Below are 72,089 nucleotides of genomic sequence, written 5' to 3' on the forward strand. Positions count from 1 at the left end.
ATATTTTTCTTCCTTTTTTTTTCAAAATTATAAGAAATCTAGCTGTAATACCATATTTGTTGATTTAATCTTAGGTTCTTCTTTCAGAGGTTGCTCTTATTTCTTTTGTCTTCCCTAGCTCACACCATTTTTAAAAACTCCTGTTGAGATTTATCCTTTTAATTCTGTTGAGATTTATCCTGTTAATCTTTTTTTGTTGTACTTTCCTGAACTGCCTCTGATTTGTTAATATATGTGTGATATTGAGGTTTCCAGAACTGAACTTATTCTTGCAGGTGAGATCACACTGGGGTTATATAGAACAAAACTATTGTATACCTGCTATGTGACATCAACGTGACAGATTCCTTGGTCTCTAACAATAATTCTTATTTCTTTTAAAATAGGAAGGGGAATGATCACTTCTGTATCTTTGCAAGCCTGGAGACATGCACGAACCGGCACAAACACACAGATATACACAGGCATATAAAGACATAAACAGTTCAGAGAGATTGAGTTAATTTCTATCCTTCTTTTGTACATCTCCTGTACAAAATGATTGGTATTGGGAAAAAAATGCAACCAAACAGAAGAAGAAAAAGAATATTCTCTTAGATTTTTTGCAGAAGGAAAAACGGGGCAAATGGCTGTAAATAACAGTGATTACAAAAGCCATAAGAAGAGATGTAGGAGTATATTAGTCATTGATTCATTTCCCTTGAATGGTGCACCTGGTCATATAGTGATATGGTGAAATGTTTTCATAAAATCTTTCAATATGACAGTAAATTGTAACACCTTTTGATTAAATAAATCCCAAAGTATAACCAAGCATGAACAGTAGGAAAACACCTTGGGATACAGGGAGTAGAAATGTTCTCAAAAGCTGTCTGCACTTAAAGCTAAACTCTGCCTCACTTCAGATTATCATCTGGTTTCAAACTAGCAGTGTCAGATAAGCTATTCCTTCTGTTTTAGCACAATTTTCTTTCTCTGGTCTTGATAGTTTGCGAATCTCTCTGACTGTCCCAAGAGAATCATCATCACAGCAAAAGCTTCTGACTCCACTTCACACCTGACTCTCAGTGAGATGAAGCATAGACTAAAGGATCTTACTCCCCCTCAACTATATTCCTAGATGAAATACTTTTCAGACAGGTCCACAGGAGAAGGTTATGAACTACAAGGAAGAAATGAGTTCAGAGGGTAAAAGTGACAATTATTTTTCTACATGAACAAAAATGAGAAAAGCATTGGCCTTTTCCTTAAAAATGTATCACATTGAAAGCCCAATACTGACGTTTTTGTAGTCTTTCTTCACATAAATGTCCCAAAGAAACCTCTGAAAAAACAATCTGACAAGTACCAACTTTTATATGATCACCTGATTGCACTTTTTAAAAAGGAAATGTCTAGAAAGCACTGCAGCATTTACAGACAAATAATTCTTTATAGATGAAACAAGAACCTGAGATAATCTGTGGGGTGGTATTTACACATCTTTATATTTACCCACTTAAAAATCATACTTTGTACCTCCAGGAAATTCAACTGGAATGTAACCCCCATAAACCAGATCTAAACTTCATTCCATGTTATAAACTTACAATCCTTGAAACCAAAAGGAGCATATAAGGGTGATTTTGAAGATATCTCTGCATGCATTTTATCTGCTTGAACATTTGTCAGCTGATCCTCAAGGGGTTCACAGTGAAAATAATTTCTGCAACCAGAGCTAGTGTGGCTTCAAGGCTAATCAAGGAGCTGACGTGGAGAAGGGGAAGACCAGTAACTCTCTTTCCAAGAGTTACTGCCACTGAAAGGTAATTTTCAAGCCCAGATCTCATCTTTGCTTGCTGGAGAGTTTAACTCAAAGGAAATGATTCAGATGTAACTGAGTGTCTTCAGATAGGATCTCGTGGGGAGTTGATGAATGTCCATTTTACCCATTCTGCTTACATTCTGAGTTCAGAGTCTTCCTGTGCTGGTTCCATCCCCCCCACCCCCTATGTCCTCCCTTGGAATTATTGCTTTGGCTGTATGTCAACACCATGCTTGTAATTTTAACTGCTTGCTTAGGCACATGATCTTCATTGTTGACTCCAGCTAAAGCTCTTCTAAGATATATGCTGAAGAAGAGCATCATGGGAAATAAAAGGCATGTAGAAGAGCAGTACCTCCTCTAATACCTTGTATCTCAGTGGTGTTGTGTATGTTTCACTTATTCCACAAGGAATTTCTGCTATAGAAAAGTATCTGCAGCCTAACTTGCCTGCTTAACCTTTTGATTTTATTCCTTTGCATGATCAGTTTCAGTTCTGTGATTATTAAAAAGCAAACTCCATTTCACTTATTGTTTTTTTTTTTCCCCAGATACATCAGTTCCCTAAAAAAACCCTAAGTGATTAAAAGTCCTCTGACTTGAAACATACATTTTTCCAACTGGTTTCATCTGTTTTCCATTCAAAAACAAAAGAAAATTCCATCAAATCTTCCACTCATTTGGATTGCATGACACCAGACAGAATTTTTTTTCTTGTTTTGCAGTATGTATATACAATTTCTTGCCTATTATCCCACTGATATTTCCATAAATGTAATTTTTCAAAATACATATACATTTATTTTCCCATATTATAAATTAATCCAAGGGCATGTTAAATGATCACAGTTAGTATGACAATGTTCTCAAAAATGCTTATGGAATAAGGCACTAGAAACAGTATTTTACTCATTAAAATGTTGGCACTAGTGAGAACACAAACATATCAGCATCGTTGTTTCTTGATCCTGAGTGTCATGATTGCGTATTTTTTCAACAAATCTTTGTTTGTCCTATTTTCCTGTTGAAAACAGAGGTTTTAGTGGGAATTTTTTATGCTTGGTGATGAAGGGTAGACCTCTCTTTGAGCTTGAACTCTCTTCAGATGTACAGAGAGACAATATATACAGGGTAAATAGAATTAATTATAATGCCAGATGTGAATATTAATACATGAACAAAATCTTACATTTTTTGATAAGTATTCTTATTCAAAACTAATAATCAGTATCTTTTTTTTCCCTGATGATTGAGCTCCCTAATCTCTTTTCAACAGCACTGCTGCTAATCAACATGAAGCAAACCAGCAGATTATTCAGAGAACAACCATGTCTCTGTGGTCTGAACAGTAATAGAGTCTGACAACAGGTTATACACAAAATCTTACTGAGGCAGTAAGAAAGATGAGCAGCAATCCTCCTAATGGTGATGCACCTTGATCACTGATAACAAACACAGGGTCATAAACAATACCATGGCTCTGGTAGACTATCAGGGGCTTAATGTCCAGTCAGTCGTGCAAATGACTTTTGAATACGGGTAAAAGTTGTGCCACTCCTTGGCTCCACCAGCGTGAGTATGAGTTGAGAGAATCACACGGTACATGGCAGTAGCACAGACTACATGTCATCTCAGATGATGTGGGTGACATTCTGCCTGCATGACAATGGGGGCGGGGGTCAGGTTGCAAGAAAAGAGAGACTTGCGCAAATCGAACAAGCTTGCAATAAAGACACTCCAATTAAATTTCCAACAGTTCTCAGTTTCTACTGCATTGTGAGGATTAGATCTAAAGCTACATTGTCTACAGCACCAATAGATATCAATCTGCAAACTCTATATGAGTTCTGTTCATTTTTCCCAACAATATCCCATGGTTCATTCATTGTTCCTTGATAGGACCTCTGTGTGAAATAAAAACTGCCACTTGACAAGTGTCAGACTTCTAGACAAAATGTCCATGAAGAAAAAGATATCCAAATAAATTTTATGGAGTAATATTTGTGAACACAAAGTTTTTGAGAATTAAGCAATATTTTTCCACATTTAATTGCTCAGATTTTTGTGTAGAAAAGGTAGTTTAATTATCTACCAGTATACTCTTATTTTGCTGGTCATGAGAATATGATTCTGCAATAAAAGCAAATAAAGTTGGGGTTTGTCAGTATGCCTCCTCAAAGAGGCATAACCTGTTTTTCTCTTTTTTACTCTCTGAATGAGAGAACAAAACAATACACAGCAGCTGCTTATACTTTTAAAGCCCATTCTCATTACACTGTACTGGACTTCAGTCAGTGTGCAAAATTGGACCAGTACGCAATCTGCAGCCTTATTAGAGCCAAGCAGTGCAGAGAGATAGTTCACATACCTTATGCACAGCACTTCTATTTCTGTAATCCAACCTAGCAGAACATCATGACATACTCAGTTCAAGGTCAATTCGGGTGCCAGTATGCTGACCAGATACTTTTCTTCAGAGCATCTTCTTGCCTTTTTTTTTTCCCTAAACCACATTTGATCAGTCCATTAATTATTACTGTCTAAGTGTAGAACTCCACAGAATCCCAAAATCACAGAACAGTTGGAGTTGGAAGGGACCACTTGAGATCATCTAGTCCAACCCTCCTTCTAAAGCAGTTTCACCTACAGCAAGTCGCACAGGATTGCATCCAGGCGGGTTTTGAATATCTCCAAGGAAAGAGAACTCACAGCCTTTTGGGACAACCTGTTTCAGTGTTTTGTCACTCTCGCAGTAAAGAAATTTTCCCTCATATTCAGATGTTTCAGTTTGTGCCCATTGTCATGAACTTCAAAACCTTTTTTATTGAATTTTATCAGTTTATCAGTTTGTCTGTTTTCTGATCACTTTCCCAACTGAGCCTTTGTGAACTTAAATAAGTCTCTTCTGTACTGCAACATTTAAATCATTCGTGAAAAGCCAGAACTGTACAAGACGTGAAAATCTTCTGCAGAACCTGCCTAAATGCTACCTTCCAATTTGACAGGTAATCACTGTTAATGACTTTTGGGGCATATAGGATAATTTTTCACATCTATAATACTAATCTTCTTAATCTTATCTTTTGCTTATAAGTGTCACATAAAGCAGCTTCAAAAGATTTTGTAAATTCAAAATATCTTACATATACATTTCTTCTCTTTTATCTGTAAGACCGTATTCCTATCACAAAAAGGAAATTATATTATTCTGACAAGCTTTGTTCCCAAGAAATCTGTGATTGTAGTTGCTCTACTCTTACGTTATCTCTATGTGCCTATAAATTTTTCTGATTATTTGTTCCAGCTTTTTACAAAATGAACTAAAGCTAACTCGCACATAATTCTCAATTCCTACTTTTTCACCTTTCTGAAGATGAGAACTGTGATTTTCTTTTTTTTCTCAGCTCTCCAAAACTTCATAACCTTTCATGAATTCTATAAGGCTTCAGCAATTCTTTAAAGTTTTCTGAGTAAAATTCAATTGGATTATCCAACATAAAACTTCTAACTTACATTAGATGTCTTTAATATACTTTTCCTTTCTCCAGACTAAATCCTCACCCCTTTCTTGTTGATTATGTGTCAGCTGCCTGATCTCAGACAATCTTTTTAGCAATATCTGAAGCTAAAAAGAACATTAAACACCTCAGAATTCTTGGTATCATCATCAGTTCTTCCTTCCCCCGTTCAGCATTTCCCTTTATCTTCATCTTGATACTAACATGCTTACTGAGTGTCTTCTTGTTGCTCTTTATAACTCTTGCCAGTTGTGTCTTATTTTACATCTTGGTCCTTTACAATTTTTTTCCACACATTTGTCCTTAACAATTTGACCTCTTTTTCTGTATTCCATATACTCCCTTCATGCAATTAAAATCCCTAAAGAGTCAATACTTTACCCAAGCTATGTTTTTTCTATACTTCCTATCCTTCCAGTATTTACAGTCTGTGATTATGCTTTTAATATAGTTTCTTCATTAAGCTGCCAAATTTCTTCTTCTTTACACATGTTTCTCACAGAATATAAGTTTTAAATATTCTTAATTATTGCTCTAATAAATTTGCAGGTTCAAGGTTTGTTTAATCTAATGTATGAGAGTCAGGAGTTTTCCCCAAGGGAAATCTATAAAGACAGTTGAAAGTATTTTAGCTTTTCCTGTTCTGTGGGCTTTGACCTATTTCCCACAATCATCCAGGCATTTTAATATAACAAACTCCCTGCTATTGAAGGATGTAACCTGGATTTCTCCTGTTCTTTTGCTGTGACACATTTGTTATTACCATTGTTATTGGTCTTAATTTTTTTTCCTAAGGGACTAAAGACAAATTTGGGGTTGGAGTTATGGAGAAATATGTGAAGTAAATGTTTCAAGCAGCTTAATTACTATGTACTTAGTCATAATTCTCCAGGGACACTGACATTGGGGCCAATAGATTTTCATTAGTTGGCATATCTTCAACATTAAATTAACATGTGCAGTTGCTATCTTTTCTTTTTATAAAAATCACTATTCAAATTTTTATCTTAGTATTGAATACTTGTACATAAAGCTCTACTATCTAATGAGTTTTTCACGATTTGTTAACCAATTGTTTGTGCTAAACCAGAGAACCATAATTTGTTCTTTTTCTAAGTTACTTTTATCCTCTCTCTCCAAAGATAACTAGAAAATAAAGAGAAGCTCAGGAAAGTGAAACTTTCTGATGACATGAAAAATGTAAGTTATGGGTAGCTGATATCTGTACTTCTGCTGCAGTTGGATTTATATCATGTCTCTCTTGAGTGGGACACAGAGACTGAAAGAAAAAAATATCTGAACTGTAATTTCAATAAAATGAAATAACAGTTGAAGGTCATCTTATCCAATTCAGAAATATCCAGCTCAAAATGCAACATATACTTTATGGAGAAATTGTACTCACTGTGAGATAACCATATGGCTTATTTCAAATCTATTTGTAAAGAAGGGATACTGCCACAGAGAGTTAATCGAATATGATGCTCATAATGTAATATGAATCACAATAAAAATCCTAAATAGACATTATGGTAAGAGCAGTGAAATGGAACTCGAAATAAACAGTGCAGATGAGTGCAAGTCAGTTAGCTTGAAAGGACAGGAGCTTTCCAGTGGAGGAACAGCAACCGAATACAGTATTTATTCAAGGACTATTAAATGCAAATGTAAAGTGTATGTCTAAAGCCAAGTGCACCTATTTGACATATGAGTGGGAAAAAACAAATACATAGCTTTGTTGCTGTAGGATGTGTTCTTGTTAATTTCCTAAGTCTCTCCCCTATAGGATTCTTAGGCATCTAATAACATGGTTGAACTCAGATCATAACCTTACTTCAACACGGGCACTAATCTGCCTCTATTCTGTGTATATTGTCAGTAGACTTTTTCATTATGCTTTCCCACCGTGAAATTTGTTTGTTCACATCTTGGAATTGGATTCAACTGTTGTTGGAGAATAAGGATGGTCTATCAGAGAGCAATACAGACAAGGCAGTGAAAATCCATCATCTCTATGTGAAACGTTTTTTTTTTTTAAAAAGAATTTTTCTTTTTTTTTACAGGGTACATAGGGTCAACATGGAACAGTGAGGAATATCCTTTAACTGTCTTTCTTATTGCCGGCAACAACATAGGTACAAGCACAAAGCCTTGGGGACACTTGTGGCCTCAAAATCATGCTTTCCATCGATGCCGAAAAGAAAATTCAGGGAGAAAGAAACTCTGAGACAACTTAGTTTTCAAGGTGAGATAAGGAAAGGATTTAATTCGTGACTAGGCAGAAGGTTACAAGATGTGCCCCTCTGTTACAGATGTTACAATTTATAATACTCCCTGTCCAATCCCAGATTTTATCCTCCCTCTGGCTTTTGCCCTGGACCAGCCCTGGTCCACCCCTAGGAAATTGAGGTGGGGGTCTTTTCGAGACCACCTACTTTGTCCCCCTAGTCTTCCTCGGAGCACAAAGGGCACACGTTCACCCAGTTCTTCACTGTATCCTCGCGGTTCAGGCCAGGATTAGATGTCCTCAAACAGAAGAGGTCTATCTTAAAGAGAGACTAAACATTTCTACTGGAATTCAGGGGTATTGATATGGGGAATTGGGGTAAAAGGGTTGGGATATTTGTGTAGCTTCTGTGCTAAGGGTAAGAGAATAAATGCTACTGCTTCTAAAGTCTACTTATAAAGCTTATAAAAATTAGAAAAATCAAAAAAACAGATGGACCTTAAAGTATCACCATTTGAATTATTGTCTTACATTTTTAACTAGATATCCACACAGACAAATGAATTTGACATTGCAGCACAAGGGCATATCCGCAGAGTCATCTTTAAGTGAGTGAGTACAGGAAGCAAAGAAACGCTATTTTTGAAGAATAACCTGAACTTGAACACGGATTAGCAACTAGAGGAATACTTTCTGTCTGCTGACCTGCTGCATTCATGCTCCAGTGTCTTCACAGATATTTTATACAAGTAGCTTGATTAAAGCTGTTGTGCAGTAAGCTGATCCACATTAGTCATGCTAGGTAATAAAGGCAAGCAAATTTATTAATATTGTTCATTCTTACAGAGAACATTAAGGAGTCAGAAGTTTGCAATCAACACCACTGTGATCTGGTTTGTTCCATTTTATTCTCACCCTGTATCTTCTTTTGGTGAACTTTCACAGGACTTTATGGTGCAAAATAGGAAAAAAATGATTATACACAAAGTTGTAGTTAAGTGAAACCTTTTAAGTATGATTTCTTTGAATACTTAAATATTCATCATAAGAAAAGGCAGGTACTTTAACAAAAATGATTTCTTATTAAAATGTCAGCTTCTTCAAGGTTTTTACCTTGAAGAATAAAAAAAAAGATAAGAGTTTCTTTTCTGACTTTCACTTTATGACTGCAATACACATTATGGAGATAACATTAAGATATGCTTCATTGTCCGTTTAGTGAATTATACAAGTTTTTGGACAGAAATCAAAAGACTAAATTTATCCACATTTTCACTTAGCCTCTGAAAATACTCAAATATATTGAAATATATAAGCTTCTCACAACAACAGATATATGGAGCAGGACAATAAATAACACACAAAATTATGACCATATATATGTTACACTTTGACTCAGGAAAATAAGCCTGTCTAAAATATACAGCTCAATTTTGAGATCCAGCTGTGGAAATATTTCACCCATGTTCAACACTTTGGTTGGAGTTTTGTTTCCAAGACTCTCTAGAATCAGACAGATGTGTATAGGTACCAGGTAATATGTAGGTATGGATGAAAGAGCAGGAAGATGATTGTAATTTATATTTAACTTTGATGTACACTGTGTGATGAAAATTCACTTCTTTAGTGAGGAGTTTATCTTTAAAAGGTGTTGCAGTTTCATTCAGAAAGGAGTTAAAATTCTGACTTTCACCAGATAATATCCAAGGCATTGTTGTCTGGATGCAAGGTAAGACCTCATAAAAATCAGGCTTCTCATAAATTATGTCACAGCGAAAACACCCATAAATATTACCAATCCATGGAAACACTTTCAGTTAGGTTAACCTGATTTATTATATGTGTCTACATTGGGAAAACATAATTCACTTGTGTCTATCTCTTTCCATTGACTATAAAAGGAGTTTGATGCAAGGGGTTAAGGGCTAAACACTTACATTGTTTAAATGTAGAGAAAATGCATTTGATTTAGATTACAAATGGATTATTCAGAATTAATATCAGTCATCTATGTAAACACAAGATAATTAAAGATGTGTATAAGCATTGTTAACAGAATAAGTTAAAAAGTAAAATTGTGCCTGAAGTAAGATTTAAGCTCAGAGGCCCTATCCCAAGACCACATATCAGCCAATGAAGACAGATATGTAGCCTAAGACACCAAGAGACACAATCCAGAGGCTTTGTACCAAAACTAGCTTGTGGAACAGTGTAGCCAGGTTTTTACAACACATTTGCACATCAGGTATGTTATCAGCCAAGTTGTTTGCAAAAATTTCTTCCAGCCATTTGTAGATCACCTACCAGGCTTTTGGGGTTTGAGACATAACTGAATCATGAAATTTCTAACGTTTTGTTTTGTTTGAGGACTCTGTGTTGATATACTTAATTTCTAGTTCCCTCTTCTCCTGGGGAAGGTCAAACATTAAAATCATTGTCACACCAGCATCTCCAGCAAGTTATGCTCAGAGCTCAGTTTCATTCTCATAACTCCAGTGTTCTCAACAGCTTTGCTATGTGCCTAATCAAATGACCTGTAAACTAAATGACACCAAACAATCAGTCCAAATCCCCTCTGTGTTCCCTGTGCCACGTAACCGTAATACCTAATAATTATGATAATTATTTGATGAAATAGCCTAAAATAATTCATATAGTATATCATTGTTGAAATCAAAGTGATTTGTTTACAGCATAGTGCCAAAGCAGTAGGTAGAGTTGCCCTGCCAAGCTGCACAACAGCGAGGTGTTTGAGAGTGAACGGTATGCACAGGGTGCAAGGAGTTTAAGCCTCTCTATACCACCTGTAAGGAACAGCTCCTAGAATCTCTGGAAGTGACCCTTATTTTCACCTCAGAAGAGTTTATGGTTCCCTACAAAACAGAGCCCAGGCACTCCATCTGCAGCATGGAATGGGAGCATGGGTCTGAAAACAGAGACACGAAATTATATGGCATAGAAAACTAATCTTATGTTATTGATATCTAAACATTCTGCAGTCATTTCACATCACTTAAAAGCTACACATGCAATTTAAGCTTCCCATCTTGTTTGTTGATAAAACTAGTCAAAAAAGACACGACTACTTCCAGAAAGAAATAAAAAGCAATGTATCCTACCTGACTTGGACATCTATGTTCAAATAGAGCTACTGGAATGGAAGTAACTCTTAGCCTTTCTTGCCAATTAAATAAGCCTAGATGAATACACTGTTTCTTTACTTTTTTTTAGGTGAACTAAAGATAAATGGGGTAAATCCCAGTCTACAACTGAAATGTTATGGGAAATGGAGCAATTTTTTCCAAACGTTTTAATCATTATCTTTACACCATCATGCTGTTTAAAAGTTACACTCTGCTAGGGAAATTTTATTCTGCATTTTTTCTAAGCTAATCATCTCATCAAAATACAAGAAAAAAAAGCCTTCTTTTCCACAGTCCAGAGATTCAGTAAAAGGAGGGTGGTAGACCACAACATAAATGGTCATCTTTCAGATTTTCAACACAGGTTAGTATGTTGGGCACAGGAGCAGGCAATTTCAAAATGTCAGAAGTCAAGCAGACAAGGCAGAAAGCTGGCTTGGCCAAGCGGTCATCTTCTGGAGTTAAGGCTGGGTAAACACTGACTCACAGGTCAGGCGCAAAGGGTTTCAGTGAATGGGGTAACATCAGATTGACCACCTGTCACTAGTGGGGTTTTGTAGGGCTACATCTAAGCCCTGTGCTCTTCAATATCTTCATATATGACTTGGATGCAGAACTTGAAGCCATACAAAATAAGTTTGCCAATGATACTAAATTGGGAGGGACTGTTGACTCCCTCAAAGGCAGAGAGGGCCTACAGAGAGACTTAAACAAATAAGAGAGATGGGCAATTACCACCTGTATAAAGTTTAACAAAAACAAGTGCCATTCTCTGCACCTGGGATGGGGTGATCCCTGATGTACACACAGACCGGGGAACAAGACTGGAGGGCAGTGCCACAGAAAGGGACCTGGGAGTCCTGGTCGATGGCAAGTTGAATATGAGTCAGCAGTGCCCTGGCAGGCAGGAGGGCCAACCGTGTCCTGGGAGCATCAGGCAAAGCATCGCCAGCCAATCAAGGGAGGTGATTGTGTGGCCTTACCTTGAATATTGTGTGCAGTTTTGGGCAGCACAATATAAGAAAGATATTAAGCTGTTAGAAAGTGTCCAAAGGAGGGCAATGAAGATGGTGAAGGGCCTTGAGGAGAAGCCATGTGAGGAGTGACTGATGTCACTTGGCCTGCTGAGCCTGGAGAAGAGGAGATTGAGCGGAGACCTCATTGCAGTCTACAACTTCCTTGTGAGGGGAAGAGGAGGGGTAGGCACTGATCTCTTCTCTGTGGTGACCAGTGACAGAATCCGAGGGAATGGCCTGAAGTTGTGTCAGGCAGGGTTTAGTTTAGATTTTAAGAAAAAGTTCTTCCCCCAGAGGGAGGGCACTGGAACAAGAAAAGTGGTCACAGCACCAAGATTGACAGAGTTTAAGAAGTATTTGGACAATGAACTCAGGCATATGGTATGATTCTCGGGATGTCCTGTGCAGGGCCATGATTTGGACTTTGATGATCTTTGTGAGTGCCTTCTAACTCAGGATATTCTATGACTCCATGATTCTGTTACATGTACATTAAAGAAAATGTTTTCTTAATGTGAAATATTTGTAAGTCAACAGATGATTTCAGGATTAGCCTTGCTAAAGCTGAAAAATAAATGTTTATTTAATTATTTAAGAAAGGGCACATAATACTAAATTTGAGATAAAATCGTCTGGGCCATCTGATATCTGTTTGAATGTGATACAAGATTATCACATGAAACATGAAAAATGAAAAATAACCTTTTAGATCATATAGTCCATACCTTGCTATTGCAGCGTTTCAGTTTTACAGGTTTGGTTTGGGAATTTTTTCCTGTCAGTTTTACTAACTCCAAAATCCCTCATGTTGATTTAATGTTGCTTGTTTCATATGTTTAAATATACATTGTATGTACAAACACATTTAAACAAACATATGGGGGATTTCAGCATAATGAATTCCTGTTAGCATATTTGGCAGTTCTCCTCCTACATTCAGGCTGTTCTATAAAATGGGCTTAAATCTCTTCACAGTACAGTAAATTATACCAACATCATCCTGCACTACTGAAATTTAGTAGAAACTCCTTCAGTTTCTCTTTCAACTGTTTGTGATTTCTCCCTCTAATATACATGTAAACAGCTTCTCTCCCATGCTTTGTCTCCCATCTCACCCAACACACAGAGGAACACACTCACCTAGCAGATTTTTCAGTTGCCTGAGGTTATTGAAGGCTCTGTTGCCACAGAAATCGTCCTTTATTCACCGCAAGTTTTGTGAGTTAATTTAGTACCACCTCAACCTACTTTTCATCTGTAGAAAGGTGCATAGGGAAGGAGAAGTGGGTGGTCATGGAAACCTCTGAGAAGAAGAAAAGAAGTGAACTGTCTGGTTCACAGCTTTGAAGAGCCAGAGAAATGGTTTGGTATATTGGTTGTGAGTTTTCCTCAAAGTCAGTAGTTCCAAGCTAAAGAGTATCATCAAGATATTGTTTCCCTCACAGAAAATTGCCAGCAGTCTCTATTTGTCATATTGAATTTCAAAGCTCTGTTTAAAATGAAGAGTTGTGATTCAGACATAAAATTGTGAATTGAGCAGATACTGTACTCAGACATAGGTGATCACCCTGAATGACAACTCATGACCAAACAGAGTATGTACTGTGACACATCTTCAATTTGTATTTACATCAATACACAGAAAAAATCATGACAGTCACTCTAAAGTCTTATAATTAAAAAAAGACAGCATGTTCATCTCTGCTTATTTAAATTGCCTTAGTCAAAGTCAATATGATAATCAAATGTACACCATGATGTGTAGGGGCTGCACATTCTGAATTGTGATCAGATTAGTTCATCAACAATTTTTGAAGTACACAGAAAATACATTCAGTAAACTGTACTGTGTTACCAAACTAAAGCATGAACAGGGAGAGAAAACAGGATTATAAAGGGTAACAGTTAGAATTGTTTACATATTTTAACATTCATTAAAAAATCCACTAGATTAAATTCTTTTAGGACATAACTGCTCCATGGATTCCACAGTCTGACCCTGACAATATGCAACAGTGATATTTTTACTGCTGATAATGCCCATCTAATAAAACATACCTATTCCCTAGCTGGACTTAGAATACTGTAGTCTTTTGAAAAGAACACACAAAATTTTTTATAGTTTCATATAAGCAGGACATAACTGATTAGCAAAAAACTGTGCTGAATTATTCTTAGCTGTGGGCTAGGAAATACAGTTTCTATTAATTTATTTCATTGGAAATATAAGCACTCAGGCAAAGTTAGGCCCCCTTGAAATTTTCCCCATTGGATAACTTGGTATTAAAAAATATTCGTTTACCTTTTCTGATTGAAAAATTACTGCAATTGTTGTCCTCATTTAAAATATAGATGTAAATTATTGACACAATTTTATTCTTATTGTAATATGACAGACGAAGAGTTAAGTTTAAAATATGTTTATATGTATGTACGTGTGTGTGTTCTTGTATATATGTGTGTGTGTGTGTATAGTGCAAGATTACAAACAGAATAAATGAGAAACTGAAAATTGTCACTATTATACTCAGTTGCTGCCTGCTTTCTGTAGATAGTCACCTTGCAATAGAAGGCTAACCAGTCTCTTCTGCTGTAAACATCTGCTTATATTAGTTAAGCTCATCAGCAGAAGTTAGGTGCAATTAATGTATGCAGCTTTAATGAAACATACAAAACAGCAATTACAGCCATAATTATAATATAATTAAACTGCAATCATATAATCAAAGTAAGCTACATAAAAATTTTGTCTTTGAAACAACTCAAAAGAGCATTGTAGCTTTTTTAACATCTCATATCTACCTCTTTGTAACTTTTTTTAACAAAATATATAAAGAGACAATAGTCTAAATTTAATACGAAAGAACAACAGCAAAACTTACATAGTTTACTTGACAACCTTTCATGGGGTTTCAGTGCATTTCATTTTTACTGAGGAAAATGTTACTCAAGTGCAGATACACTACTTATATCTGTGGCCTTGTCAAATTCCATTAGGAAAGCAAGTTTGGGTCTTGTCAACACTTAGGTAGTAGAGCTTCAAGGATACATCAGGTGCTGCAGGAAGTGATACTACGGTTTCCATAAATAGCATTTTCTAAGTTTATCTCACAAAAATGTTAAGTGATCTTGTGATTTGTACCTGCTGCCATTAGAGGATATGATGACATATCTACTGCCATTTGTGGATACTGAACAAGGTATTGTAGTCTTTTATCAGCAGAAAAAGAAAAATAAAATGAAATTCAATGGGTCAGCGTGCCAATGAGGCAAATTTGTTGTTTATTCTTAGTATTTCAGTGATTTAATGTGTTCTCCTTGCTGCCTAGTCATCTTTCCAGCATTTCATGTCTTTTGTGTTCCTGAAGGGGAAAAGAAAGGTAATAATGCGGTCCATTCATTTCAAACACAGGAAAAGGGCATTTGGTTTTTTTTTTTTTTTTTTTTTTTTTGTTTTGGTTGGTTGGTTGGGGTTTTTTTCTTTTGTTTTTGGTTAGTTATTTTGTTTTGTTTTGTTTTTTTTTAATCTTCTCCCACCCTTTACAATGAAGACAATATTTAAAGGGAGATGTTTTCCCATGGATACCTCTCACGAACATTGTTGTACAAACTTTTTATTTCTTCAGAATATGATGTTTTGTTAAAAACAAGATACATTAATGCCAGGCATCTTCAATCCCAGGGCTGTCTGTTTATTACTGAGTCATATATTTTCTCCATAGGTCTGCCTTCTGTATAAAGTAGAAATAAAATGTCATCTACTTGCCTTTTTGCTTTTTTTTTAATATTTGTAATTTTTTTGTTCTCCCAACTGATTACTGAGAGTCACAGAGTCTAGTTTTGAAGGAAATTTTTATTTTAATTTAACAAGAAAACACAATATATATCAGAAACTGTTATGGCTTTGTACTTTCATTTGAAAGAAAGCTATGAACTGTAATAGGAAGAAAAATCAAATTTGCATAACAAATGCATGGTTTATAACAGGTTCGAAAAACAGAAAATCAGGTCTTAAGTAAGAAGACAGCTGCAGAAAGTTAAAATCCAAGAGCAAATTTCAGGAAAATGGAGTCTCACAGAACTCCTCATACTTTTTTCTCAATTAACCACGTCATTGAAAGTTTTGGTCAAAATACGAGAAGACTAGTGCCAGGGTTAAAACATCAGGATGAGACTCGTGACTCCCATCTTCTACACTTCTTTTTTTCACCCTAGCTCGTATAACTTCACTCATAAAAATTCTAGTGCTTGAAGTTCATTCAATGTATTAGACTTATATGTGTACAGTTTATAAACCAGGAGCAGCTGTAAACCATTTGCAGTTAAATATGCTGAAGATTAATTTAGGTGTGATATAGTAAATTAATTGGCAGGTTAAAGACCCTTATGGTTTCAGTTTGGGCTTTATTTATTTATTTATTTATTTATTTATTTAATTCTATGATGGAGCAGTCTGCTCCTGAAGGACTGCATGCTTTTGAAGAGACCCATACCAGAGCAGTTTTTGAAGAACTGCATCTGTGGGAAGGACTTACATTGGAAAAGTTCATTGAGAAGTGTTCTGTGGGAGGAAGGAGCAGCAGATACAATGTGTGATGAACTGACCACAGACCCTATTCCCCATCCGCCTGTTGCTGTGCAAGGAAGAGGTAGAGAAAATCGTGAGTGAAGTTGAGCCTGGGAAGAAGGAAGATGTTTTAAGATTTGTTTTTATTACTCATTATCCTACTCTTATTTTACTGGTAATAAATTAAACTAATTTCCCCAAGTCAATTCTGGTTTGCCTGTGATACTAATTAGTGAGTCATCTCTCCTTGTCTTTATCCCAGGAGCCTCTTGGATTTTTTTCCTCCCCTGTCAACATTACCCTTGACAAAGAGGGTAATAGAATGGCTTTGGTGGGCACCTGGCATAGAGCCAAGGTCAGGTCACCACTATAGTTCTTATTACTTTTTATAACTCTATTTTTTTTAATCTCTTTACATGTAAATCTCTAACTCCTGAATCCTCCATTCCCTTAAACAAAACTTACTATTCTGATACAAACATGTCTGCAGCAAACATTTTTGCTGTGACATCTCAAAACTATAATGATATTTTCATTGTAAATGGTTCATTTAAATAATATCATGAAACATTAAAGAAGCCTGAAGTAGTGAGCTAACGATGACTGCAGATTTTTCCCTAAACAGCATCTTACTGTTGTAGTTGCATTTTATCTTGTTATTTATTCATAAACAAATTACCAAAGATATTAAACTAAAGTGAGAAGTGAAATGGATATCTTGTCACATGAGGAAACATCTTTAATTGCCAGTGACCCCAGCGATTTTGACATCTTTGATTCATGGGTCTTACTTACCTGTGAAAATTATGAGATACTCTCATCCCAAAGTTGTCCTTTAAATAATGCAGAAAATGTTTTCAAGCTTTGATATAAGAGCATCCTGCATCAGGAGTAGTAAAAAGTAGCTCTCAAAACAGACAAAAGATGGCATATTTTCCTTCAATCTGCAAATGGGAAACTAAGGCAAGAGGTTTTAACTGGTTTTTTTGGGATAATGTATACTAACCACCTTTGAGATGTCTTGACACCCTATATGAAGTTTACTAGATATGTTTGTTCTCTTAGTGCTAGCAGGTTGAGAAAAAATAATTAAAAATAATTTTTGAAGGTGTCTAACTGTAATACATTTCACAAGTGATTTTCAGACATATTATTATTAACTGAAACTGAAAGTGAGTAGTTTTAGATTAGATATTAGAAATAAATTCTTTACTGCGAGGTTAGTAAGACACTGGAACTTAAGAGTTGTGGATTCCCCACCCCTGGAAGTATTCAAGGACAGGTTGAATGGGCTAGCGAAAGGTCTCCCTGCCCATGGCAGGGAGGTTGGAACTAGATGATCTTTAAGGTTCCTCCCAACCCAATCCATTATATGATTCTATAATTCTCTGATCCTATTATATTTATTTACCAGATGAAATTAGATGTGATGCACAGTTCACACTAGCATCGCTTTTCAAAACAGTGAGAAGCGATTCTTACTAATGCTTTCTGTGTGAAGGTAAAATGAATAATTTCAAAATGTACACTAGTCAGTTTGTGCATGTCAACATTTTCTAACAGGACTTGATATCTGAAGACATTTTTGTGGAAGGCTGTTGTCATCAGCAACCAACTATTAATAGAGACCAACCACTAAAGCAAAAATTCATAAATGTGCACAGGATGTTGCTGACTGTCCAATAAAATCAGCATTTCACATATGGTATCTATAAAATTCATTGCTAATCCAAAATGTTTGGCGAAGCGTTCAATTTAAAAGCACAGTATAAAAACCAAGGAAGTTGCAACAGGACACAAATGTTGAATAATTCCAGTTTCATAATAAAAGAAGAGAAATTAACAAAAGAAAGTAGTGTTAAACAGAATATAAATGCTTTAAGCTTATTTTCTGTTTAGTTTCCTAGTTTTAGTATAGGCTAGACAGTTCCAATGATATCTTTTAATTCTTCAAAACATACTTAAACAGTGCAATATTCCTTGCCTATTTCAAGATACTATTTGATGATGAAAGTCTGATGCCCTAAATTTTTTCCGCTAGGGATCAATGAATAGGTCTATGCTGGTTCTGGAAGACAATAATCTGCACTGTTTCCAAAGACAGGAATGTAGAAGGAGAAAAAAGTAATTAAAATAGAAAGAGCAGAAAACAAATGATCAAACAGAAACCTGCACTGTAAAATGCTTAATTAGTCAAAAAATATTTTTTCTGCATATGATGAGGAAAGGCACAGAAATCAAGTATAATATTGATTTCTTGTCTTGAAAATTTAGGCTATGATGTACTCTTGCACTAGACCTTGGGAATGACTACTATAAAATAAACTTTTCTCAAGTTTTGCAAAATTTGATAGTTTTGCCCTCGAGTTGTGAGCTATTCAGCTTTCATTCAACCCAGAGCACTACTCATTTTCCTGCACATCAATATGTCATACTATTCAGTATGCCCTAGAGTATGTGTTGTGGTTTCTGCTGTGACTTGAGAAGGGCAAAGTAGTGCCAATATCTTATGTCACACCTAACAGCTCTATGCGACTTCTTCTGATATCCTAGGTCATTCTCCTACAGAACTAGATGCCTGCATTTGGAAAAGTACATCAGCTTCTAGTCTTTCATACTTTTCTTTCGTTGACAATATGACTTTGTGCTGGTTAGTGGTGGGTTGGTGCAGCAGAATGAAATTTGTTGCTCTGTATCAATTTTTGTATCCTGGACAGATGGCAAAGAGGAGTGGGTGAACATTATAGAAACATACAGACTGAATTACTTCACATTTTCAGGGAAAGTTTCCCTTGTTAGTTTGCTGCCTTTTTTTTTCCCTGTTTTTTGTTTGGTTTTGGTTTGGTTTTTTGTGGTTTTGTTTTGTTTTAGGTTTTTTGTTTGTTTGTTTGTTGTTTGTTGTTTTTGTTGTTGTTTTGGTTTTTTTTCTTTGGTGCGGTTTTCTTTGTTTGTTTTTTAATTTTGTTAATCTCATTTTCCAGAATAAAAAATAGCAGTGTTCCAGAGCATTATTTGCTCTTTCAGGCAACATTAGCAGTCTCATGTTCCAGCATGGCATGAAATTTCCCCAGCATATTTCACCTATCTTTCTGTGCTTTCTCTGTGTTATCTGACCACCCTTCTGGTGCCTAATTTTCTATTTTAATGCAATAATGTACTTTTAATATAAAGAAAATTATAAGAAGAAGAAACTCACAGAGTCAAATGAAGCCCTCTGATGCCTGTAATAGTCTCACAGCGGATACTGACCTTTCTGCACTTCAAGGTAAGTACTGGAGCAGGTGAGTACCTGAAATTAGGTAAAATTTATTTAGGACTCAGGGTTCTTTCTCTGTTTCTTAAAATTTCTTGTCCTCTCAGATGAAACTTCTCATTTTCTCTGCACAAGAACCAACTCCAAGTAATCTGATATAATATAATGCATAACCGGGGGGGGGGGATTGAATTCTACATTGTCCAGATTTTTTACTTGATTTCCTTCATTAAAAAGGTATAAATAAGTCTTTTGTCCTCAGATTTAAAGAATGCTAGTGGAAAGAAGCACTCAGAAGTATCCTTAATTTATAGACACACTGGGCAATGATTTAGTTTTCACTGTGAGCTACTGGTAGAAAAATATATAAAATAATATATCCTTAACTTCTACCACAACACACAAAAAGAAATTAATTTTATAATTTTGTTTTCCAAGTATTACATAGTGTCTATATGCAATAAGCAGCAACATACTTCATCATGCAAGAAAGTCCAGTATTAGTTTAATGTATCTGTTCACTTAACAAAATAACAATAATTTGAAAGAAAAGCAGGAGGAGGTGAGGGGGTATTCTTGGTGCCTCCAGAAGCAGAGATTCTCTTTGCAGTCTATGGACAAGACCAAGTTGAAGCAGGTTGCTCCTTTTGCAGTGTGTGAAGGATTGTGATCGAGCAGGTATACATATCAGACCCTGTGGAGGCTTCCATGTCAGAACCGGTAGATAGTTCCTTGTAAGACCCTAAGTCTCAAGCTACAAGCTCACCAAAGGGTTTTCCATTAAAAATATACAAGGGTCCAACAATATTCGCCCTCTGGACATATTAGAAGATACTTAGGTTCTTTTAACACCTTAAGAGAGAGCACAAAGGAGAAATGCTGCACATGTTTTCTCAGGAGGCATTTTACTGGTAAATTTTAGGAAATAAGAAATCGTGGTCAAAGTTTGAAGGGTAACATACAACCAAAAAATGCATTCCACAAAGCATTGACTCAGCACATGCTAACATGTACAACTTAGCAAAATCCAACCAATTCAGTCCCAGGTTACCCAAAATGTTAAGAAAGAAGATTAAGAGAAGTATAGAAAGAGGGAAAAGAGAAGATCATCGCTACCACTGAAGAGTCCTGTGCAAGTCCAACTTCCACATGGCCAGATGATAGGGTTCAAACAACAAGGAGAGCACATGTTGCTGCTTTTATTGCTTTGGCCCCCTGTGGCCACCCCTCCATGTGGGACTCCTGGTCCACTGGCCGCTCTGGGATGGGGTGAGGGCCAGTACTTCCACTATGTGAGCCAGTCAGAGGCTGGCTTAGAGGTTCCAGGTGGCATGGTGTGGGCATGCTCCTGGGCTGTCTTTGACTGACAGCTGCTTGGGACTGCCCCAGGACACCTGTAGGGGATGGCATGTGGCACAAGGCATTACCTCACTTCTGTGAGATTTGACATGTTCCTTCCCCCCCACACACACACACTTGAGTTGTTCTGAGCCAATAATTAATATAATAATCTACTGCCTCACAGTGCTGAAGGAAGATGAAGTCCATGGAGAGCCCACACTAGAGCAGAGAGAAAGCGTGAGGGAGAACGAGCTGCAGAGAGGAGTTGTTATGGAATGACCACACATCTCCTTCCCCATCCCCCTGCACTGCTCTCTGTGGGGGGTAAAAGGAGTAATGTAAGCTTCAGGAGAAGGCCAAGGAGTGAGGAATGAGACCTTTACTTTAACTTTATCTTTGTTTTTCACCATCATATTCTTTTTGTTGGCAATAAATTAGTTTTCCCCAAGTCATAGAATCACAGAATAACAGAATCATAGAATTGTAGGAGAGTTTCAGTTGAAAGGGACCTCAGAGATCATCTAGTTCCAAGTGCCCTGCCATGGGCAGGGACACCTTCCATTAGATGAAGTTGCTCAAAACCCCACTCAACCTGGCCTTAAACACTTCCAGGGATGGGACATCCACAGTTTATATGGGCAACCTGTTCCAGTGTCTCACCATCATCACAGTAATGATTTTTTTTCTAATAGCTGACCTAAACCCACTCTCTTTCAGTTTAAAGTCATTGTCCCTTATCCTATTACTAGATCCCCTTGTAAAAAGTCCCTCTCCATCCCTCTTGTAGGCTGTCTTTAGGTACTGGAAGGCTGCTCAAAGGTCTGCCTGGAGTCTTCTCTTCCCCATACTCAGCAACCCCAACTCAGTCTGTCTTCATCGAGATACTCCAGCTTTCTGATCATCTTTGTGACCATTGTCTGAACCAACTTCAGCAGATCCATGTCCTTCTTATGTTGAGGGCACCAGAGCTGTAAAGCAGTGCTGAATGTGGAGTATCACAGGAGCAGAGTAGAGGGGCTGACCATGCTTCTTTGGATGCAGTACAGGATGTGGTTGGCTTTCTGGATTGTGAATACATATTTCTGGGTCATACTAAGTTTTTGCAGTCAAGTCTGTTTTGCTTGCTATGATAACTGGTGAGTGATCTCTCTTTCTTTATCTTGGTCCACAAGATTTTAGTGTTAGTTTTTCCCCCTATTCTGTGTAGGAGGGGCAGTCAGAGAACAGTTCTCTGGGTGCCTGGCAGCCATTCAAGGTCAGCCTACCACACAAATGGTGAGAACTGGATGAGGATGTTAGGGATTTTAAGAACAACCACCTCCTCCAGCAGGTCCAGCTCGGGACTCCTGCCCAGTGCCCCGGGGTCTCTGCTCAGGCAGAGGGATGTCGCTGCCACTTTCCTGCTTTCAGGTTCAACCAGGAGCAAAGCTGAGCACATATCCCAGAGACACAGAAAGATACACAGACACACAGAGAGCATGGGCACTGATGATCACATAGCCAAGATGCTGCCACCCAGCAGCTTCCACATTCAGGACTCACACCAGACACAGGCATAGACAGACATGTCCCCTTCTTCTCTTGGGCTGGCAGAGGCAGAAGGTCAGTAGTGCAGCACACACACCACAATGCCCAATTTAACAAGCACATGGACATTTGTGGATCCCTCAAGCATCAGCACGGCTCCTCTGCCCACCCTGTGCACCCCTGCTTGGATTCTGTTGTCTTGAAAAGATATGCTGTTATCTTGAAGTATCATTTATGTCCATACTTATTTTATCTTTGTTTGTTGGCATGTAGCCTTAATCCTCAAACCATCTAAAATGACTATTTAATCTAAAGTTACCTACTGATTTCACATAGTTGCATTAGCTTGATCTTCACTATTACTATGGACATAACTCTCCAGATGAGTGTTAATTACATTTGAGGAGCTAATCCTGTTTTTGTTATTAAGAAGAATGATGAGGATGAGATAGGGATATAATTCTGGCACCTTGATGTACAAATTCTTAAATGTTTTCTGTACTGCAATCATGTATTTGTTTGACTCAGACATGAATAACTCCTGTTATTCAGTTATCACACTTTTGAGGCTATAAATAATTCAAAAAATGAATTTGAAATCCAAATTATTTTCTTCTGAACTTCAAGGAATTTGGGTTACTTTAGTATTGTTACAATAGAATGTAGGCCCACAAACAGATTCATGACTTAGAGGTCACATGATAAATTCCATTGACAATTGCTGTTTGAGGCATCTCATTTCATCCATTTTTAAAAGTTTTTATATAGTCTTTATTGCTCATAAATCCATGATCACAAAGAAGAAAAAGACTTGCTTTATAACATTACTCAGCCCTTAACCTCAGTCATGCAAGTAAAGCTATCCACGTGTAAAGAACAATTCAAACCTCTTGAATCTGTACATCTTAACATACACTATCAGCTGTGGTCAACTGCACTAGGATGCCCAAGCAATTCAAATATAGAAAGCTTTAAGTCTTTGTTGAAAAATGGTGGCATTAATATACCTAATTAAAGTGAAATTTGAAGAAACTATACATGAAGAGACTTTGACATTTTTAAGCAGTAGGTAGGAAATCTATCCCATAGCAATCAGGCCTTATGTAATTTTCAGACCGTAGAGAGCAGGATACTGGAGCCAAGCAGAGCAACAGTGTAACGAACCCTCAATTCTCCAATTCCACCCACAGAACAAAAAAATGGGCTTCAATTTTCCCTAAGCCAAAAAGAACTGCAACTTAGTTAGGAAAATGTCTATGATATAAAGTACAGAAATACTGTTTTTATGATTGATAAAACATTGGGGTAGTCTGACATTCAAAAAACCCTCAGAAATTCAGCAGAAAATGTTCATAGAAAAACCAAGTTTGGATACTTGTAGGAAATAGATAATTCTCAAAGAATTCGAATATTCATTTCAAATAATGACAATGCTGAAATGTTAAATATTTATGAAAGCTTCTCTAGTCTTGTGACTTCCCCCTCTTAACTGTACATCATTATAATCTTATTCCTTACCCTAATTATAAGCTTTATAACATTATACCTCCTCTGTATCTCCATGAACTATCCATGATAATTTACTTTTCCTGACTAGTGAATCATATATCATCGTAGTTAAACCAGCAGTTAAGAGGCACATACTAAAAATGAAATCTTTATTCAATTGTAATAAATATCTCACCATGCTCTTATAGTCTAGGAATAAAACAAAAAAATTGCAACTCATTAAAAAATAATATAAAGATAAATATTTCTTTTAAAATATTTACCAACTACATGCAACTTTCTGCATCACAGAAGTAAGGCAGACTGCATAGATTGTACGATGCGTTCAGGGATATTTTCAGCTTTGCCTAATAAAATCATATCACAATTTACTCTAATTTAAAAATTCAGGTCTAAAGCTACAAATGCATTTAGAAAACTTTTTATTTTAGTTATATGTGCCATCTGATATTAACCACTGTACAATATTAATATGCAAGATCAATATAATTTTCTGTTTTCTGCTCCTTATGGTGATCTTCACTGAAGACTTATTTTTCCCCTAAAAAATTAAATTTGATTAAATGGAGTTGGCAGTGTATGAAAATATGCCTTTTGCAATGAAATGAATAGCATACAATTTAAAAAACCCCCCTGATTAAACAAAAAAATTAAGGTGTCTGTTTAGTACAGACAACAATAAATAAATTTCCTGAATGAAGAATTTTGGGGTAGCTTCTGAGGCTTTAGGAAGTCAGGCTGCACAATAATGAAAGAGGAACAAGGCACACTGTGTTTCAAAGTTGTTTTTTATAGAACTCTAATATGCACATAAATAAAGCCTCACAAATGTTACTTTCACCTTGAAATTCATTATGATATTTAGAATTATTTCTGATATAGGAAGGAGATATAGTAATAGTCTTGTAACAATGCTGCTTAACCCTGACTTTGTAATGCTAATCAAGATAGACTAATATTATATGAAGCAAACTCCTAAATTCCCTTAAAGGCATTCACTCTCCGTAACACAAAAGCAAAACAATAAAAGAGGAAGCAATAGGATTGTGAGTAAAATTACTATTAAGTGATGTCCTAAAACTTGATCTCATTCTTCTGCCAGCACCGGCGGAATTGAAAAGACTTTGTCACATTCTCCAGACACATTGACTATGAATAAAACACATACCTTAGATAACTGAGGAACTGGTCATGGATTAGACCTGACATGACATAATAGATTTTGAAGGCTTGAAGAGGAATTTAGACCATTATAGCTAAACAGGAAAAATACCTAAGTGAATCAGACTAATAAAACCGTGTCTTAAACGAAATCTCACATTTGATAAAGGATACCTTCATAACCATTATCTTAAGATGTCACCCTAAGTGAATTCATAAACTACCCAAACTCTTAAAAAACATATACTCAGTTGAATTTGAGTTTATTAGAGAAACAATATCCTAAAGACTTGTGGTCTATTTAGAAGTTCTGTATGGTTTGAGTAGACATTAAGGATTATGTAGTCCATAGATTTTTTGGGGGAGAATAAATCATATAAATGTGTTGAAGGATATGTTTTACTCTTTCTCAGTGTTGATTTCTGTGTGCTGACTGTAAAAACATCCTAAGATTTTTTTAGTGATTCCTCACTGCAGATCCGTTCTAGAAGGAGAAGATTTCAAACAGTAGCAAAAAATGGCACATACACACTTCTTCAACATTTTCTGCTTTCTACGGGTTACCATGCAAATCTGTTTTCTTGTTGTTTAATTGTTTGTTTGTTTTCATCTGCCTTTTCAGAATTTTAATACCTTCCATGCAATGGCTGCTGCAATAGTTAGCCTGAAAGGTCCTTGGATTTTACTGGAAAGAGATCTGCAACCATTGAGATGCCTGAAATGAGACCACCTGATGGACAGACTACAGAAGCCCTGATGCATCAGCAACACTGACAAACAATCATAAGGATGTGTTTATAGCCTTCTGTAAATCCGATGAATGAAAGAGTTGGACGGGGCCTTGAATACAGGTAACTGTTCCTGCACAAGGGGATAATTTTAGAACTTTTCTGAACCAATATAAACAAAGTGAAATACAACATTAAGCAGAATGGTGAAGATGGTATAAGAATCAAAATGACCCTTCATCAAAAAACCCTACATTTAAATTGCTTTTGATTTTCTAGGCCTGAAAAAAAATTTATTTTCTTCACTACTGCCCAGAAGATATGCTAGACTAGGCCACCTCTGGTTGCAGAAATAGTCTAAGAGGAGAATTTGAAAAAAGAGGAGGATTTGAACACATACATGATATCACAGGACGTGACAATTTATTTGAATGACACTTGCCAGAGATTTTTTATTTAGCTTAAAAGTTATTCCTCTGTCTAGAAGTAAAACAAAACAAGATTGTCTTAATCTAAAGAAGGAATGTGCTTCAGGAACCTTCTCAGGAACAGAACTAATAAGAAATGTGACTTGGAATCAAATATATTACTTGAAGACTGTTTCACAAACCTGTTAGGAGTCAGAGCTTTATTGAATTTGCTTTGAAAGCTGCATCAGAAGTCATTAATACTTAAGCATTCACATTGGCTTAAAATTGTGGGTGCATGTGGTTTTCCCCCCCTGGAGCCGAAGATGGTTGGTTCCAGGGCAGCACTTCCTGGGGCTGAGCCAATTAGAAGTTTTAGTAACGCCTCTGTGATAATATATTAAAGAAAAAACTTGTTGTGAAGAACAAATTCCAGCCATGGGAATTTCCGACAGAAGGTCTGGGTGGCCTAGGCTGCTCCTCCGCCATGAGCTGGTGGAGGGGTGGCTTTGTTTTGCATGGGCCCGTGGCAGCCGCTGGCCTACAGAGCAGGTAATGGTGGCCCCTGCCAAGGGGCGACCGGGGCCGGGGCTAGGGCCCTGGCTGAGGCATGCGGCCCCATGGGGAAACAGCCCTGCAGCCCTGGCCAGAGCCGGGGCTGGGGCCATGGTCTGGGCGGTGGAGAGAGGCCCTGCAGCTCCTCCCCCAGGCCTACCCCACGAGCAGCTTGTGCTGAAATCAATCCTGCCCGCTGAGCCGACCTGTCTGGGCTGGGGTGGCCCCCGCTACCTCCCGCTTGCAGGCAGGCATGGCCGGGCCGAGAGGCGCGGGGGCGTCACGGGCTAGGCCAGGGAGGCAGAATGGCACCACAGCCCCCGGGCCCGCCCCACGAGAAGCCCATGATGGAGCAGATGGATGCATGGGAGAAGGCCGTTACCCTCCATGGAAGGCCCAGGATGGAGCAGAGTCCTTCAAGAGACTTGTGGCCTGTGGAGAGGAAAGCCCATGCTGGAGCAGGTTATTCCCAGTAGGACTTGTGGCCCTGTGGGGAACTCACATTGGTACAGCTCACCCTCCGTGAAGGACTGCATCCCATTAAAACCCATCAGGGTGCAGAGACCCCCTCCACCCCATGGAGGAATGACCTTCAGGACGGCAGATAGGGAAGACCTGCAGCCCGCGGGGGGGGTGGTCCTACATTGGAGAGGTCCATGAAGGACTGTTTCCTGTGGGAGGGACCCCACAAAACAGAGGAAGGACTCAGAGCTTTAGCCCCCCCTGTAGCCCATGGTAAAGACCATGGTCGAGCAGGCTGTCCTCCTGCAGCCCACGGAAGGGTGACCCACAGGACAGCAGACCTGGAAGACCTATGGGTGGACTTTTCTTCCTGCACTGATGCAGGGGGAAGAGGGAGAACATAGAAGGAAGGAGGGGTGGTTGGAAAGTATAAGACTGTTTTATTTCTCACTCTTTAGCTCTTATTCTGTTAGTAATAAATTTTAGTATTATTCCCATGTTGAGTTTGTCTTGCGTGTGTGACCTCTCCCAGCTCTTAGCGATTTTCGTGGTTGCCTAGAATCTGGCCAAAGTCAACCCATGACAAATTGCTAATGTCGTGTCAGAGGAGGTAGAAACTTTTTTCTAGCCTCTTGAAGTTGCACTGTAAGGGTTAAAAAAAAGGTACAATTTTCTTTAAAAATTTTAGCTATGTTGAGTTACGTAAATTATCCACATCATCCTGAGCGAAGATTGCTTTTTTAACTCAATAAATACAATGCAGCATTTTCCAAATAATCAGCAATTTTCCCTCTTGAGTCATCTGAAAAAGACTCTGAATTCAGAAACCATCTAGCAAAATCTTGCTTAGCTGTGTAAATAAGCCTGAGGATGTTCTGCCAAGCATTACAACAAACTAGCTAAATCATTGACTATAACCCACAGCAGAAAGGCTTCTAAATGGAAGATGATATGCACCAGAAACCTTTTCCTGACTTGCAAAAATAGCAGCAGGATGGGGACAAATAGATAAAAGAATAGATTTCTGACAGCCATATTCTATTCCACAGATGAATGAGGGCATCCCGTTATTCACTTTCTAATAACATTTTACAACATGGCAATTGAGTTTTAGTTCTGAAGATTTTATTTATTTTGAAATATTACTTAAACATAAAAAAATATGCCAAAATATTTCTACTACTCTTCAATCAGGTAATATTAATTAACATGACAATTAAACAAAGAAAATTAAGGTATTTAATGTTATACAACAATTATTTTTGCAAGGCATGAGCTACCATAAGTTTATGGGTTTATGTTTCAGACCTGACATGTTTTTTGGATTCGTCTGGAGTCTAAAATATACAAATAGAGACAAGTAGAAATCCTTAAATTGGTTATTTTGTTGCTCTCAGCAGTCAAATGGTTTCCCATGAGCATCTTTATCCTGTTCCTGTTTCACTGAATAAAAACACTGGATCTGACCAAAAAAAGAGCAAATGCAGGTGGACATGCTTACTTGTCTCTGATCCTTCTGCTTTCTCTTCCTTACTGAGACTCCAGAAGAACACTAACAACCAGTTTACAGAGCAATGAAATCATTACTTGTACACTTATCACTATTATATTTTTACATAGAGCTATATAAAATAACCTTGGGAAGAAAAAATACAGACTTGAAATTCTAATCTCTAAACTCACAAAATCTAATAACCATGCTTAATTTTAAACATTTCTAGCCAATTTTTATTTAATTAAATTACATATTTTGTCTAAACCTAAGCCTGATGATAGTAGGATCTTGATCTAAACACCTACGTATAGCTAAATGTTTCTCAGTTCTAAAACTCAGCTTTAGAACTTATGTAAGAGAATATAAATAATAAAAAAAGCTTGTTAATATGTGTGATGTGTAGTGCTGTATGAAGATTTTTAAAAAAAAAAGGGAAAAGAGCTCATTTTCACTTCTGATTCTGTTACCTATAGAAAGATTTGAGAAAAATCATGATGCAAACAAAACTATATTATGTCTTGTTCCAGGGCATTCTGTAGTAGAAGAAAGAATATCAGTGTTCTTTGCAGATCAGAAGCAATTCCATTGAAAGCATTCATGTAAAAATGCTTAGAGACCAGGGAATAAGACTGTGACAATTCCTAAGATGCAATGTTCCTTTTCATGACATTTTACAGTCACTTCCCAATTTGCACGAGGACCTTCTCCTACCTTCTTTTTTCCCCAAAGACAAAATTTGAACATGTTGCCTCCACATTTGTGCTTCTGCCCATCTTTGAAAAAAAAACATAACACATCAAATCTTCATTTCCTTTCCTTTTCTTCTTCCTTTTTATCTCTTTCCCTTTTTTGTCTCTTTCTCTCTCTTTCTCCTTTGATTACTTTCTCTCTCTTTCATTTTCTTTCATCCCCTGAACACTGATGGAAAACAAAAAGATTTTTTAGTTTTAGAAAACTGTTTGAAGTTTATGTTGCATGTGTTTGTTGATTCCTTTTCTTTTAAATTCTTCTAATTATTATAGATAGCTGTAAAAGCCTCATCCTAGTCTCTCTGGAATGAAGTTTTAATGTCTTCCACTAATTTTGGAGCTGGCCTTTATTATTATTCTGATTTTTTTTGATTGCACTTTTTTCAGGGTTAACAAAATTAAAGTGAAGAAACACCAATGCACAGGAATTTTTGATAAAAAATAGACATGCAAAGAAATTATAAGAGTGAGTTATATACTTAATACTTGCAATAAATTCAAGGATTATATGAAACTTGTAAAAACGTCACTGAGACTGATAGCATCAGCATTACTAAACATATTTGTTTATATGTCTTGGATTCTTACACAGAACATATGAAATCCTTTTCTTTTTACAAAAGTAGTATCTCACTCATTGCAAATGGCATTTGTTTTTCTAACTGTAACATAGAAGCGGGATATTTTTGTATTAAAGGAAAAATGTATTTGTTCAAGACTAATGATTCTTTAGGTAGTGTGCTACCAGCTGCTAACAATCTAGGAAGGAAATCGAAGAAGAAAAGAAAAGAAGAAAGTTGTGAAAGCTCAGGGAGCAAAGCAGCATACCTGTAATATTATTTGAGACAGAAACAGAGAGAAGAAAGTCATTGCTGCATTGCATTATGTTAGAGGTCCCTGGTGGCAAAGACCTTGGAAAGGTACCATATGAAAAACTGTGAAGTGAGAAGGTATTTAATCCTTATTATTTCATGAACAGATCTACTTCTTGTAGGAAATTACACTATGTCCCCCTGCGCAGAGGGAGGATTGGCAACACGTGAGGAGAAACAACAACTATCATCAAGCAAATGAGTGATGCAAAATGGGAGAATGTTATTAATGTTCCAATAAGAAGTATGTCCATGTTTCCCCAGAGTCATCCGCTGTTTCTTGCCTGAGGGTAAAAACAAGGAACATTGTGTCTCTGCCTCTGAAGCTACTTTCCCTCACTGGGAAATGTATCTCTCCTTTTCAGTCTTTCCAACCACATTTATTGAGTGACTCTGGAAAAACCAAACCAATACAAAGAATTCCAGAAGGGCAAGAACACCTCTTGAGTGTAAGTTTAATGCACACTACTGTAAAAAAATATCCCCTCACACCACTGCACACATGCACCAAATAAATTCATTCAGCATAGAAAACAGACTATCAGTATGAATTTCATGGGCGAAAAAAGAACAAGATCTCATTTTCTTCCTTTGTTGTGATACGACGATGCTACATGCTGCCAGATCCTTCTCTTAAATTGCTCTCTAACAGCTAGATGCCCTCCACAAAGCTGTCACCAGAGAAGAATAGCAAACACCAAGGTTGTTTTCATTTGTTTAAGCTCCTGCTGTGCTGCTTGTCTCCAGTATCAAAGCATTCCTTTTTTAGAACAAATTTCTTTTAACATATTGTTCTCCCTTTCTAAGATTCTGCTTGGTTCACATAACAAAATCTTCACCAAACACTCATTGATTTATTGAAAGAAGTTACATTTTCAAAAAGGAAAACACTGCTGGGATATAGATTTTCACATATATAATAAGAAAGTCAGCACTTATATATTGGTAACATATGATCCAAAATCATTACTAGGTTTTCTGGTACCATGAAATGATATCGTGGTCTATTTCTGTTGCTTTCACATCAGAATTATGCCTTTAAATGTTCTGCTTCCAAACTTTGAAACAGGTTCTTTTTACCACATAAACAACCTAATATGATAAGGACCAATCTCAGAAGACATTTCTGCAAATCTAAACAGTAATGTCAGTATAAAAAATTAGGTGATGTCTTGTAACATTCATTGTCGGAGCTAGTGATATTCAGAGCTAGTCTGTGAATCCCTACAGACTTTGTGGTTTTTTTCAACTTTCTCAATTTATGGAATATTAATAAATATGCAACACAGTAAACTAAAGTTACTAATAAAGAGTGAGATCAACGTTGTTTAAAAAAAGAAAAAAAGTAATTATTTAATAAATATTTAATTGTTATATTTATTAATATACAAAAAAAATTGAACCAGTAAGGAGATATATCCCAGAAAGGAAGCATCACTCTACCTGCAGTTTATTTTTCATCTCATAAATGACAGTCACAAAGTTGTACTATTTATTAGCACTGTAGTGAGAGCACACTGCTTGATTCAGTCAATACTGTTCTTCCACCAAGAGGTTTCAAGGCAATATAAGCCATTATGTTCTCCTAGCCTTATCGTTAGTCTTCCCTTTTTTTTTTTGATCATGTCTTTCCTACTTTACGTGTGACCGGCTCAGCAAGTCAACATGATGAAAACAAATGTTATTAGACCCTCGTTTTCACACTGAAATCCCAGAAGAGGAGCTATCCTGCTTACAGCTCTAATTGCTTTAACAGCACATCTTTTGGCATTTGTTCTTGTGGGTTTTATTCTGCAGCCCTACTCTGCTTGAGTAGTACTGTTCTTATGAGTAGTTTCATTGATACCCAGGAACCTCCTCTCACTATTAAGTGCTTCTCAGCAGGAGTAAGGCTTGTAGAACTGAGTAGTGTAAGGTTATTTCAAAAGGGCAAAGCAACTGCACATAGATTCCAGTGAAAGGAAACACAAGCCTTACTTATCTTACAGCTATCCTCCCTACCTGCCACCACTGCTTTTCAGTTCCCAAGTCTCTCAAGCACAAAATAAACAGAATTCTACCAAGCTGGAAACAGCCAATTCAGGTGATGTTGTGGTTCATTTTTAAGCCAATGCATGTTATTCAGGATATTTCGATACAGTAGAAAAAGTACAACTTCAAGTGGCTGCAGGACTCCTGGTTCACTCCCTTAAGATAATTTTGTTGCGCCCATCTCCATTAAAGTTGTTACATTAGACCAACAAGTGAAAATAACTTTGCCACAGTATGATATGTATAGTGTTTGATTTTCAGAAGGATTTTAGTCAGTTAGTCTTCCAGCTCCTTGGAAGTTTAGCAGAATTAGGTATATAATAAATCACCTGAAGGAATGTATTCATTCATATGCATTTGACACAAATGTCTATGAATGCTAAAGCCCATTATATAAAGCGGAAAATTGCCAAGCATGGTTTGTCCAATAAATATCTCAAGTAGGAAACCTAATCTGTGATAGAATCAGATGAAGGAGAGAAAGCAGCAGGATACAGATCCATACTCAAATACCAGATGCAACACAGCAGCGTTAGAGTGTTCTGTTTGGGTTTTTTTTCTGGTCATGGGAAAATAAAGGTATTTGAGTGCAGATAGAGTACTTCCCTAGAAAAACTGTGTGGCATCCCCTGTCATCCCAAACTCATCTCCACAGAGTGTTGCAGGACTCATTGTAAGACCCTACGTCTCAAGCTATGAGCTCACCAAGGGAGTTTTACTTAAAAAAAAATTCCAAAAATTCACCTGCTGAATTATTAGAAGACAAAGCATTCCACAAAGCATTGACTCAGCACGTGCTAATCCATACAATTTAGCAAAATCCAACCAATTCAGTCCCAAGTTACCTAAAATATTAAGAAAGGTGATAAGAAGAAGGAGCAAAGAAAGAGAGAGAAAAAGATAAGATCATAGCTGCCACCAGAGTCCTATGAGAGTCCAGCTTCCATGTGGCCAGATAGTAGGTCTCAAGCAAAGATGGAGAGTACATGTTGCTCCTTTTATTGCTTTGGCCCCTGTGGCCACCTCTCCTTGTGGGACTCCGAGCCCACTGACTGCTCTGGGGCTCTGGAGCAGGATGAGGGGCTCCCAATGTGTGATCCAGTCAGAGGCTGGCTTAGGGGTTTCAGGTGGCATGGTGTGGGCCTGCTCCCGGGCTGTCTTTGACTGACAGCTGCTCCAGGGCTGCCCCAAGATATTCGTATGGGCTGGCATGTGGGACAAGGCGTTACCTCACCTCCATGAGATTCAACCTGTCCCTCCCCACCCCCCACACACACTTGAGTTGTTCTGAGTCAATATAATAATCCAGTGTTTCACACTCATCTCACTAGTTTTCACTTATGCCAATGATGTCAAATCTCTGGGACTGGGCCAAAGCTTGGAGCTCCTCTGGTATGCTCCTTGTGCCATGTGCATTGGTGTAGAAACATTCAGGTGTGGTACATTGTGGTACATTGCTTCACCTCGTGAAGCAGATCAAGGGATCCCATTAGTGCTGATTTCTTCACACGATCACATTGTTCATCACTGGCAAACCTGGTTTTGTCCCTTACCCCTTCCAAGCTAGTTTAAAGCTCTGTCAATGAGCACTGCTAGCTCCTGTGCTGGAACTCTTGGATTGCCAACACAGATACATTCAGACTGAAATCTGCAGCAGTGTCCAGCTTTATATCCCCACTGGAAGAAATGGAAGTCTGATCATGCGCTCCAGTTTTAAGTGAAAGTGAAGCTGCTACCTGAAATGTTTCACCTGGTTCTTTAATATAGCCTTTCAAGTGCAATTTATGGCTTTGTTCACTATCTACTAAGTATATTAATTAATCAGCACTTTATGAACCCAACACTCTGCGGGTTTTGCTGCTTAGCAACAAAACTTCCTCCAGTAAGGGACTATATCTAGAGTTCTTTAACCAGTTTTCATCTTCCATGGCATTTTTAAATTCAGTTAATTCATTACTTTTAGAAAAGAAAGCACTTCTAATTTAAAAGGATAAATTATTTTATTTAATTTTTTACTTCCATTTTAAATCCTAAAATGGCACTTAGAAATTACTATAGTTGCATTAACATATTATTCATGATAAATGCATACAATAAAATCCAAACAATAGTAAAATAATTACATCAGCCAAATGTCAGCAGTTCTTTTCATTGCTCTGGGACACACTCTAGCTCTTTCCAAAATCCCTTTTAAATCTGTAATAATGTGCTCCATCTCTGGACACAAGTAAGAGAGTAGTAAATTATACTTCAGTGTAAACTAAATTCTAAAATTCAGAACAAGACCTTTGCAATTTACAGACATTTTAAGTTCTAGTGGCTTTAAAACAGGTATTTCTCAGTCCATGAACTCTTCTGTGGAACAGATAAGAACTCTGTTTGGTGCATCAAGGGTTCAGTTTTTAATTCCACTGTTATGCATAACATTATTAGAATTAATATTGGTTTCTCTATTTTATGGTTCATCAGCTGAAAGCTAAATTTATCCCCACTCGTGAAAACATCAGTTTCAGAAGGTACCCTATAATTTTCCATCCTTCACAAGAAATGTGAACATTTACCAAATATTTGGCCTGATTCTTGATGTAGTATATGCACTTAATGTCTACGTCAGAAGTTCAGAACCGAAATTTTGCCTATGTCTAATTTAGGAGCAGTTATAAAGTTAGTGGTGCTAACTCTTTACAGTAAGGGAAATAGCCCATACAGTAGATGAGAATTAAAACAAAGTAAAAAAAAAAAAAAAAAGAAGAAATTTCCCCATATTTAGATTAAACAATACAGTCCTACACTTTTCAACACTTGATTCATAACACCAAATGTTTCAGTTTACCCCTTGATATACATATACACCATCAGAGAAAGGATTTGTTTGGAGAGAAAATTTAGAATGCATAATTAAGGCATCTGGATTCTATGCTAATGGAGTGAGCCTTTGGCAGGTGCTAAGTAGACAAATATATTCTATGTGTGCATTTATGAATTATGCTCTTTTAGTTTTTCAGTATAACTTGAATTTCACAATGGTGGAAGTTATGCTCTCCAATGTACATACTCCACTACTGTTCAGTTGTTTAGTGTATGTGGCTATTGGGATAAAAATGTGATCCTGTATTTTCGCTTTTCACAGTATGTGAAATAAATTCTGACACAATCTTTCACATCTGTGGAGTGCTTCCTTTAAGAAAAACAAATGGGAATATTGAGGGGTACAACTGCTTCCAGGAAAGTACTCCATAAGACAGACATTCTTTTAAAATCTGTGTGAGCATAAAAGGATACTTTTAAGTTGACAAGGTCTTTTCTAGAACTGTGCATGTTTGGTGTATGCTGAATAATGTACTTACACGAGCACTAACCAAAAGTTTGGATTACAGCAGTTATTTTTACAGACAGCTTTTGAGAAGGTTTTTATTTTGTTTTGTTTTGTTTTGTTTTCCCTTTGGAGTCACTGAATTCTGTTTTTTGATACAGATGAAAAGATGGCATACAAAGAAAACAAAGTTACATTGAAATGAAATATGACTCAAAAATCCTTTGTAATTCTTTCTTTAGGTATTGCTCCTCCTTCAGATGATCATTGTCTCTGTTCTTCACACTTTGTCTTCGTTCAGAATATTCTGAAAGATTGAGAAAACAAAGGATAAGCCTCACATTTTTTCCCTTTTTTCACTTGAGCAATTTTGTTGCTCTCAGTTATTCATCTAATATCACAGGTGAAAGTCCTGAGGACTGCCACTCAGTCACGTGACATTAATATGGAAAAAACTTCTTGCTACCACAATGTATTCCATGGACATATTAAAGAAAAATGTATCTGTCTGCATTTTTTTCCATGTTGCTCTGTGCAATCAGTGCTCAGGAGAAAGGACTTATGAATGTAGTTTTGCTTTGATTTTAGTTTTTGACAAAACAGTTGTGCCATTTTTCAAATATTTCATTTTTCATGGTAACATAATAAGGTGCACAAGGTTTCTTAAAATGTTAATAAGGCACAAATAAATTTGTGCAAAACCTTTTTTTTTCAAATAACTGAAAATATTTATAGCTTCTAATTGCTGCAATGCAGTCATCTGTTGAAACACTATTTTACATACAGAAAAAAAAAAAACAAAGCAAGATCTCATTCATTTTTTGTGTGTGGAAGTGGGTGTCTAAAAATTTTGATTGCGTTTGTAGAGAAAGGCAAGCAGTCACGCAAGGGTGGAAGTTTTGGTCAGACTGAAATATAGAAATAATATCGTCAAGTAGACATTATTAATGGACTAAGCCATCATAATCATTGAGGTCTCTGCCACCTCTGAAGTAAACTTTATGAGCCTCCTCATGACTTTCTACATTATTCTATAGACCTATTAACTGCAGTTACCCAGTCTGGGAACCACCTAGAATCTGCCTTGAAGCTCATAAAGAAAAGCCTGTATCTGCCTGCAAAACAACATGTAAATTTTCCTAAAGAAATGCCAATATTCAGAAATAGTTAGCAGAATATTTGGAAAGGGGTTAGTCATGAAGATATTTAAGACAAATTTTGCTGATTTGCCATTAAGAAATTAAAATACTACTCTTTATATACTGACAAAATATGGCTGAGTATTATTAGAATAATTATTAACAGAATTTATTGTCATGATTGTGCTATTTTTTTCCCCATTTTCATAAATACTGAGCACTAAGTTACTACAATTGAAGCTATGGGAGTGTTTAAATACACTTTTTAAGTCTGAGTTCATGCTTAAAGGCATCTTAGAGTGGTGTGTTTGTTAGGACAGACTCAACCAATTGAACTAAGTCTTCAACAGTGCTAGTATATTCAAGACTCCCAAAGACCCTAGAAATGACACATGAAACATCCATGCATCTAGAGAACAGTCGGAATACCACTAGACATTTCAAATTACAATAGATGCTCATGTAAAAGTAACTGAATTGAGTCTTATTTGTTGCTTGTGGATTATTTGACTACAGCAGGAGCTCAGAAATAGTAGCCAAAGCTGCCTGTAGTATGGAGTTGAATCCCTCTGCAAAAGTGAATATTCTGTTACCTTAAGTGCCTAGAGTCTTTTGAGTTCATGTAACATATTTCAGCTGGCTTCCATCTGTCTCTGCAGAAAGGTGCCTCTCAAAGCTCTCCTTCTGTCCCCCTATGAACATTTTGGTTAGCCCAGCAGATTTGACATGTCACCTGACACTTGTGTTTAGACAACTGAAGGCCACCATGGGTAGACAGTCAAGAGTAAAGAGAATAAAGAGTACAGTACAATTTTGGAGTGACTCATTTCATAATATGAAGCCTTTCAAAATGGTAAATCGTCCCACTGATGCAAGACACTTGTGTTTCATCAGTGAGTACAGACATCTTCCCTTTAGGAGGTCAGAGTTCGATGTGATTAGTCCAGCTACAGGCTGATTTCTGAGTTCCTTTCATCCATTCCATTGATGGCTAAGTGGACAAGCCTTTTTGGAAAGTTCATGACACATTCATCTGCTTCTGCAATCATCTGTTCACTTTGAAATATCTGGCAATTAGCTCTGTGATTCTATTTTTAACAGCCTTAGTTAGGAAGAATACACCATTCTAAACAGAAAATAGATCTCAAAAATAATTTAGGTGCAAAGAAAAAAGCATAAGCTGCAAAACCAGTAGCAAATGTAATGAATCTTTTAAAGTGCTATTTCAAGTTATTGTGATATTCATAGGAGCTTGAAGCTGAGAAAAAGCTGCCTGTATCCAGAAGCTACCTTATTTTTGCTTGTTTATCAAATCCTTATTTCATTCTCTAGCAAGTTCTGAATTATTGATTTGAATGTTGATAAAATTCACCCTAAAGTTAAAAAATGATGAAAAGAGAAATTTGAATTGTAAATATTTCTATTAAAGTAATTGTTTAAAAAATGAATAAAAAGCCCAATAAAAACTGCAGAAATTTAGCATATAGGTAAATCATGCATATTGTACAAGATAATAGCCTTTCATCTCAACAGTTTGCCTAACACTGAAGAATGAGATTAATACGGAATCCACAGTTTCTATGAAGTTATTTGTGTGGAACTGATCCTCTGAGATGTATAGAGAAGAACTTTGAACTACTACTTTTTTTTTTTTTTTTGCCTTATCTACTTACTTCTAACTGCTTACAGAAATATCTTTTTTTATATATACTTCCCTGAAACATTATTCTTTAATCTTCATTTTTCTTTGTGAATATGCTGGATACTAAACTTGAATGACTGGTACTTGTCCATTATATTCTGTTGCTGAAAAAGGGCTTGGTTATATGGCTGTTGATTTTATTTTTATCCTTTTTCTGTGGTGCTCCCAAACACAAAAATTGTCTATTTCAGGTAGATACAGATAGAGAAAAACTCTATCTGCATCATACAGAGACACTGCATTATTATCTTTTACCTTGTATTTATCAAATGTTTAGATGGGTAGTGGTTTTAACCAAATAACTTCATTCAAGAAAAATCTGGTGAAAGATATATCCAAGGACACTTCCTCTGGACCAGGAACTATCTGAAGCATAAATCCCTATAAGCTCTAAGAAAATCTTTATTATGTTCATGTAGTGGGTTCTCTCGGATTCTCCACCAGTGATTTCTGTGCATCAGACACCAGATGTGTCTTTTCTCTAATCTAATACAATTTTAAAGACATTAACAAAATGGCGTAATGTTATACTTCAGATATTTTCTGCAAAATTTTGAAATTCTAAGGCAGGAAGAAATTCTGAAATCCACAGCAGCACTAGGATGTTCTGGCTTAAACAACAGGATGTTGAAAAAAAGGCTTTAAAACTTGTTTTAGACTTTAGACATTGTTTTACCTGAATGCATATCACGAGATAAAATGAGAGAGTTATAATTTATCATGATAATCAGTGTTATTTTGTCTGTTTGGGTTAATAAGACTGTAGAAGAACATTTCCTGTGCTTCCCTCTCAGATTTTAATTTCTTCTCCTTTCCTTTTATTAGGAGGGAAATTTGTGCAACAAGGTACTGTAAAGTAAAGAAACTATGAAGGAACAAAAATGGTTTTTCATCAAAAAGATGCTCAGTTATCATTTATAACTCATCCAAGACATAAATAAATGTTCAAAAGTGTAAATCAAGTGATTTTGGATGATGGGGAGGTATAGCTAATCTTGTGACATTTTCGTTGCTAAAGCCAAAAAAATATCCAATATTTAAGCAATGATCATGACTTTTGATATTTCATCTCCCATTATTCTAAAAAATAAAAAAAATTAAATGGGAAAAAGTCAATACATTGAAGTAGACTGACTGGATGGTTAGTTAATAGAGGAACATTCAAAACTATTATTACACAAATGGCTAAATTAATTGCAAAGTTTTTTTTGTTTATTAAAAAGGCTATTCAGAAGTTGGATAATGTTCATAGACCTGTGAACACCAGTAAATATATGGATATGCACAAATATGGGCATAAAAACCTTGACTCAAGTATTCATTTATGAACTGCCTATAATGCTGCCCATATTATAAGAGACTTCGGTGACTCTTTAGGCTTTTCCATTAACCATTCCATCTACCTATGTCAATCTAAAGAACCAAAACAGTATCTAACAGAAAATCTAAAAGGCTTTGATACTTTAGAAATGTTCTAGCTTTTTCAACAAGCCACAAATAACATTTTCATCTAGCCAAGATGATCCTCTTATGGATCTCCAAAGAACTGATATAACTGCTCTCTTCATCCTAAAACTGGTCAAAATTGAAGCTATTCATCTGATTCAGGTTGTGATACTTAGAAAGACTTTAATGTGACCTTATTTTCTTTAATGCTCAGACAAACAGAACTAAAATTTAAAGACTTTACAGATTATTTTCAGAGAGATTGTGAGAGTGAACCATCTGTCCTATCTTTTACTAAATTAGGTAACTTTCTTTGCACTGAGCTCTATTCTGCGTGACATACTAGAAGACACTATGAAATCTTGATTCTGTAAACAGTAATGAAAGTTTTACTAGACCACTTCTTATTGACACAAGATAATAATAATAATAATAATAAAAGAGAGTTAGAAGATCTTCATGTCTTTCTTTTTACCACTATTCTACCTAAATTTACTAGAAACTGTTATTCCCAAAGTCAGATTTTTTTTTTGCTATTCTTATTATGAATAGTTAAATTTTGTTTAGCATCTATGCATCATTTAATTTCAAAAGTTTGCCTTTCTCTTATATATACTTCTAGCAGCTTTTCCATTTTCAGATCAATGTATTAATGTAGTAAGCTAGTGGATTTCCAACACGAAAGACACAGACATGCAAGTGTAATCAAAATTCTTCTTATTTCCTATGACATCATGAGTAAAGAGCTACTACTTTTGGCCTTCAGATTTCTGTTCATTACAATGTAGCTTGAAGCAATTTTTTTAGATCTGGTTATTTCTTATAGCACATAGTAATCTTACATATTTCTTAAACTTTTTCTTGAAGGGGCAGTGATGTAGTTTTCTATATTGAAGCATTTACAGAGTAAATGTATAGGTTTATCTTTTTTTTTATCCAGAAGTATGAATTGCTTATCCAGAAGTATGAATTGTTTTTAATTTCTCTAAATCGCTGACTTGTCTTCCCATGAAAGGACTGCATGAATATTTTATACAGTAATCTATTTTTCCTAATTTGTTATTTCAAGATGTTTATAGGTGTTCTCATTTCTTCATTCAAAAAAAGAGAACACAAGGCAGTTTTCCCCTGTATTTTATAGTGGGAATCTCATTGGAATATATCTGCCTTCAGTCGTATAAAGTTTTGAAAATGTGATTGTGCTTGTCTGCCTCAGTAAAGAGTGCTGGGACTACCAAGAAAAACAACCTTCCAAAAACTATTCAGCAGCCATATCTGGGAAAATGCAGACTAAATAACCCCTCACTTCAGTGGTTTACCAAACTGAAATAAAATAACATGTTCTTTTAGATATTTGTTCTTGAAGAAGACTAACTTTTCATTGACAAATCTGGTGTCGAGTCAGCACCTGAAACATATTTGCACTAGGGTTATTTGACAATGTTCATAGGTTTGATATGGTTAATTTATTTTGTGCTTGATACATACAAGTCAGAAGTACCATCAAACTGCTTGCTTCAACCTCTTCAACTTGCAGTGCAGTCCTTCATAGAAGGATGAATAATCATTCTTTGTTATTCTGCATTATCAGAGCAGTACACAAGTATTGGTGAATTAGGCTCAACTTTCAATCACTGAACAATGAATTTGAAACAGGCAAGTCATGGATAAAATCCTGATCTATAATTCTGTACCCATGTAATATAATATTTCCAGTCTGGTAAGTCCATAAGTTCTTTATTGAGTTTGAAAGGGCTCAGGGCTACAACTTGCCAGGACCACTCTGTCTGAACTTGTCTTGATCAAGAATTATTTTTAGTTAAAAATAACTATTACAGCAAAAGAAAGAAGACATATATGCAGAAAAAGCTTAATATTTACAGTATTAAAATTGTTATACCACACTCCTTAGTTTCTATCCCTTTTCCTAGATCACTTTTCAAGTACTGATCCCAGAATCACAGAAATGTCAAGGCTGGAAGAGACTTCCGAGATCATCCAGTCCAACTGTCCACCCAGCACTATCACTGTAACCCATATCACCCAGGACCAGATCCAGATGCTTCTTGAACACCTCCAGAAGGGCACTTATTCTACAGGTCCTGATATCTTGTATTGTAGATATGTGCAGGCCTTGGTTAGCATTTCAAGTGATACAAGAACACTATCTCCAGGCAACAACATATTGCCCACAGAATCACGTAGAGGCATTGTAGGCACCAAATGGAGTGTGTTCCTCTACTTCATCATCCAGTAGAACAGATTACCCAGCAAAGTTGTGGATGCCCCATCCCCGTAAGTGTTTAAGGTCAGGTTGGATAAAGCTCTGAGCAGCCTAGTTTAGTGGAAGGTGTCCTGGTCCAAGCAGGAAGTTTGGAACTAGATGATTATTGCGCATTATTGTAATAGATAAATAAATTATACGGACCGGCCAGCTCCTTGGGGGGGGCTGAGGCAAAATCCTCTATTCAAATCTAAACAACACCTTATATTTGCATGGGTCCAAAGTAACACGTGACTCGTTTGACCAATCACCATGGGCTATCTTACTGCCCATGTGCATGGGAGTACTTAGGACTACACCTCCCAGAGTGCTGTACGGCACCTATTCTGAAACCCGACTCCTACAGATGATCTTCAAGGTCCCTTCCAACTCAAGCCATCCTATGATTCTGTGATCCACTACAAAGAGTCATAGGTCGTCATAAAGCCTAAGTTGTTATCTGCTAATCTCGTGTAGATGTCTTAGTGTTAAGTAAGACAGGCGGGTATTCCCAGAAATGCCAAGGCGGTGGAAGGAATTCAAGTTTATTTAGAAGGCCAGAACATGAGAAACCTACAAAACACCTGACAGTGCAGTTTACGCACCGGGCCCAAGAGAGAAAAAGGCAAGTTCCTGCCCTCTCAGGGCCTCTTTATCCACTCTGTTCTCCCCCACCTTCCCAAGGCCTCTGTACATGTATGTTAGGGCTCTCCCTGTCCAGGGTAGGAGAGAGAGAGGCTGAGAACTTCTCTTGCTATGCAGGAGTAGGGGGAGAAAGCACTGAAACTGCCTTTGAGAAAGAGTTACATTTTAGGCAGAAAGCCTTCCTAAGCAAAAAAGTGTCTCCTTGCAACAAAATCTTCTGGGCAAAAAGGGTATTCTATCCTCACACTTAGATACCTCGTTGTTTCAGAGGGCACTCCAGCTGAGTATTGTCTCCATGGACAATGGCAAGAGCTTAAGCACATCTGTAGACACCTACAGGAAGGTTTCAACATGTTAATGTAAGTTAATGGTAATTAATCTAAAATAGAATCCAATAAATAGAGAAAAATTAATAAAAACATATGGAATCTACTTTAGAGTGGGGATGTGCTTGAGAAAAACCCTAAATATCTTCAATTAAGATATGGAGAACCTCAAATCAAATCCATTTGCTGAACCATAATGGAGCAGAGACCTGAATCTGTGTCTCCTACTTCCTAGAAACCAATTTTTTAAGCACTTGACTAACTAGTTAAAGTGGGAATTTTTCCTTTTTATTAAGCTGAACTAATTAGTCGAATTCAGCATAGATTTTCCAGTGAATCTAGCTTTACCCAGACTGATTTATAATTTGGGAGTCTTTCATCAAACAAATTATGTGTTAAAATAGAAGGAGAGATAACTGCCTTTTCCTGTCCTAATTAAGAAAGCTTCACCAGAGTTCATTTTAGTATTAGTTCTCTAGGTGCTATTTTGTGAAATCCTAAGATACTTTAACACTCTCAGTAAATTATATTTACACTGCATTTAGCTATCACCTTATTTTTCAAATCAGATTCTACTTGCCATATCTTTAACCCTTAGCTTTGTTACCAAGCACACTGCATCAGGTTTGGAAGGCAGAAATAGTATTTTTCTTTTTTTTTTCTTCTTTCTCCCCCCCACCCTCTTTTTTTTCTGCTTTATTTGAAAAGGAAAGGATTAATAATCCTTGGGAATAAATACTTTCATTATAGCAGAGGGTTTATGTGGAGAAGAAAACAAATGCCATATGTGCAATCTGTAACACATGACATGTTGGGCTAAACTCATTCACATTACATAACATATCATATGCCAAATAGGGTCAAGATATTTATTGATAACCAGCTTAATTGCTTATCATTCAGAAAAGTTAATTGAGCCACAGTTTAATCTTTTCATCCTGATGAAAAATATTCACAATACATACCTAACTAATTACATTACCTAGAAAGGTAGTAATTTAGAGTTTTTCCACATATTTCATTATTGTGCATTTGCCAAGATATTTTTTGTTATGCTGCTGTTGTCACCTGTCACTCAGTGAAAATGCTTGGCTGGCATTATACTGCATCACTGATCTTTACCTAATGTGAAGGAGGTGACATAACTTACTGCTTCTTCAATCATTTCTTGAATGTAAAAACTTTGCCAGGTTCCTTTAGATGTCTAGGACATCAGACTGTAGATCACACCTCTCATTTGGAAAGCAAGGATATTAATTCCTACCAAGACATTAACAGCAAAAGAAGGAAGGATTACAGTAGCATAACTGTGATTTTTCAAAGATGAAAAATTAATAACACTTTAAAAGAAAAGACAGTATTCCAAAACAAGAAGTCTTTTTGAGGGATTTTTATTTAAATAAAAATTAGCTAAAATTCTGCTTTTAAGCACAAAAGGAACCTTTTTATGGTTCAAATCTATCAAGAATATATTCAAAAAAGTACTAAGATTTGTATAATTTCACCAAGTTCTCACAGATTGCTTTAGAAAATTCAGTGTTTTGGAGATACAGAGTGTTTTCTGTCTACACATGGCTAGATGGGTTTAAAAACCTTGGACTACATATTTTTAAAATTAAATTGCTTTATCTTAACCTCAAAATCTGTTACACTTGAACATTTATATTATTATAGTAGATATGAATTTGTTTAATAGCAACATGAAGTCAAGAACTAAGTTAAAATAAGAGCAAGAGTATAAAAGTTTCAAAAAATATTTAGAAATTGTTGAAGACAATTCATTTGATGACCTTCACCACTGTTGCTATGATTTCTAATGTTGATGATTTGTAAATCATCTTTTGGTAAAATTTTTTTTTTATGTCATTGATAAAGAAGATTTTGATATCATGATATTCAATAAATGAAAAAAATGTTAACAACAGTGAAAAAAAATTAAGATCAGAAGCTTATTGAAGTGCAATAAGATACGAAATATACACTATGCAAAACTTAAGGATAATAGGAAAGCAACTATATATTTGCATGTAATACATCGACTTTATCTTTAAGCTTATTTACATGTATACACACAGATTACATGCATGTTTGATATATATACATATATAAATATACATATATAAATATATATATGTCAACATATATGTATATAGATAGACATATGGATATAGACTTAAATTTTTATATGTACATAATTTTTTTCATAAACTGTCTGGTAAATGGGAAAAATACTGATGTGAAATAGACATATATCAATGAAAATGATGAAATAATTTATATTCTAACAGTATCTAAGGGACATTTTAAACAGCATCTCTAACAGTACTTCCAAAATCAGAAATTTTTGCAACCTACCTAAAAGTATGCTGAAAGTGCTGGCTGATGAGCACATCAGCTCACTAACACTGATTTTTAGTTAGTGTTATAGGACTGGGAAAATCATAGAATGAGAAGGAAGCTTATGCTGGATTAACACTTTAAAAAAGAAACAAGATAACCTGTGTCAGCAAATAGGAAGATATCAGCTCTTGCAAAACGATACACTACACTACATATTATTTAATTAGTAAAGAATTAAAGCCATGTAATTTATTCTACTGAGTACTGGTAACTGATTTTTTGTCTTTCTTTAAGAAGACTTTAAATGTGGTATACACATTGTCATATATTTTGGATTCTGTAAGGAATCTCACTCATTGCCAAGCAAATATGATAACTATGATCTAATCCCCATGGAGCATGTTAAATGAATTAAGAGTTAGCCAATTAGTTGCTGATATTTGACACTGACAATCAGAGGGAAATGGAGAAGGAGTGAGATTTCACATGGGTAGGTGATAGTGTGACTGTCGCAGAAGGTTCTGTTCATTCCCTAATTGAAGAATTGTTGTGTTATGGTGACGAGTCAGTCTACATACATGAAAAATCAAAATGATACCACACTCGAAGAGACGCATAGTGCTCTGATTTTATCAAAGAATAAATCTAATTAGAGAACTGACCAAAACCTTTACTTTTTTTCTTTTTTCTTCTTTTTTCTTTTTTCTTTTTCTTTTTTTTTTTTCCTAGAGGAATTCTCTCATCCAGATTCTTCAAACTCCTGTTCAGAAGGATATAATATCATGTTGATAAATCATTACGTATATAAAACATATTTGTCATAAAAATAATTCTGAAAAGACAAAGTGTTTAAAGTCTACAGTGATAACTATAGGAGTTAGTTTTCATACAGCACAATTTCACATTTGCTGTACATTCAGTTACAAAGGACAAAATGTAAAGAGAAAGGAGAATAAATTTCTAACATGACTATGTAAAAACAGGAAAGGGTGAGAGAATATTTGAAGAGATGTTGTAAAAGATAACAGCTAGAATTTGTGAACCAGATTATCAAAGAATTCCAGCTTTTCTAGTGAAGAAGAGTGATCGTGAGCCTAAGGGGCCATTTAAACCAGCTTTATGCATTTTTTTGAGATGTGCCTGAGGTGTGAAATTTTGAGTTCTTTATTCTTTATTATAGTATTTATCAGAGACATAAGTAATGACAAAAGCTACCTCAGTTTATGCCTACATATTACTAATACCTCTGTTCCAAATGACCATATGTAACTGCCTTCTACCCTACTCATATATCCTACAGAAATTGCAAATTTAATTGTCTTTTCATTTAGTCTCATTTATACATCAGAATGCCAGGTTAGCTGCACATCTCTTTCAGCAGTGCAGAGAAGGATCTTGCCATTATTGACTAAAGACTGCATTTAAACCAATGTAAACAACCCTGTACCAAGTCTAACAAAGTAAAACTTAAAATGCATCTGCTTGACATGATAAGTAATGAAGACCTAGATAATTTTAGAAGCCACTTTTCAAGATATGTTCCTATTACAGAATTGTACTCTCTCCCAAAGCATTTATACAAGGCAAGCTATGTGCTTTGCATTCACCCTTTAACTATGTTTAAATTCCTTCCTTTTTATCTTCACTATAAGCCTTAGAATCATTGATTGCTAAGGTGCGAGGCACATAGTTTCAATATATGATTGTTAAAATATCCAGAGAAAGATCTACTTTTCCTTCAAGAAGAAGCTATGTGCTGGGATTTGCTCTTCAAATCATGAGGTAGTTTGGAGTCTAATATTGTTGAGGAGTGTATTTCATATGCTACATGTATTTTGTTCAGCTACAGCCTTTTGACAAAGAAAAAGCAATAAAAATTCTTTATTGAAATTGTACTTTAAATTCATCTGTAAATTCTAGCTACTCAAATAGTGAACAAAGAAATAATCAAATGTCTTCTCTGATGTTTTTATACTAACCAGAAAATAAAGTTAAAATTACAGAGAAGCCAGTAACTCCAGAGTCAAAATGCAATAAAACCAGGTATAGACATTCACCATATTGCATGTACATACAAAACCAAATAAAAGAAGAACATGATAAATTCCTGAAAAGCTGAAACCGTATATCCTTAGCCACATTTTCCAAAGTGACAGGGGTTTCCAAAAGAACTCAAGCGCTCTCCTTATGCAAACAGACATCTGAAATCAAAACCTCTTTTTGTAGGGCAGTCCTTACCTACCAGCAGTCCTAGTTTCTTCCTTGTATTAAGTTCCAGAATGTGCATGTAAATTATTTCCTTCCTCTGAGGTTTGAGAAAAAGGTTAGAGATGTAGATATCACTGAGTAGGTGAGATAGAAGTTTTCTCAAACACAGTAAATTTAGCATCTGAAATAAAGATTTTACAACAGCTGAAGACCCAACTCAGAACACTGAGTTGGAGGAGGCCCAAAAGGGAAGATAGGGATGCAAAAATAGATTTCCAATGTTGAGCAACATCCAGCTATGGCTCCAGAAGTCTGTAACAATTTACACCATGCTGTATCAGCCACCATCATCCAAAAGTTTTGGATGTCTTCAGGCATGTGAAAATGATATTATATGCTAGAGAACAGGTGGATATATATACATATATATAACCTTAGAAACATGATGGGCTTTGTATTCCAGGACATCTTGACCTGGTTCTGAATGTAATTTGATAAAATGTCTGGGACTGTATAATCTGTAATCTCTTCATTAAGTTATTCTAAGACAGATGTTGGGAAAGAAACAGATGCCATACAAAGTTCTAACATGTCACAAATATCTTACAGAACTACTGTCCCTGCATATACTGTTAAGCTCTAAAATATGAAGCATTCTTGCGGACAGAAGAACACAATTAGTGCTAAAATGCTGCATATACTATTCTTTTGAAAAGCTCTTCAAGCTTTCATTGGCTTTTATAGTTTTATAGAGTCTTCTTATTTTATTGTGCTTTGATGGCTAGATATGCATTAAATATGTTTGATATGACCAGACTATGAAAATTGGGGTTTATACTTTTAATGAGGTTTGAAAACACAATCCAAACTGCAAATTTCTAGAAAATAGCTGTTCCTATATCACAAAAAAGAAAAAAAAAAAAAAAGAAAAAGAAAAAAGAAAAAAATTACCTCATATTAAGACCCATACTTCTTTCATTACTTTCTTTATTAATTTAAGGAGAAGGAGTCCACATACACCATGATGCTCTGGAGAAACTCCTGTGTTTTGACCTGGTGTAATCTCTGTAATTTAACAGGTCTGGTCCATAACAGAAAAACAGCATTCTTCTTGATGTCAGCTTTTTAATGGACTGCTGTATCAGGAATGTGGAGCAATAGAAGAGATGTTTTGCTCTACTGTGACCTTTATAGTAGCAGTGATGCATTTAAACCAAATGAAACCTTGCTGTTCTAATAGCACAGCTTCAGAGTGGAAATTCTTGCCAAATAGTATCTAATTATCTGCTAAATATATTTCTGTATAAAAACATATTAAGATTTACAATTTATATGTTTCTAAGCAGAGAAAAGTTAAGCTGCTAAGGAGAACAAAGGTAAATCTTCAAATAATATCACTCAGAAGTGTGCAATGGGGAAATCAGGGCACATAACTTCATAACCAAATAAAGTCCTTTGCTCCTGTTTGTGCTAGAAAAATATTTCATTTTTAATGGAAAACAACTGAATGAAAATACAATCTTTTTTTCTAAAAATCAGGTGATTTGTAAACAGTAAGTAAAACTAGTTTCAAAACACACTAAAAATTCCTCCGTTGTTCCATTGGCTTGATTTTCCTGTTGAATTTGATGCTTTGATTATGTCATTAAATATTTAATATTTTTTGAATTAAAATTTTCCACTTTTATTATTCTATTATGAACTAAAAATGAATATGTAAGTAAAACATAAGGCAGGAATTACTTTCTGGGGAAAAAAACTAAGCAAACTATCCTTTACCACTGATAACAGCCTTCCATTTCAGTGTGACCTGTTTACTCTTTCCAAGATTAGTTTTTTCTCCTTTGCCAAAACTACCCTGAGTGCCCATTAGTATTCTAAATCAGACAATATTTTGCATTATTGCAAGAATTATTTAAAAGAATAATTTATTCTGGTTGTGTACTGTATTATTCTTGGCCAAAATGTTACCATTAAAATTATGGGAAAACAACAGCAGGAACAGTTACCAAAAATTTAGTATGAGAACATGTTCTGAACTCAGACAAGAGCACTGTCTGCTGTCACTTACCACATCTGAAATGCTGTGTTGAATGTGGCATTGTATGTTTCCCATTAACTCTCAAATCAGAAATTAAATCTGAACAAATAGAAATAGTTGTTGTGCAGCATTAGAATTATTCCTTTTCTCTCCAGCAGTACTTACATCCCTTACGTGTAACTCTACTATACCAAGGTCCCACAGCCTCTGTCCGTAGTAGTTTATAATCTATTCCTCTAGATCCTGCAGACACAACAAAGAATCATTTATTTAAATCTCCTGGGAACCTAAGAACTCAGATTTGTATGTTGCATAGATGTCCAAGTTCAGTTTTTTTCCTCAAGATGTGTCAAGATTTTCGTAACAAGAGAATTCTAACACATGAAAGAAGGCAAAACAAGGGGTTTTGTTCTGCATTGCTCTTTTCTTCTGAACATATTTCTCTGAATCAGTTCTATGTCATCAAAAGTAATTAAGTACTTCTTGATACCAAGATAAACAGTAAGACAAACAGTAGGACATTTGTTTAGATGGTTAAACATTTAATATAGGTTTTTACCTCAATTACTGAAGAGAACTAAAGGATAATTATCTGGTCTACAGTACTCACTTTTGGTTAAACTCTCAATACAGGCACTATCTGAAGATGACTTATGTTGCCTTAAATGTCTCTCTAAAAATGGGTTGTCACAATCTCCGAAAGGTCTTCTTTCCATTAATATGCAGGGAGTTTTGTTAACTACAATACAGACTTTAGCTTCAGATATCTGATTTAATTGTAATGAAACCTACCTGAAGACATATATCTCAGGTGCAAACTTTTTATTAACAGGAAATCCAAGAATGTCATTCTGAGGATTTTTCATTTCTGAATGTTTTCTGGAGAATATATCTCCATCACATAGCAGAACAGCTTTGAGACACTCTCCAGGATGTGAACCAGCACAGGCAGGACACAGAAACAACAAATGAAATGCAAAGAGTAAATTTATTTTTGTTACCTCAACAACCATTGGATCCCAAGCATTTGAGCAGAAGTGGACGTATACAATTCAGGCACTGTAGAACTCAGTCCATACTAGAGGATGACCAGACCAGCTATCTTCATCTGTATATCAGGGATTCATGCAGGACTAGTTTACCATTGTGCTTTAATTTTTCACCCAGCAGGAATCTCAAGCATGTTCAGTGGGGTCCCTCTAAGTTTATCACAGGCCTATGTTATCTAAACACATATGTTCTTGTCAAACATGTGAAACTAAATAAGGATTAATATGATATATGTGTTTTTTGACATCTCAGCTGGAAGTCACTTGAGCATGTTTATAATCCTATTTGCCTATCTTCAGTTATTTTCCCACACACAGATAAGACTAATGCCCCTATTAGTGTAAAAATCTCTCCTTTGAACAAATGATGAATGCCTCCCTCTCAACAAATTTTTGTAACATGTACTGCCACACCTGTTCCTCTCACCTTTTTTTCCTTATAAATACACCTCAAGTATTTTGTGCTAATAAATTCTAAATCCCTAGATTTTATTTTCTCATTTTCATGAAGAAAACCATAAATCCACATTTAAATCAAACTTTTTTGGGGGTAAAGTCTTCCACCAACTTTCTGTTCATCAATCACACTGAATGTTTAATTGCTTGTGTATGGTATTATTATAGATTACTGCTCTAAGTCCAGAGACGTGGAATTCCTTTCCTTTTTGCAGTTTTCTTCTCCTTTAGCTTTTTTAGATACAATACAGAGGTAAAAAAGTGAAATCACAAGCAATACAGATAATGTCTCAATGTTAGATACTGTGATGTGAGCACATGAGCTGCAACTCATACTTATGTTGTTCTTAAAAAAACTTAGGCCAATAATTGACTCTGAAAACAAAACTGTGTCAACTCTGTTGGATTTTTTTTTGCTTAAGCCATTTACCTGAAGATCATTAAGTTAAATGATAGCGTCCATATTATGGCAAATTATTTCATGCCTCCACGTGTATGGAATTTTCCATAGCTACAATAAATAAAAATATTACTACAAAAATTCAAGCTCAACAGTGAAGAAATTTTATCAACAAACTGTCCAGTGATCTAAAAAATAAAGAAATTACCTATCATAGTTCCAAACCTACAAAGATTTTAAGCTGTCTTTAACACTTGAGGACACTATTCAGATATTTAATTTTGAATGTATGTTTGTTAAAGCCTATGTTATAACAGTATTGCATAACTGTTCTTTCACGGTACAAAAAGAAAAATGTTTATAGCCTTAGGTCATTTGAATATATTAGAGGCAGGAGAGTGACTTTAACTTTTCCTTGTGATAGTCTCTATTGCTTCTTTCACAGGGACTTCTATAACAAAATTCAAAGTCAAGTACAAACATAAATATGAAAATCACATTCAAATCTCTCTTTGATTTTAAATAAATAAGGTAAAAGAGAATTCAATTCTTCTACTTTGTTCTGTCAGTTAAGGAATCTCTTTTTAAAGATATCCAAGGTACAAGGATGACTAAGATCACTGCTTTTTTAGGACCAATTTATCTATTGAAGGTTCTGAAACATAGCCTGATCCTTTACTGTACAATGTTGCAATCAATGCCATGACATTTAATAAATGTTATAATAAATAAAATTAATATATTAAAATCAATAAATATATTCATGGACAATATCTTACAAATTCTCAGATAGATGTCCCATGGTAGAAAGATCAATAACATGATTGAAATTTTCTTAGCTAACTTTAGATCTCAAAAATAGTGTAGGTGAATCGTACATCCCCTACAGTCAGTGAAGATACAGGATATGTACTTGAGAGAAAAATAAATACCAAGTGATACAGGCTCCTGTATAGGGGTAGGGACAGTGAATCACTTCTTTCTGTATATTATTTGGGATGGTTAACTGTAGAAATCTCAGATAGATAGTTTAAACTCTGTAGCAATGTTTCTAATGGTTGCGATTTGGACAGATGAGCTGACACCTTCTGACTGCCGGACTGCCTAGGCTGTGGTGTCCTAGTAGTACTGAGTGCATTTTCAAGCTAATCAGTTCTGCTGTTCGCAGCTAAACTGTTGCTACACCGTGTGAATGTATTTGCTCAGGTCAATAGCACTCAGGTCAGGTGCTCCACTGAGCAGTGCAGTCATGCCCAAGCGTGTCCTAGGAGCAAATGTTAGTACAGAAAGGACAGTAATTTGATCAGATAGACCCGAATATCTGTGAGAATAGCACAAAAAAAAACAAAAACAAAACAAAACCAACCACCCATAAACGAACAAACAAATAGAAAAACCACCTTAACCCAAAAAGCCAAACCACCACAAAACCCCCAAAAGAAACATGACAGTGTTTCTGCTTGCTGGAAGAAATAAATTCTTCAGATATTTTCCAGTCTATTTGAAAGCTATTGCTTTATTTCATTTCAATCAAAAAGTATTAAAAACTCTTTTTTATTTAATATTTTTAAATAGTGTTCTTACATGAATTCTAGATGTTTCGAGTTAAAAAGGAATCAACAGTATTTCTGTGATATACAGAAATCCTTGTTTAACAGTGCCATTCCAGAGGAAACACACCTCAGAAAATGCTATATATAAACTCCAGAACAATCTAACAATAGTTAGCTGCCTCATTAACTAAGTGAGCTGTCTTTTAGTAGTCATTATACTACCCTGGATAGTAAACAAATTCCTCATCATATTTAGTAGGCTATACCTTTAACAGCTTACTTTCATTGCAAGCAATACTCCTTCCTTCCTTCCTTCCTTCCTTCCTCCCTCCCTCCCTCCCTCCCTTCCTTTTCACTATTTGGAATGGTGTTTTCTCTTAAAATCTTTGCAAACAAATACTCTTCAGCTATTTTCTTATTCCTTTATAATTTGTCCTAACACTTTTACAATCCAAACTCAATGATTTCTAGGTGAATCAAAACAAAATGAACTTGTTCTTTCTTGCTTCCCTAAAAAGAAGGCCAAGATGTGCTATAATGCAGGGTTTTTTTATAATGGTATTTTGTAAAGGAAAGAGAACTCCACTTCTGTTTTTAGAGCCTTTTTAGCGCTATACAAATGTTGTTAGTCTCAGTTCAACTATACTGAAAGGTTTTGTTGGGATAATGTAGAAAGGATTTAGAAGATTGGCACAAATTAAATGTCACAATAGATTTTGGGCAAAGAATACCCAAAAAGATAGGTGAGCAACTTGATGACAACTGAACATCTACAAAATATATACAGTGAATGGGAGACAGAATCTTTATCCACCGTGAGTGGATAAAGTTTTTTATTATGTTAAATTATGTAATGTTCTATAGGTATAGTGGATAGGTCAGATGGACTGTAGGAAGAGTGAGCTGCCAAGTCAACTTGAAAAGGAATCCCATCTCTGAAGACATTATTTTTCCTTGTTATACTTTTACAATAGTATTACCCCAAAAAACTGTGGGTATGTGCATGTGGGTATGTATCTACCTTCCTTTATGCAGTGTAGCAATAGACACACTTTATTTGGCTAAACACTGCCCACTTAGTAACCAATGTGAGAGAACATGACAATGAGTTCATGGAGAGTTTTGACCATCCTTTTGATTAAAAGAACAGAAGATGTTATCTGACTAGTTTATCCAACAATTACTTTTTCCAAACTCAATTAAAATTGGAGTTATATACTTCCTTTTCCTTAGGTGGCCTAAAGAGTGATACTATTGTAAACACCAGCTGTGAATCTGAACTACAAAGAATTGCCTTTTTGACCTTGTTTGGAACAAGAGCATAACGCTGTTCATGAAATTGCAACATGAGATACATACCCACATAAAGCAGTTCATCTTTCAGTTCCCATTCAATTTGAAAACAACACTGATGATGAGTCCTCAAGATGTTTGCCAAGTCCTCAAAGTCAACATTCTTACAAACACAGCAAATCATGTCAAGTAATTTATGTAGGAGATGAGCCGAATTATGATTTCATTAATTTAAGACCATCAGTGGAGTAAGTTTACCCACAGAAATCATCGTAAATATAATTAATGGATATAACCATAAATAGTATTAATGTGAAGCTGTTCTCCAAGTGTTAAGTGGTTGTTATGGTGATAATATATTAAACTAAAAATTACTATGAAAGTTACTCAATATTAATTCCAAATTTGCAAAACTATCAAGAGAGTTAGGAAATTAAGATTTTTTAAAAAATTAGTCAATGCACCTGCATGTGTTTCATGTGCAAAATTAATTGCCATATTAAATTAGCAGAATGACATTAAGGGATCATTAGTATCATTCATAATTATTCATTATCTTTAAGTTGAATCATATGTCATTTCCTTGACATACTGTATTTATTATTAAAAAGGTTGGCTTTTCAAAACTCTAATTATGGGTACAGAACATATGAAAGATATAATATACATAGTAGGGAAACCTAAAGATAAATATTCTAAAGCAATTTTTTTTCTGTAAAGAATGGAATATTTAATCTAGAAACTTAATCTAGTTGGGATCAAAGCCTTGAGAAAGACAGTAAGTTAGGATAAAATATGGTGGTGAAAAATGAAAAAAAAAGGAAAAGCATTGGCATCAAGCTAATCAGTCACTGTTTTCATTAATAGTCTAGATGTTACAACACACATCTTTCTTTACATTCTTTGAACTAGGGTGGGGCAAAGTGACTGCAAAGTGTTATTAGGTGTATATCTTAGTTTCAAGTGCTAAATCTTTGATTTTTTTCCACTGATTTAAGTATTTTCATTGTTCATATGAAGATGCTTGCTTCTTTTTGAGACCTAACATATAAACTGTGCAACCTATCTGAGGTGTACTTTGATTCTGTATTATTAGTTTACACATATATAAAAATATAATTTAACATTTATTCTGGTACAGACTTCTGCTAATACAAGCTGGAGGTTGTAGAACCATGAGTTTAACCTTTACTCAAGTGCTCTGTGACTGATGGATTGGCTGCATGGTCCCATGTTCTCTCCTGACACACCCCTAAGTGGCAATTAGTCTACGTCTTACATAGCCTCAGCTGTTCTGCACTGACAATGATAAACAATAATAAAAGCTCTACTGTCTTCAGCAGATTCACACCAGCTGAAACTATGATGCTGTATTCTCAATATAAGACTAGCTACTGACAAAAGCAAAATCATACATTTCAAGATTATCTTAAGTGTTTTTAGGGGAAAAATACTATGAAATAAGGAAAAAAAAAAGTAGGCACTCAAACAGCATAACCAATTTCCTTGGTTTCTACATGTGCAAATAGGTTCAATGTGTTAGGAGACTGGGGTAAAGAATTTTGTCCTCCTTCCAGCCAACTCACATGTACACAAACATCTTTAGACACTTAATGTCTATGTCCTGTCACACTCCTGGGGACATCTCTGACTGTAGATGAATTGCAGAAAACAGTATCAAACTCTAGCCCAGGAGTTACATTTTTGAAAGAAAGGCAAAATCCTGATAACAAGAAGTTTGCACAGTCTTCTGTCTTGAGCCTTTTACCTTAAATCTGTTCTTTTCACATCTTTCTCTGACAGAGTTCAACACTATTCTTTGATTATTAGGCACTAATACTATTTAGTATTTACAGGAGTTCAAAAAGACCAGGAAAGTTTCCAAAACCAATGGATGGACTGCATCTTTCCCAAAATATGCAAGTATATCCACAGAATTCAACTTTGCGCTGCAGGTTGCTTGAAAAACCTCCTTTTTCTTATAAGCTGTTAGTTATGAAAAATGGATGCCAGAACAACAACTATTATTGAGTTTTTTAATTTAAAAAAAAAGAAAAATTATAGACAGGAGTTATTTGGCATTACTCTTCAACCCTTTCTTGCTAAAGTCAAAAATACTGCAAATTTAAGGGCAGTCATTGCCGCAATCAATTAATTTTAATTTAAAGCATTCGACAAGTAGATTATCCTGTGCTTGGGTCACTTTTGATGATCTTTTAAAATTTAAAAGATAATAATTAATTATTTTAAGATAGGAAAACATTGGGCATTACATCACCTAAAATGAACCAACACCTAAAACAGAATGACAACCTAATGAGGGGCAGTCAGCTGTTGATAGTAGTGGAAAGATAGTGATAGTTCATCATACTGATGTTTAGCTTCTTAGCCCCCTCTTGCTCCATGCCCTCTCTCTCTCTTTTCCCAGCAAATACTGGAAAAGAAGATATTTATCTATCTACCTTCTCTTTCACAGATGTTCTGCAGCATGTCCACTGTCTATCTCCCCACTTTAACTCTAAAGATCCACACTTTTACCACCCATGTAGCCTCACATGCTGTATGCAGCTGGGTAAGGGAAGTTAGCTATTGCACAGTAATCTCTCTCCTAAAATAGCTAGTGTGTTCCTGGTACCCCAGAAATGTGCCTTTGAGAGAACTGACTAACCTTCTGTTGGAAATCTGCTCTCTTCTTACTTTTAGTCTCCTTGTTTGGCAGGAGAAAAGCACCACAATTAAATTGGAATAGTAAGCAACACCCATTCAAGAAAATCAATATAAGTGGTCCATCACATATAAAGACCTATTTCCAGCTAATCTCAAGGGCAGGGACAATGTTTTTTGGGGTTTTTTATTTACCTTTTCATCTCTAAGTAAAATGTCTGTCCTTTAATTCATTATTTTTCAAGTTATGCTGTGCACCACAAGTTTAAAATATCAAAACATTAACTCAAGTAAGAATTAAAACCTGCAAAAATGAATCTTGGATATTTTTTCTTCAGATACCTGGAGTTTTTCAGATGGAATTGCACTTCTACTCCAACACATAAATTTTGAACTCTTGCAGTATTTGGATCAATGATTTAAAAAGCTTTCTTTTTTCCCCCTTACTTGTACAATTCCTTTCTTTTATTTCGATTGACTCTTCTCTGAAGTACCTCTAGGCATTAAGTAAGCCAAGTGCAGTTGGTGAATTGGAATGGAGTCATTGACTGTAGTCAATTGTCTGCACACAATTATCATCTAAATTACTTTGTAAAACTATGTTGTGTGTTTCCTGCTTAAAAGCACGGTTACTTCTTTATTCTTGACCTTTCTTCTATTACTTTGAATATAATTTCAGATGATTGAAAATACGTTTTTAAGCTCCTGTTTTTGTTCACAGTCAACTTGGACATTTTGTGCTTCTATTTTCTCTCCAAATTTGATTCTGAAGAAACACGACTTCTTAAGACCTCCCAACTCGTTAACCCTCCACCCTTACTTATGGAGAAATCACCTCATACAATCAAACTACCAAATAATCCAAAGTGGAATCAGTGTTGTTTGTTTGCATAATAATAGCAATAAAATAGCAATAACAATAATTATTTATTCTAGGATATCACTGATGACTGAATAACATATTCTTGTTTTCATGCTAACTATATCAATTGACAGTCCAACCCACTTAATTCTTATTCTATCATTGTCTTGTAGACTAATTTTTATTTTCCTTATTTTTATCTCCATGTACTTTCAGACAACTGTTGTGTTTCCCCATCAAATTTTGGTGAATAAAACTCAAATTTTCTATCTTTTTCCCATATGACATAGTATTAATTACTTCCATACTTTAGTAGTTTTTCTTTATAGATAAAATGCCGCGGTCTGAAGAGGGGATGGGACTGTAGCACAGCATGGGTCCGGGACACAAGGCAGTGTGCAAGTAGAATCCCCTATTCACGCGTGCACACGGTCTTTTATCAGCTCGGGAGGGGAAAGGGCCAGAACACAGGGCGGAGCATGAGACAGACAAGCGGGGGGACAATCCAGGATAGGGCAAAAGGGGGAGGAGCGGGGGAAGCAGGCAGCAGGCAAACTCATGGCAAGCCTGGGCACGTCCAGGCTGTGCACTGTGTAGTGTGAACACAATGAAACCACATAATAACAGTAAAGTCCATATAATAACTGTAAGGTCCATGTAATAAAATCCTATCAATTGCTGTATGCTTTTCTCCTCATCTGGAACTGTTCCCATCACAATAAAATATAGATAAGTTTGGAATGGCATTTTTCTTGAAACGTGCAGTTTTGTGGCCTGGGTCTTATCACTGACTTTTAATGGAATCTCTCTCTTTTTTTTTTTTTTTTTTTACTTTATTCACAAGGGCAAAGTATTTATAGACAACTAACTTTTCTCCCTGCAGTAGAACAATTTTCATGGCATTTTTCATCATCTTTGACTCCTTTTCTTTTAGTGATATCTTTGCTTTCTTTGTAAGATTTTTTGATGATATCATTAATAGGGTGATATTTCTCACGATTTTTTTTTATTTTTGTCTCTCATGAGCTAATGCATTTCATGCATGCAGTCCTGACTGTTGTTCTTCTAGGTTTCTGTTACCATTCCACTATCTTTTTATAGAGTACATATTAGAATTGCAAGTTCTTCCTTTTAGTTTTCTGAACTTATATTAACACAGAGATGAAGATTTCGTGCTCACCACCTTCTCTGTCTCATTATCATTCATGAGGATCTTAGCAATGGTGGTATTGTCTTTCTTCCCAGTGACCATTTTATAAAATCATAGGATCAGAGAACTGTTTAGGTTGGAAAAGACCTCTAAGATCATTGGTTCCAACTGTTAACCCAGAACTGCCAAGTCCACCACTAAATATGTCCCCAGGTGCCACATCTATGTGTCATTTAAATACCTCCAGGGATGGTGCCTCTAACATTTCCCTGGGCAGCCCATTCCAGTGCCTGACCACCCTTTCAGTGAAGAATTTTTTTTTATATATCCAGTCTTCCCCTGGCACAACTTGAGGCCGTTTCCTCTTGCTCTTTTACTTTTTATTTGGGAGAAAAGACCAAGCCCCACCACAACCATCTTTCAGGTAGTTGTAGAGAGCAATAAGATCATACCTGAGCCTCCTTTTCTCCAGGCTAAATAACCCGAGCTCCCTCAGCTGTTCCTCATAAGACTTGTGCTCCAGAAACTTCACCAGCTTTTCTGCCCTTCTCTGGACACGCTCCAGCACCTCAATGTCTTTCTTGTAATGAGGGGCCCAAAACTGAACATAGTGTTTGTGATGCGGCCTCAACAGTGCCGAGTACAGGGGGACAATCTCTGATCTAGTCCTGCTGGTCGCACTATTTCTGATACAAGCTATGATTCCATTGGCCTTCTTGGCTACCTGGGCACACTGTTGACCAACACCCTCAAGGCCTTTTCCACCTTTTCAATTTTCTGTTAGTGACACTCTCTATCCACTACTGTTCCCTTATGCGACAATTTTTCTCTCATCATGAGTATTAATATCAGGATCAGAAGTTTTAATCCTTTTAATCCTTTATGTCTTTCTCATCTTCTGTTCCCCTATTCGCTAAACTTCATTATCCTGTTCTAATCTCCAAAGACTGAAGACAGTCCAGTGGTACTTTCCAACCTCGACTTTTCTATGTTTCTATCATCCAAACCTCTGTCTTCTTCAGCATCTTTCAGAGTGGGCAAGATGCTAGGAGTGGACATAACCAGAACAGATGACTCAAACTAACTAAATGGATATTCCACACCCTGGTGATGTCTGCTTAGCAATAAAAGCTAAGAGAAAGGAGGAGGAAGGGAGAAAGAATTATTACTCTTCCAGATCAGCCAGAATGTGTACTGGAGCACTGGAAAATAGAGAATGGAAGTTCTATTTCCCTTTGCTTCCATGTGCAGCCTTTGCTTTTGCTTTATTAAACTGCCTTTATCTTGACTCATGAGGCTTTTTCCATCTTATTTTTTCTCCCCAACATGCTATTGAAGAGGGAAGGGATAGAACGGCCTGGTGGGTACCTGGCATCTAGCCAAGGTCCACCCACGACAGTTGCCCAGGAGTCCATTTGCTCCTCAGGACTTGATCCCAAATAAGAAATGTTTGTATCACTGGTGCTACGTTCCAAGGAACTGGGCTAACTGTTTCTGCACAACCCATTAATGGAATAGGCCTGGTACCTGTTATGTTATCCTTCTTGCTTCTCTGATTCCAGTACCTGAATATCTCACTTTCATCTTTCTGTTATCTCAAGAGTTGGATGCTCTATTCTTATTAATAATCTCCCTTCATCTTTTGCTTCTCCCTCATCTTTTCCTTTGAACTCACATGAGTGAAAATAATCTTACAAAGTCTTTATGTAAGAAACTCTTAAATCAATGAGAATACTGCAGGAATAGAGAAATACTTAATCATCCAAATGTCATTTGGCTGATGTTAAAAAGTCAGCAGGAGAAGCTCACAACATTAATTTTAATCAGTTGTTTAATAATTCTTCAAAACAGTGTCTCTTATATAAAACTTGTTTGCACAAATCCCCTTGGTGTTTGGACACAGCATATATCTGAATATAACTGTACTTACATTTAAAATTTAACAAATGTGATAGATGTCTCTTGGGGAGGAGCAGCTGGACCTCTGGATGTAAAAGCTGTGAGTAGTTATTGCCTGAACTAAATGACCTAGCATTCCTAGCTCAAAGGCTAGATTAGATTAAAAAATGATTTGTAGTCCAGTCACTACGAAGGGAAAGAAAACCACACTAATTGTGGGTTATGTGCGTATTCACATAATGTTTTCCTTTATTATTTTTCCTTGATTATCGCCTGGTCTAAGCAGGCTAGTCTGAGTATGGCTTCAAAAATCTGTTTAGTGTTTACTACAGAAAAAACTATTTGCTATTTATTTTGACCTGTGTCAAAAATATTTGAAGGAGTCTGCCCTTAACTGTCTACCTTAGACACAGCTCTAAACCAATTCACTGATCCAAAAGTTAGTTTCGTGGAGAAACACACTGAGGAGAAAAGTCAGAGGTGGGAAAAGTCTATTAAGGTATCCTCCAGGTATTATATTCATGCATACACTAACTTGAGGGAAATGCCTGGAGCAGAAAATTGCACAGTATAGATTTATAAAGTTCCTGTGTGTAGCAGTAAATAGGCAGGATTTAAATTTAAAACAGATAAAAGGATATACTTTGTTGCACATGCATAATTAACCCAGAGAGCTCATTGCCCCAAAAATATCGCTGAGGCCTTAAAGATTAGCAGAATTTTAAAAAGGATTAAACATTTATATGGATAATGAGAGCATTTACATTTGCATAGAATTAGAATTATTTCTTGAAAGAAAAAGTTACAAACTATCTTATTTCAGGACATAAAACAAAAGGTAGTCATCAGCAATAGGAGGAAATTTCTCATCTCAGTAAAATTATTGCATAATTGTTCATTTCAGCTTCTTTATGAGTATGTCGTTCTAGTCACTGACAGTAACCAGATGCTGTACTACACACAAATATTACTCTATCCAGAATAGCAATTACCAGGCTCCTACTGACTTATGTTAATGACCTCACAGGTACTATGCTTGAAAAAGAAGTGTTTTATCATTCAAATTTGTTCACAAGGAGATAAAGGTGGCATGCAGACATAGAAATGTTTTATAAAAAATTCCTATTTCTTTTGCAGGAGGGAATGCTTCTGGATAGATGTTTCAGGGAGTGTTTAATGAGTGAGTGGCATAGAAATAAAATTATTGGCGTGAACAAGTTAATGACCAATTAAGTACAAAAACAAAACTAAATTACTTGCATTGGTACCTAATTTAAAATTGTGATTGTAATCCAGGTAATGGAGCTCTGCTGGAAGTGTTCTTAGCACTCCCCTAACAAAAAAGTCATTACTGACTGGCCTGCTGCTTCATATAATTGCTGTGATAAGCCACCACAAATATAATTGGCTTTAGCTAAAAAATATTTCATCATAAAGCAAGAACAACATTTATACTTTGATTTATGTATTTATAGCAACTTAAGGAAGAACATTAACACATTTAATATTCAGCCATTTTTACTGAGCCAAAAAGTGTAAAGAAAAGATCTTAAATGATCTTTAAGAAACAATTTAACGTTCCTTAAATTGTGTTCCTTTTGAACACTGAAGTGACTTAAATAAGCACATTTACTCTGTTAAAGACAAAAAGGGCTTCAGATTAATTTCTGTATTCTTTTGGCAAGTTTTGCTATTATAGTACAGTCTGAGAAGCTTTCTGGTCCCTAACAGACTCTGATGAATTGTGTATATTTCTTTCGTGGATATCCACTAACATTCTCTGTTCTCTTGCTTGTCTAGCTCAAACAAATAAGAATTTGTGGTAGCAATAAATATCTTAAAAATACAGAGTGTGAATATTCAATGGAAAACCATAAAACCAAAATTTCATTCTCTTGATTAAGAGCCTCCAATTCCCATTCCTCCGATGCTTGTTCTAACAAAGAAGTTTATCAATGGGAACTTTCATGGAAACACTCATTTTTAATTGAGTATTAAGCATATTCATGACAAGTTCATTTTAAAAATTATGTACACTGAAAACCTAATTAAAAAAAGCTGTAGTCAGCCAGTAAACATCAAATCATATAACACATGGCTTGTATGTCCAATGAAAGCTAATCAAGGGCATTTAAAAAAAATGACTATTGGCTACTACAATTAGCAATTTAGCAAGACACTTTTGTGCATCTCTATTTCTGTGTTGTCATACAAACACAGATACTAAAAAATATTCTCCTTGCCATTCCAATTGCAAATTGTACAGACTAGTTGGAGCATTTGGATCTCAGAGCCTCAAAATTTCAAATAAACAAACAAATAAATAAATTCATGCATAAATAGCTAAACGTGGGTGGGTGGGTGGTGGCAGAAATCTTGCAAAACTATTTGCTGTCATTTATCTGGCCCTGGTTTTATTCTTCATAGGAATAAACCTACTGCAGAAATTGAAGCAAGTAGAAGATAAACTAAGGTTAATAAAGAAACATATATCATGATGCTTTGTTTGTTTCGGTCGACACTTTCATTACTAATATTCATGGGGTTTTTTGACAGGGAAATTACTGCAATTCTATTAATTTTTAAAGTTTTGCTGTACTGTTTTGTTTAAGTAAAAATTTAAAAAATTGCTTTTTCCTAAACATCCTTTAAAAAAACATCCTTTCTGATACTATTTTGAAGCAGAAACTCAGATATCTTAGATATGTTTTGTAGATAATAGTTATCAATGTCGGCTTAGGGTTTTTAATAAAACTTTATAGAATTTTTTACTAGGAACTCATAGAATTCTTCGTAATAACCTGAAAGGTACATCTGGCTTAGCAATTCAGCCCACTTTTGCAAGCCCTTTGGAGCATGTTGACCTTTGAGTATGAAAGAAGTTCCAGTGACACTAATGGATTTTGGATCAAACCATAAAAAAAAAAACAACATCCAGAGTAGCAACTGTCATCAACAGAGTACTGCATCTGTTCATTTTCTATATCATTAGTAAAAGGGACAACCATTTCCAAAGGTTACAATGTCATTGTGAAGAAATTCAGGAGTCACTGATGGAACCTTATAAACAGTGTATCTTTAGAAACATTATATCATCCACTGAGTTAAAAAGTGGTCTGATGTATTGTTTCATCCCATACTACTGCTTGATATTTATGTTCTTTTTTTGGCCAGAGAAAAAGCAGAAGAAAGGGAATAAGTCTGATTAATTTAATATGTAAATATTGTAAATATTTATATTTAAAATATAAAAAATACTGAAGTTGGTCTCCTCTACTAAGCAGTAAAAACATAGTGGAAGAAAAGGTGTCCTATTCCCTTGGGAAGGAATATAGAAATTTTTATGTTAGAACATCTGTGTTTGAAATTCCAATTTTCTTTTACTATTTATATGTTTTCTTTAGAAACAATAACATTTTCATAAGGCAAGCAATTGCTGTTCTACTGAAATATTGTACTGGGTTTGGGTGGAGTGGAATCGGTTTTCTTCACTGCAGCCCATTTGATGTGTCTTCGATTTGTGCCTAAGACAGTGTTGATAACAGACTAGTGTTTTAGCTATTGCTCAGTACTGCTTGAACAGTGTCAGGGTGTGTTGGTTTGACCTTGGGAGGCCACCAGGTGCCCATGAAAGCTACTCTATCGCTCTCTATCCATTGAAAACATGGGCAAAAAATAAGACAAAAACCTCGTGTGTTGAGATAAGGACAGGGCAAATCACTAGGAACTTACTGGTTACCACTGCTGGCAAAACAGACATCTTGGGGAAATTATTCTAATTTATTATGCATTAAATCAGAGTAAAATAATGAAGAATAAAAACAAATCTTAAAACACCTTCCCCCTACCCCTCCCTTCTCCTGATAGAGATAGGGGAGGTAGAGCTCTCCTGATCTCCCGATCTCCCCTGGATGGCACAAGGTGACAAGAAATGGGACTTGTGGTCAGTTCACTATGTGTTGTCTCTTCTTCCTCCTCCTGTTTTTCTCTCTTCCCTTGCTCCTGTGTAGTGTCCCTCCCGCGAGAGAAAGTCATTAACAAACTTTTCCAATGTGGATCCTTCCCATGGACTGCTGCTCTTCATGAACTGCTCCAGCATGAGTCCTTTCCACAGGGTCCAGTCTTTCAGGAATGGGCTTCTCCAGGGTGAGTCCCCCATTGGGTCACACATCCTGCCAGAAAATCTGCTCTTGCATGGGCTCCACTTCATGGGCAGCCATTCCTGACTGGAGCCTGCCCCAGCATGGGCCCTTCACAAGCTGCAGCTTCCTTCGGTGTTTATCTACCTGCTCTTGCCTGGGGTTCTTCATGGGCTGCATGTGGATATCTTCTTCACTGTGGACTTCCAGGGGCTGCAGGGGAATGACCTGCCTCATGTGATCTTCTGTATGGACTGTAGGAGGGTGTCTGCTCTGGGGCCTGGAGCACCTTCTCCCCTCCTTCACTGACCTTGATGTCTGCAGTTGTTTCTCTAACGTACTCTAATTCCTCTTTACTAGCTGCTGTTCGTGAGATACTGGATCCAAATCTCACTGAATTATTGATATGGGTCAGAACCAACTCACTGTGAGTGTGTGTTGGAAAGGGCTGGCCTTGGACCTGCTGAGGGCACAGGGCAGAGCTGAAGGCAAGGCCTGCTGCCCAGGCAGAGCACACGGCAGAGCTGCAGGTCCTGCAGTCGGGCTGTCAGTCGAGGCAGAGCTGCCTGGTAGCCCACCCACACCACACCCCTGGAGCCTGTGACTGGCTACAGCACAACTCACTCTGGCCTGGAAGGCACTGACTGGATATCCTGCCTGGGAGGGAAAACTGAACTGTATAAATACAGGTGACTCTGTGGGAGTTTCTTCATCTTCTCTCCTGCAACCTGAACCATGTGAACCATCAGATCTTGTTGATAATTATTTTTCCTTTCCTCTCTCTCCTTCTCTCTTTTCTTCTCTCTTTCTTTATTCTTTTAATCTGTTTTCTTCTCTTACTCTTTTTTTTTTTTTCCTTCTCTTTTGGGTAACTTAAAACCAATGAGTTGTGTTTTACTAAAGCTGTTATATTGATTGTTTTTAGTGCATGTTTTCTGTGAAATGGGTCAGTGCTGGGTGTTTCAGTGAAATGCTTTTTCTTGGTTGTATTTTACTCCTGAAAAACCTCTTGCCAAAATATCTTATTGTTCTCACTAAATTAAAATAATTTCTCTTAGAGAAGAGTGTGTGACTCTTTCTCTGAATGCTAATTTGAGGTTATAATGAACCGAAAGGCTTTTAAAAAGTCTTAAATAAAAATGTAACCGCTCTGGGCACTTATGGCTTAAATCTGGAGTGTAACACTTGTGCAGCAGCTATGCCTTTTTACAGCTCTTTACCCCTTTGTAAATGTATTTTCCCTGGAATGCCACCACCATACTTGGCTCAGCCTTCATCAGCAGTGGGTCCATTTTGGAGCAGCTGGAAGTGGCTCAATCCAATATGGGGGCTGCTTGAAATGTTTTCTCACAAAAATCACTCCTGAGCCCACCCACTACCCAAACCTTACCACAAAAAGCGAATACACAGGACTTTTTCTTACTCTCCCTCTCAGCAAAGTAGACTGGAGTTGACCAAGAAAATGGGTGGGGACGTAGTTAGGTTGGTTGTCTCACATGCAAAGTGATATTCCATCATCTAATGCCATATTCAGCAATAGAAACTGTAGTAGATAAAGAGAATTTGGGGGTTTTGTCTTCCATGATGGCTGTGGGTCAGACACTAGCTGGGCATTGGTCCGTTTGTGGGAGGTGGTAAATGGTTCCCTTTTGCATTTCTTTTCTCTTTCTTTGACTTGTTAAAGTATGTCCACCTTGACCCATGAGTTTTATTGCTCTCTATTCTCTCTCTCATCCCATTGGAGGAAAAGGGACAGGGAAGGAGTAAGTGACCATATGAGTTCTTAGCTGCTGGGCAGGATATACCCAGCACAGGTTATGTATGCATAAAAACTTGTAGGCTGTTCTACGACATTGATAACTTCAGATCATTTAAGTTCATTAATATGCTGCTGACATTTCAGTAAGCTAATATCTGCTGGGTTACATGATGCCATATACTAGACACACAGAGCTGGAAGAGCACTGCCTGATACTATGAGAAGAAGACTGATCTCATTATCTAGCAGAACCATCATATTTAAGTAAATACTGCAGTTTTCTAAAGTAACTTTCAACAGACATAATGTGAGCAGATAATCTCACTACATTTCTCTATTTTGAATCAGAACCACTGAATTAATCTGTTCTTTAACTATTTACCCACTCTGTCTAACCTATTCAGATATAAAATTGTGACTCAAAAGGTAGTGACATAGTTGGAGTTTTGATCACTGCTTATCTATAAACAGCATCAGGGAAAAAAAAGTCAACAAAAATCAGCATCACCCAAAAAATCCTAACCTTTATTTTGTTGCTCAGATTTTAAACCAGGTTGAACTGTGGTGTTGTTTCCGTGTAGTACTCCACATATACAAATCCATAAAGAAATTTCAGTTTCATACTTCATTTAGGTACGCAGTATGTTCACCCACACAAATCCATGATCTCTAGAAATTGTTTCATGGATATCAATTCATTCTCCTAATGTTAGTCACTTCCCACAAAAAGCTACTACTGCCCTTATGAAATGTGTTATGAAAGAAAGAGGAAAGAATTCTGTATATACCAAGTCTGTATAATGCAAGTGCTCTGCCACTTAATATTGTTGTCTAGGGCCATAGAAATTTAGGAGCTCATTGTCCTCAATCTATTGTTACAGTATTTCTCAGTCCCCAGTGTGTTGTTTATTCTCTGCTTCATTAGAAATTAAAATAATTTAAGACTGTTCCTGACCTAGCTTTTGAGAGTTTTACTGGGACAATACTGCTTGCATAACAGAATGCCAGCAGAATGGAATGAGAAACAGGGATTGTACGATGAGAATAGGTCACGGGGAGTTGGACCCACTAGGAATTAGCAGATGTCCCTCTAACTGATGCATCCACTTAACACAATGAACAGTGCAGAAGACTCAATAATAATAAGAAAGGGAATCTTGATTTACAATGTTATGCTATTTTTGCTATCTTTCAAAAGGTGATTTTGGTTTTGTTTGCTAAATTTCAGCTCACTAATCAATTATTAGACATGCCTTTAACAGATCCAAGGTCAATGAAGGGTATCTACATCACAACAGATGAAACAAATGCTCTTCATTCAAACTAAGGGCTCTAGTCTTTATTTTCTGGGAAGAAAAATAAGGTACTAATGATTATGTTTTACAAAACTGAAGTAATTTGGAGAATGTTCTTCATGGTTTTGTGCGTGTGGGGTATGTTACCAAGAGGCTGATTACAGTTTTTGCTATTTAAAAATTTATTATTTTGCTATTTAAAGTGTTCCAGCACTTGCATGAATTTGAACAATTTAGATATTGCTCTAAATTATGACTCTTGGCTGTGATTCCCCAGGGAATCACACTCTAGCTGGGAATTACCCAAACAAGTCTCGCTCGTCTCCAGCTTTTAAACAACCTAATCACATCACGCAACAGGAAAGTATATGTATGTTATCCTAAAGAAAAAAAAACCTCTTAGAAATGGGTTCTGATGTGCAAAATTCCCTTGTTTTCAGTAAAATTACAATAACTGATGACAGTAGAAAATCTGGTCCCAAAAATTCAGCAGCACTGAAAGTTTTCAATTTGATTAAATTATGCAATCACTTATATAATAAATATGTATTATGTGTCTGATCTATGCAATTTCGATGATTCATTTTGTGGTGTGTTTGTAGGATTATATTTTTCTTCTTTGAATATGACACAAATCTTAAACCACCACAAATATATATTTTCTCCTTAACTTTCATTCAAGTTGATTCTAGCAGAAATCTTTCCAGCATTTTTAAAGGATCAAAGCAATACTGGTACAAAAGTCCTCCTTGAAGTAGCTTCAAAAAATAGGATTCCCTCCCCACTGCCACCCTCTCCTATTCTCTCCTCTCCATTCTCAGGTTTAAAACATCAGGCTTGGTGATATTGAGCAGTCTTGTTTTTCTCTCTCTTTTTCTAGACTTATAGGAAGATCAATGTGTTATTTTCCCTGAATACAAATTGCTATTAGAAATATTTTTACTAAGATTGAAAAAGTTCTGCATATTGCTCCAGAATTGTAGTTTCCACAACAGTTGCCTGGAGTATTTACAGTTTATTTATCTTTGCCCCTGCATTGTCTAAGGGCCTTGTATTGTTTCAGTATCCATGAACTCATAGTTATCCATTGTCCTTCTTATCCCCCACAGAGCACAGAGTCTGTGGAATGTTAAATCTCTCATTTTTAAAAGCAATTCAGAGAAAACAATTTTTCTTCCCCATTATGCACCTCCACACTTCCAAAATCAAAGCCTTTCATCATCAAAACAATCTAAGGGTCTGCCTCCTGATATGGATAGATTGAAATCCAATATTAGTGGGTAGTCTTTGGTGGAGTATGTGTTTAGACTCTTGGCTTTGTTACTTTATTTCACATTTTAAAGCACCATGACACATCCTGTGTGAATAGCACTGTAAAAATACTTCTGTCGATCTAAAACCAGCATTAGGCTCCATGGGTGCCAAACTATGGTAACACATGGAGCTTTCACAGTTCAGTACTCAGTCACATTTTTGTAAGGGAGAGTTCTAAATGATGCAGTTACCAGCTCCCTGAAAAGTGACTGGTTGCCAAAAAAAGCCCTCCTATTAAAGAAACACATATGGTCATGAAATATTTTCCAGTTTTTAAACTTGTCTAGTGATAATTCAAATTCACAAGCTTGAACCATGTAAAAATGGTCTGCTCCTTTTTTTAGGAATGTGTACTTCTTATGGCATTCTTTATTTATATTATATTTCCCATTTCAGATAAGATGAAGTTCATATTAGCTTAAACAAAGGATAAGATTAAAGAATCAATATATATCCTTCCTTCTGCATTCTTTTTCCCAAAGTAGTAATGTATTCTTGTTGTACTGGTACAATCCTTTCTACTAAACAAGTTTTTGTATTCACTTATATGCTCTTCATAGCAGGCAATTCCTTCCTTCTCCTTTTCTTAGCTTTTATACCTGAGCTGATGTCATATGGTGTGGAGTATCACTTTGGTTAGTATGGATCAGCTGGCCTGGTTGTGTCCCTTCCGAGGATCTTGCCCTTGATTGGAAGAGGGGAGAAATGCTGAGACAGTGCTGATATTTTGTCAGCACTGCTCAGCAGTAGCCAAAACACTGGTGTGTTATCAACATCTTTCTAGCTAACAATGCAAAGCACAGCACTGTGGGGGTTGCTATGGGGAAACAAACTCCATCTCAGTCAGATACAATACAAAAATGTAAGTGCAAAATCATTCTCTGTATTTTCACACCTCCTAAAGGTATCCGTTGTTATGCTTATTAAGTTATGAACACAAGTATTGCCATACATATATTCATCTTTCCATACCATTGAATTTTTTGAAACAGCTGCATATTCCTCGTGTGTGTATCAGCTTTTCTGTAAATCTTTAAGTAAAGCTTTAGCAAACACATCCTCACAGTCTATTCCAATCACTTGTTAAGCTTGATGAGACAATCGCTGGTGTTACTTCTGCCAGTTATCTTTGAAAACTGTTTGATCAGTCAGTTGAAACTGCTAAAAAGATGCGGAATTTAAAACGACACATAGGTAGAGCCTGTTTTCATAGGAATATATATTTTTTAATGCAGAAAAAATTTAGGTATCTGGTAATTCAGATATCAAATAAAGCAATTTATTTTCACCTGAGATGTAATTTTTTGAACTGAAGAATCAACAACTTTAATCTGAAAGGCCAAGGTTAGAAGGCAGTAATTTATTTTTGTTCCCCAGTGAATTGATTTGATAGTTTAGAGAAACTATTTTTGAATAGATGGGTAAGGGTAGAAAGCATTTGTACCTTTTATGCAGGAATCATGACTATGCATTTGGGCGTCGTGTGCACTGGCGTAATCCATAGATGTCTTTAACTGTAATTTAAACAACTAAATTTGAATAAACTTACTTTTTTTTTTTTTTTTTTGCTCTGCAAGGAAACAATTACTTTTAGGGCTGGTCCTTTCCAGTTTAAGATTGATTTTTGAGATAAGGTAGATAAATCACTTTCAGATGCTTGTATTTCTTGTTATTGATTACAAAGGGAAGTGATTGCCTCAGACTTAGGAGTCTGATTGTCAGATACAGTAAGTCAGTTGAAATGAATTCTATGCAAAGATAAGAAATTCAAGATTTTTTTATTCCAAAAATCTAACCAACTTATCCTTATGTGGCAAAACCAAATTCTTGTCTTACCATATTTTTGTTGCAGTTCTACACACTTATTAGGTGTGTAGTCTAAATGATAGACTGGGCTAATTTTCCATCAGTAAGGGGATATTGTGTGAAATGCAGGCATTATTTCTCCATATATTATTTTTCTTTTCCATCTTCATAACAGATTTTAACTGTCTTTAGAATGAAATTCCAAAACAGCGTATCTTTATAGTATTTGAACAAAGAAAAGGATTGTAATAAGACTGAAAATGAGAACTGTTCCCAATATGGTTTGTATGGTTTGTCTTTTAGGGTTCTAGATGTGTAGTACACTTTGAAAAGTCTGTAATTCCCCCAAAATAAAGAGAATTTTTAATATTTGAGTTTTAAGTTATGTCAAGGGTTCCCAGAGTAAAAGAGTGGATATACAGTCTCAGTAAATTAATTAAAGTTCCTTTAGGAAAATGATCTACATATCTCCAGAGAGATATTTTGATATTTTTAATACAAACTCATCCTGCAATTTTAAAATAAGAAACTCCAGCTTGATGTTAATTTAAAATTAAATAACATATTTTGAGAGTGAATACTTTGCTGGAAACAATGTTCAGTGACAAAATGCATGACTATGTTTGTCGTATGTTAACCTGCAAACTCCTCACGAGACGTTC

The sequence above is a fragment of the Manacus vitellinus genome, unplaced genomic scaffold, assembly GCF_001715985.3.
Source record: "Manacus vitellinus isolate BGI_N305 unplaced genomic scaffold, ASM171598v3 scaffold_2_pilon, whole genome shotgun sequence".
Taxonomy (NCBI): Eukaryota; Metazoa; Chordata; class Aves; order Passeriformes; family Pipridae; genus Manacus; species Manacus vitellinus.